Genomic DNA, 72089 nt, shown 5'->3' with positions numbered 1-72089 from the left:
GGGTCACTTCTAATTCGATCAGTAGTGAATTGGGAATTTCCATTCTTGAACTGAAGAGAAATTAGGAGAGATATTTAATTTAATAAAATGAGATATGCTCTCATAATTAACTTTTCTTATTTAATTAAATAATTCTATTTAATTAATTAGACACACTTTTCTTATTTAATTAAATAAATTCATTTAATTAATTAGGAATGGCTTCCCATTTAATTAAATAACTTTGCTTAATTAATTATAAGTAGCTTCTCTATTTAATTAAATAATTTTGTTTAATTAATTAAAATAGGCATATTTATTAAATTAAATAAATTTAATTCCGTAGTACATTAGCCTTAGGACATAATTTAATTTAATTAAAGTGTAAATACTTTAAATTAAATTAAATTGTAATCAATAGGTTTAATGTGACTAATATGAGTCAATACTATAGGAATTAAATAAAGAGTATGATGAATGCAGATTTAGGTTTTTTGCATTTGACAATTAAGTCAAGTAGCGAGTAGCAGAATGAGAATTTGCCTAATGACATAGGACTTTAGAATCGATTAGAAATAGACCAGAATTGGTGATCGTGGCAATAAGCCAATTTTGGGGTATTACAAGAGACTGCACAAATATCTTGTGAAGATAGGATTTGAGAGAACATATGACAACAAATTGCATATCAAGGCAGAAAAAGGTAAAGATATTCTGATATCTGAAATCTTTGTTGATGACATAATATTTGGAAGAAAAGATGCTCTATGCAAATATTTTGCTGATCAGATGAAACATGAGTTTGAGATGTTAATGTTTAGAGAAATCAAATTCTTTGTTGGATTGCAAGTACATCAACTGAAACATGGTATATTTGTGACCCAATCAAAATACATTAAGGAGATCCTCAAAACATTTGGCTTAGAAGATTCAAAACCAATCAATATACCAATGGTAATAGGACATAAGCTATCCAAAAATGATGAGTCAGCTAAAGTGAATCAAACATCATATAGATCAATGATTGGAAAGTTATAATATGTTGTGCATAGTAGACCAAACATTGCATTAGTTGTTGGAATAGTGGCAAGATTTTTGCAAATCTATGAGAAAATCATCTTATGGTAGTAAAAAGAGTATTGAGGTACTTAAAATGAACATATGACTTTGACTTATATTACAAGAGGAGTGAAAAGTTTGAGTTGAAAGCTTACACTGATGTAGATTGGGGAGGTAATATTGATGCTAGAAAAAGCACCAATGGAGGAGCATGTTTCTTAGGTAAAAGATTAGTCACTTAGACCAGCAAAAAGAAAAGTTGTACCTCATAGTCCACAACAAAAGCTGAGTATGTTGCTGCTGCTATCAATTGTACCAATATTGTATGGATCAAACATTTGTTGCAAGGTAAGAAGGAAGAAGTAACTAAACCTATGATACTCTATTGTGATAACACAAGTGCAATCAACATATCAAAGAATCATGTGATGCATGCCAAAATAAAGCACATTGCAATTAAGTATCACTATGTAAGAGAGTTGGTGGAAGACAAGCAAGTAAGGATGGAATATGTTAGCTCAAAGGAACAAATTGTTGACATCTTTACAAAAGCATTACCTAAAGATGCATTTGAGTATCTTAGAGGTAAATTAGGCGTGATACTCCTATCCAAGACTGTGTGAGCAACAAGAAGATTGCCCTGCATCAAATGAGTTGAGTGATGAAATGTTACAAATTGACGTAGAGGTCACTCACTTTAGGTTTCTACCTAAAGTAATCAAAGTAGTAAAGTTTCAAACAAGTCACAAGTAAGGTGACAGAGGGAAAAATTGGAGTTTCTGCAAATGTTACACCTGCACGATAAGATGTTGAAATAGTATGTCTTTGGCATTGTTGTCAAAGAGGGAGAAATAGCAAAAATTGATCAAATCTACAAAATCAAATGGACAAAGGGAGAAGTAGAATAGCAGAAACTAGTCAATGCATATAGAGGAAGAAACAAAATGTAAGAGGGAGAAATAGTAGTTAATAAGAGCAGAGTTGATCAAAGTAGAGGGAGTCATATAGGAACTAATCAGGAAGGAAAGAGAAAGGAAACAACAGCTAAAAGGGAGAAGCAAAAGCAAAGAAATCAGGATAGAAGATCAGAGAGGGAGATGTGAAACAATTTCTTTTTGGCATTTGTTTTTACTGTTTTAACCTAGTTAGCATTTTGATAACTTGGTTGATCAGTCTGGTTTGCCATCAATGCCAAAGAGGGAGATTGTTGGTAATCTGATTGAAAAGATCATTATTGAAGAAGAGAGACTATTGCAAAGAAGGAGATTTTTGATAAAGAATGTTTTCAATCATTGTTTTGTCACTGATGTCAAACCTACTATTTGTTGGAATGACAATTGCTTATAAGATTCAAGTACTATCACTTAGTTGATTGATGAAGAGGATTTAATCAACAAGATGTAACTAAAGCACCTAAGGGAAAGGTTGAATTATGGTTTTGTAATGGAATGCAAGGATCAGTTAAGACAATGGTAAAATGGTGTATTAATAATATACTTGAAGATACAAAGGTTGGCCACACTTAGATACATTAGAAGTATAAATTGTAACAAGTTTGTCTGCAAAGCTTGACTAAGTTCATTAGTGAGTGTCGAGCAAGCTAGTTCATGCTAAGCAGATTTTTAATTAGTGTCAAGCAAATGCAAAATCTAGTGTGTGCCGAGTGAAATAGAAGGAGTCGAGCAAGTTCAGGTGCCAAGCAAAGTAATAGGTGTTGAGCATCGTAAAACTTAGTGGATGCCGAGTGAATCAACAGTAGGTGCTAAGCAACAGTAAAACATAGTTGGTGCCGAGTAACATAGTATGTGCCAAGCACTAGAATTTTAATAATACAGAGCTATTACATTATTTGAAAAGTCAAAGATTTGCCAGATTTGAGCCAACAAGTTTGTTACCTTAAATTTTGTGAACCAAATGGAGGATAAGGATGATGAGTTGGTGGCATAGAATTTTAGGTAAACTATTTTTAGGCAAACTTAGGAGGATTCTTCATGATGTTTCTAGATGGAACAAGATATGGGTTACATTCATTGAATCCTATGTAATCCATTCAATCTGAAATTAAAAGTGGGAAGATTAAGAGCGAGAAAAGTTTTCCAGGCTTCTATTTAAGGAGTCACTAGCCAAGAAGCTAGAGTTGCTGGGTTAAAAAGTTGTAGAAGGGTGTCAAGGAGAAGGCATCGAGAAGAAGGAAGAACAGAGCACAGAGACTCCACTTCAATAAATGGTCATATAGAAGATTGCACTGGTATATCGAGCATGGGGACTCAAAAAGACAAAGCTTGAGAGGGGGACAAGTTGTCAGAGCTGAAGAGACTGAAAGCCAGGCAAAGTTATGAGCTGAACAGAGATATGAAATCTACAAGTTAAGTTGTGACTTGTATCAGGTCAAAAGCCCTTGTTGTTACTCTCTAACAATTGTACCAGTTAGGGTAAAATCCTATGGACTTAGGTTGGTTTAAAAGCCATTTGTAAATCCTTTAACAGGGTGGCATTCCAAGTGAACATTCTAAAGTCCTTTAACCAGGCCCACTTCTAATAGGGTGGTTAAATCCTTTAACCAGCTCACATTTAATAGTGTGTTGTAGCCTTTAATAGGGCAGGCCTTTCACAGGGCATCATTTCAGAAGAGTGAGAATTAAGTAGCATGTTACTGGTGGTTTTTTCCAAATTGAGTTTCTACGTAAATCACTGTGTTATGTGTTGATCTTTCATGTGTTATTCTTTCATATTGATTTTTAGTAACTTGTTAATTAAGAAAGTTTAGCTTGGATGCATGAACAGTTTAATGGGCTCATTTTACTTGGAAAAGTTTTATTAGGACATTTGGACCTTGAATAACTGATTCATCCCCCTCTCAGTTATTCTAAAACATTTCTAACATGTATACCACTGAGGAATATAAAAAACCAATAATCAAAGGACCACAAGTTGCTTGTGGTTGGAAAAAATCACCAATCAATGGCAAAACCCACCACTAAAAACTTTCAGTAATAAATCCAAATTTGGTTTTTAAAAAAAACCACCAACGAGGATTATTAAAATCCCATGAGTGTCAAAGGAAAAAATCGGTGGTCAAACTCAAAGAACCGGTCAGTGGTGTGGGCGTAATAGGTCCTGCTCATCTCCAAAAAAGGTGCCACAAAGAAAGCATGAATCCAAAATCAAGGTCCATGGAGCCTCCCCAAAAAAATACAGACCAAATATTTGACCACCAATCAATTTGCCAAAAAAAAGGAGAAATTCTCCCAATTAAATCTACACATGGAGCATTGATGACTCTAAGTCCAAGATCCTCTATTACATACCCAACCAAGTTGACATAGCCATTCAAAGCACTTCAAGAAGTGATGAATTGCACAGGGTACAAACATTGGGGGCACGTGATGCATAAGTTGTACCTACCAATAAGACATGCCCACCAAAAATAAATCTCCCCAAAATTAGAGCGCGTGGGTCGAAGTAGGTCATCTTTGGTTGAGAAAAGCAATGCTTCCAAAAGTTCTTTACAAAAGTTTTTGGGTCCCATCATTACTACGTGGGTCCTCGAGCTGGAGTAGTTGTCCTGTGTGGAGGGAGAGGGGTCCTCTAGATCAAAGGTTGAGGAGGGTGGATGTGATAGAGTCGAAAGACTCTATGCATCCCACCACCAGAAAATGCCACCAAGACCACTAAAATTGCAAGGAGCAAAGTACAGTGACGTCATTGGGAAAGGATCAACCATAGACTTAGAGGGGCCTTGCATCAAAAAAATGCATAAGCGCTACCATGTGTTGAATGTGTAGCACATGTTTTTGGAAAGTAGAGGAAATAAAGGTTGACATAGGGGCTTGACAAAAGAAAGGTATGAATCTTGACAAAAGTGTCAAACCTTAGCAATAGGTACAAGTAGGCTTGAAATTTGGCGCTCACCCCTACCTTTCATATGAATTTTTGTTGATGGTCAGGTCATTTTAGTGCTTTTCATTTTACATCTTAAGAAAATATTATTTGTCAATTTTTTTATACATGAATACTTTAATATTAAAAAAAATAAAAATTAAATAATGTCAATATATTCTAATATATTAAATATAAAATATATACTCAAAAGTAAAAGTAATTGTTTGATAAGGAATAATTTGTTTGGTGATATGATTGTTTTATAGAGATACAAATTGAAATAAGTATAAATTAGTAACAAATGAAAAAATCTCAGATTTAAAACTTTCTAATTTTTTAATATTTTATTAGAAAAAAATAAATATAATAATTAAAACTAAGTACAAATTAGTCATATTTATTAAAAAATAATTAATTTTAAATTAAAAAAATATTAAACATAGAAGTTTTTACTTACAAGAAAAATTATAAAATCATAAAAATATCAAATTAACTAGACAACTTTCTAAAATTCATATATTTAATTTAAAAAATGCTAAATCAATATAAATATAAATAAATTTCTAAAATCATATTAATTATAATAAATTATGATAAAATATATAAATATAAATATATAATAAATCATATAAAAAATATGTTAACAATTATATAGTAATATTATTTATTAGTAAATTAGGTTTTTAAAATTTATATATTTTATATTCTAAATTACTACTAATATACACAAACATATATTCATATCAATAAAACAAAAAATATATATCTGAATATATATATATATATATACATATATATTATATTTTTTTATAGGTATAAAAATATCTTATATTTTACACGCACGCGCGCGCGCGCGCACATATTACCAAGTAAAGTATTATATTATCCCTATAAGAGATTTTGATGCTTTATTAAAAATTCAATTGTCAAACTTATGGTTTTAAAAAAATTTAGCCCGTCAATGACTACGGTCTTAAAAAAATTGAAGCTGTCATATACGGTTAAAAAATAGAAAAATGACTAGATGTAACAATTATTCAACATATATATAAAGAAGGGAGTGTTGGCATTAAGTTATGTTTGTCATTAGTGACAACACTTATTCATAATTCTGTATGGTTATCGAGTTCATCACTCAGTTTTTAGTGTTTACCGAGTATTCAGTGGTTGCCAAGTAAGTTCAACAGTTAAGTAGTTCACACCGAGCATTCCAGATGTTATCGAGTGAAAAAAAATAGTGTGCAATCCAATAATTATCACCGAGCATATTAGTGGTTACCGAGCTTCATAGTATTTACCAAGTCATCAGTTGCTATGATGTGAAGCCAATATCTACCAAGTGATGGGATGAGCAGTGTTTACTGAGTGCAAGCAAGGTAAACATAGAAATCAGTTTCTATTGAGTTACACTATATCTACTGAGTCTCTAATGTTCACCGAGTTCAAAGCTACATTGAGTGACTAGTATGGACCAAGCCTCTACTTCTAATGAATGCATGATGATGTTGAGTAATGCAATGGACGTTGAGTAATGTATGTATGATGAAGTAATGTTTTGAGAAGAGTGAATACGAATCAACAGTAGAGCAAAGTATTCAGCAAGGTCTATAAGGAGCAGTAAAGTTATATCTATCACAAGAGGTGATCTGTACTTCGAGGATCTAACCAGCAATCAAGTTGTAAGTTAGATCTATTGTTTCATCCTAACAGGTGAATCATATTCTAAATCCTTTAACAAGGTAGACTTAACAATCTTTCTTTAAATCTCCTAATAGAGTGCATACTTCATTGTATATTTGTAAAACCTCTAACAAGGTGGACCTAGCAGTTCTAATTGCTCCTCATAGGGCATATCATTAGAAGTGATAATTGTAAGCCTTAATAGGCCAACTTTATACTACAGTACTAAAGTTTTGTGGGTATCATCCCCACACCAATTTTACTTTCTATTTGGAAGGTTTTTGAGTCACCAAATATTGTGTTCATGTGCCATGAATGTTTATCTTTCAGTTTCTCATGCATGCAGTAGATTAGATGAATGGTGAATGGATTATGTTAATTAAGTGCTAAATTAGTTTAAAAGTTTTAATGTTACTGATTCACCCCTCCCCTCTCAATAACCTAGCTAGTCTTGACTATTTCCAACAATTGGTATCAGAGCTTGTGGTTCTCAAGATAAAGTTTGACATCTTGAGCAAAGATCAAGGACAATGGAGATATTTAGACTTGACAAAGCTATTGAGAATGAGAAGCTAGATCTGGAGATGGCCATAGCTCAACTCGAGGAAGAAAAAGAGCATCTTTTCCAATCCCTAAAAAGAAGGAAGGACCTTGCAAAATAGATGAATGATCACCAGTATGTTGAAGAAAAGATTGAAGACTTTTTCCCTTCAAGCAGTCCAGATGAAGCAAATGAGAGAATCAAAGAACTCCTAGAAAAGAATGGCTCCCTGCATGAAGAGGTAAGAAAATTGAAAAGAGAACAAGAAATTCAGTCAATAAGAATGTGTGAAATCTTGGAACAAAGGAATAAGGCAAGCAAAGACTTGGAGGCAAGAAACAAAGAAACTCAAAATCAATCCCTTCAATAAGAAAGTCTTATCAATCAACTCTCCAGTACAAATGAGGAAATCATGAGTCTGAGATCTAAAAATGAAAGGTTAAGAAATGATTTAATCACTAAAAGACAAATCAATGAAAGATTGAAAGCTGATATGAATTCTAATAAGCAACTCAATGAAAGAATAATGAAATCCCAAGTAGATATGGATCAACTGAATCAACAAAGTGAACAGAATCTTTATAGGCAAAAAGGTAAAGCAGGACTTGGATACAAAGAAGAAGGCGAATCTTCCAAACAAGGCACTCAAAGGAATCAAAGACCTACTTGCAATCATTGTGGTAAGATAGGTCATGCATCAAATAAATGTTGGAGCAATGGAAAGGAAAAATTCAATGGAAAATGCTATAATTGCAGTCAGCATGGTCATAAAGCTAATGAATGTAAGGAGAAACCAAAGTTTGAAGGTAAGTGTCACAAATGCAAGAAACAAGGTCACAAGGCATCTAAATACATATCTAAACCATTCAATCCAACTGAACAATTTGTAAAGGCAGTATTTGGTTGGAACTACAATACTTGGTGTAGATGTCATTATTGTGGAGAATATGGACACATTGGCATAAACTATGCAAGGCATCACTTGAGAAAGAAGGATACTACAATAAGATGTTATACATGCAATGAACTTGGTCATATAGCTAAGAATTGCATGAATATAGGTAAAGTTGAAGATGAAAAGAAAGCTAAAGTTGATAACATTAGGAAGCAAATGAAACAACAGTGAATTCCCAAATCTACTGAACAAGTCAGTTCAAATGATGGCCATGTCACTCAAGAAGTGGGTGACTCCACCATTTCCAATTAGGTTCTTAAGGAAGAACTGGAACTGTATTCTCAAGGTCATATCTTAAGCAGTTCCAATGAATGAAAGCAAAAGATCCAAATCAGTATTGTAGATACAGAGGGATAACAGGAAGTTTAACATCACTATTAATTGAGCGAGGCTAGATCATATCGAGCGAGGTTGGGAGTAACAAGTTTTGTTTGGTCACCGAGTCACAAGGTTCTACCAAGTTATCTGGATAGATAGTGGATGACAACATGTCAAGCACTATGTCATTATGGCTCTCTTTGTACTAAGCATTAATGGAAGGTTTTCATCAAAAAGGCAAATTTTGACTTCATTTTCACCGTAAATTTAGTATATCCAGAGCTAAGTGATTTACAAAGCATCCAAGTAATTTTAAGCATAGTTTGCAGCGAAAATTTTGAAGGAGATTTTATTAGTCTACCGAGTGATCATTGCATCCACCAACAACAATAGCAAGGCAAAGAAAGGTTCTGAGATGTTGGTGCGTGGTGTCGAATGGAAGGCTCCAAATTTCAAGGAAGTGCTAGCAATTGCAGAATCACTTGACCCTAATGGAGCTTAGTCTCAAATCTCACCAAAGGTACTTCTCATAAATGATATTTGTACTCATTTTTAGTGTGTTGTGCAAGAAATTGGAACCCTAGAAATACATAGTGCCCTAGCTGAATTGTGTGTGAATGGAACCCTTAAACTCGAGCATAATCACTTAGAGGAGAAAGGCTTGACCCATATCTCGCATTTGCCAAGGAACTTCCAAATTAAGTGGATTAGGTATATTTTGAGCCGTGAGCACAATGGTCAGTTATGGCTAGAGCAGCCCATCTTGAAAGCAAAGAAGATGATTCATAGAATCATAGGTCTCCCCATGCTCAATAAGGTTAAGGTTACCAAAACCCTAGGTTAAGATGAGCTACAAAAGAAAACCCTAGCTGAATGGGATGGTAGAGGACTGAAGATTAGTAATGTATCTGACGTGGAACTTAAGTTTGGTATTCATATCATTGACCATAAGATATATAGCTCCAACATATTGAATAGTGTGTCGTGTGAGGTTGTGGACTTAGCATACAAAGTTGTAAAGAAGAATTTGGAGTATGATTTGGCAAATTTGATGTTGAAATAGCTTAACAAGAACATGGAAAGCATAAGGACATCAAAGAATAAACCCAAAAATTTGGCTCTTTGTTAACTTGTTTGTTCTTTTATGTACAAAAGTTTTTCCCATCTAAAGGATTTGTGGTATGGAGAAGGGATACCCCAGTTTTGTATCAAATCAATGAGTTTATTGTAGAAATGGGTAAAATTTTTGACAATATTATGGACAAATATTTTGAAGTATTCAAGGAGAAGATGAACAAAAGATTCTGAATTCCACCAAAACTAGTTGAAGACTACAAGGATGATGTTTGTTTCATGGTTGACTATGACAGGGTATATATTCAGGCAGTTAGGCCTAGAATTGTATGGGTGGAACCTCTTCCATATGAGGTTAATATTGATAAAACCAAAGAGATAATTGAAGCCCTAGTGAATGAGCCAGTAGATCCAAAGTTACCTATCTTTTGAACATATGATGATGCAAAGCCAAAATAGAGCTTGAAATCAAGCTCCCATAGGCGGTAAGCAAAGGTAAGAGGAAGATAGCGAAGTTAAAAACTGTAAGTGCTCCTCTTATGCTTACCGAGGGTAAAGGAGAAGATGAGGAAGAATCTGAGCATGAAGATGAAGAATCTGTAAAGGAGGAAGAACCTATAAGAAAGAAAGGCAAGGTGATTATCACCAAGCCACCCAAGCTCTCCACAATTGTGTTCACAAGAAGATCTAAGAAGAAAGGAGATAGTGAAGTTGTGCTTATTAAGCGCCCTCTCACCTTCCAAGAGAGATTGAAGCAATTAGAAGAAGGTGCATGTATCACAAATTTCAAAGGTTTTAAATATGAAACAAGAATTGATGCTAAAAAATGCAGATTGAGGAGTTAGTGATAACTAAGATGGGAAAATAGAAATATTCCCCAGATCAAATTGCCCCTCAGATTTCCAATGAATTATTGGCAAGGTTGAAACCTAGATGGGAATCAGCTATGTAGACAACAAAAGATATATATGAGCAATCTTTGAAACAATTGCTACCAAATCTTACTAATGTAGAAGTTAAGGCAACAATGAAGGATAATGAAGGTAAAATGATGATTAGATTTCATACCTGTTTGATCTTGATCAAAGATATTGAGCACGTAGTTAGAGATGCTACAAATATGTCAAAAAATGTTTATCATTTACACAAACCAAGTGAGGATCTGGTGGAGATCAAAGATGATGATGATGATAGTGACAATGAAGAAGATAATACACCATGTGTCACTTTTGATGTTGAGGATTATCAGGCATTGAAGGATGGTGAAGAAGAGAGAGGAAAAAGCTAATGAGGAAGATAAGCAAGGAGATGAAGAGAATGATCCAGTGAGGATAGTTGCACAAGTTATAACCTCCCTTCCTCATTCTCCACCAAAGACTACTACATCATCTGGCATGGAGACAGCTTCAACAAATGTGATTACAACCACAATAGACACATCATCTGTTCAATCACTATTTTCTCTCTCTCAGCTCCAAGCATCACTAATGGAAGCTTCTACCACTTCATCCACCGAGCTACAGACCTCTTCTTCTTCAGCTCCCAAGTTAGGGAAATCAACATTAAGTACATCATCAAGTTCTACAATTTTGTCAACTTCAATTTTGCATGCACCTGTAAGTACTTCATTCGTAAATACTTCTACCAGTGCTCCTATTATATGTACTTCAGTCAGTGTTCCACCTGTTATTACTTCAATTTTGGGTAGCACTTTAGTTTTGGATTCTGTTAGCACTCGTGTCAGTATTCCTTCGGTAGGCCCTATTCAAGTTTTCACAGCAAGCCCTACTGTCTCTATAATTGTTTATGTTTCTAAGTCCAAATCAGTAATATCATAAGTAGAACCAAGGACACCCCTTAAAATTTTGATTGCAGGAAAAGAAATTGATGAAGATATAGACTTGGACAAAGAGATTATAATTCCTAAGTTGGATCTTGACAATGCCACTATGGAACAAATGAGATTGGTTAGCCAAATTCTAGAACAGAAAGCCAGGCATAAGCAACTCAGAGAGGAAAGGGATAGAGAGTTCAGGATAATTGAGAGTGCAAAGAATATTTTGATAGAGGCTATAGGCATGGATGTTAATTCTAATCAACATATTTTGCTACAGTTAGAGGAAGTTGTAAATAAATTCAATGAGGACACAATTGGTCAAGAAAAGTTGATTGAAAAAGTTGAGAAAAAGTTTGACAATAAGGTAATCTTGAAAATTCCTTTACCAACGTAACATCTCTTTTTGCCAAACTGTGTGATGTTACCAAGTACACCAAGGAAATAAAAGAAAAACTAAATAAAATTGATGAGGATTTGAAGGCCAGTGCCCAAAGGTTGCAGCTTGACCTTAGTTCAAGCTTTGCACATCACATAAAGGTTAGATTTTTGTCAGACATGAAGGCTGAATTACTAAGAGAGGAAGCAAGGATCAGGTCCACATTGATAAACATCCAAAACATGATCCTGCCAATCATGGACACAATGCAGAAACATATTGCATATTCAAAAAACATGATTCATGTTAACATGTTTTCAACAGAAGTTCAATTGGCACTTCAACATAAGTTCAATTGGCACTTCAACAGAAGTTCAATTGGCACTTCACACCTGCAAAATTTTGCAAGAGAACTGGGATAAGACTTTAGCTCTTATTCTCAACTTACATTTTGAGTTTCTCTCACATTTTATGTCTTTGTATAAAGTATGGTGTGAATAAATGTTTGGCATTATAGTTAAAAAGGGGGAGAGAAATAGATATTTGTAGAGACATATGTACAAAAGAAAGACTTGTATATATAGTATGATATTATGCCTTACATAATATGTACATTGTATGGGGGAGATATGTGAAAATGTATATACAACTGAATTAGAAAGACAAATTTTGAGTATTCAAAAAAAAAAACCAAATCAGCATGTCACTGTAATAAGTGTTTTTGTCACTAATGCCAAAGGGGGGGATTGTTGGCATTAAGTTATGTTTGTCATTAGTGACAACACTTATTCATAATTCTGTATGGTTACTGAGTTCATCACTCAGTCTCTGGTGTTTACTGAGCATTCAGTGGTTGCCAAGTAAGTTTAGCAGTTATGCAGTTCACACTGAGCATTCCAGAAGCTACCGAGTGAAAATAGATAGTGTACAGTCTAGCAGTTATCACCAAGCATATTAGTGGTTACCGAGCTTCACAATATTTACGAGTCATCAGATATGAAGCTAGTATCTACTAAGTGATGGGATGAGCAACGTTTATCGAGTGCAAGCAAGGTAAACATAGACATCAGTTTCTACCGAGTTACACTATATCTACCGAGTCTCCAATGTTCATTGAGTTTGAAGCTACATTGAGTGACTAGTATGGATTGAGCCTCTACTTCTACCAAATGCATGATGATGCCAAGTAATGCAGTGGACGCTGAGTATCAGAAGGTCACCAAGTCAGCTATTCAGAACCCGAGTTTTTACATTTGGGCTGACTTAGTAATATTTGTGTTAACTTGTGTTTTGGAAGACCTTGTAAATATGAGAATTGGAATGGTATATATGTAATTTATTATATCATACTCAATGTATGTATGATGAAGTAATGTTTTGAGAAGAGTGAATGTGAATCAATAGTAGAGCAGAGTATTCAACAAGGTCTATTTAAGGAGCAATAAAGTTATATCTATCACAAGAGGTGATATGTATTTCAAGGATCTAATCAGTAATCAAGTTGTAAGTCAGATCTACTGTTTCATCCTAACAGGTGAATCAGATTCTAAATCCTTTAATAGGGTAGACTTAATAGTCTTTCTTTAAATCTCCTAATAGAGTGCATACTTCATTGTATGTTTGTAAAACCTCTAACAAGGTGGACCTAGCAGTCCTAATTGCTCCTAACAGGGCAGATCATCAGAGGTGATCATTGTAAGCCTTAACAGGCCAACTTTATACTGCAGTACTAAAGTTTTGTGGGTATCATCCCCACCCTAGTTTTACTTTCTATTTGGAAGGTTTCTGGGTCACCAAATATTGTGTTCATTTGCCATGAATGTTTATCTTTCAGTTTCTCATGCATGCAGTAGATTAGATGAATTAATGGTGAATGGATTATGTTAATTAAGTCCCAAATTAGTTTAAAAGTTTTGAGGTTACTGATTCACCCCTCCCCTCTCTGTAACCTAGCTAGTCTTGACTATTTCTAACAGGGAGCCAATGGGGTGGCTATCATAATTTGTCAAGATTGTCAGATCCTAAACTTTTCATAAAAAAATTATCGTAAGATAAATCCATGGTAGTTCATATAGTCTAGCCTAGTTTCTTGTAGATGATTGGTTATCTATAAACCTACTTTGGTATATCTAATCTGCTTATGCAACAAAGTAGAGCTTCTCTTTTTGGTGTAGGGATGACAGGTTTCTTGCTTCGTTTCTCCCCTGGATCTTCCTCCCTCTTTTGTTAGACTTTTTCGGTACTGTTATTTTTTCCCTTGTTTGATCCTTCTTCAGTGTTAATCATAGCTCTAATTTCTTCTTGCAACATCTCTATCTAGTTCAAAATAGGTAGATAGTGAGGTTTTGGTAAAATCTAATGTGCTTTTGCAACAAAGTAGAGTATGTTATTTTTTCTTGTAGGGCATCATCAGGATTGTAACCATGTTTCTCTCATATATTTTCCTCCTTCATCCATGCATATTATCGAATCTTGTTGCTCTCTCCCTAGTTGGATCCCTTTTCAAATTTTTTTCGGTTCTTACCCCTCTATGCCATTTCTTTATTATTAAAATCCAAAATGATAGGAAGGCAATACAATTTATAATGTATCTAAGGTAATTATTCTATAAATCCTAGGATCTTCAAAGTTGAAACTTTGTAAACTAGGGTATGCCCCTTTTAATTTTATAAATAATATAGGACCACAGTCCTAGGAAAGGCTAGAGGTTTTCTTTTCCGTTCTTTTCTACCAGTGCTTGTTTGAACAAAAGATCTTGTAAGATATTTCTCAAATAATTAGTATGTAAATTATTAGCTTCGACCTTTTATCGATAAAAAATAAATAGAAAAATGACCAATACGACCATCAATTTCTAGGCTTGGGTACAAGACAGGGCTCGTAGGTGATAAGGACAAAAGGCTCCTTTAAATTTTTATTTTTAATAACAAAAACTTTGTGTTTTTTACAATATAATAATGCCTCCACTTTAATAAAAAAGGGAATGCAATAGGCAAAAGCCTGCAACAATATGGTAACTTGTGAGCCTCTCATGTTGGAGGTCTTGGGTTTGAATCCACTTAACATATTAAAATAATTAATTACAACAAATAAAAATAATGAATCTAGGTTTCAACCATTTACCAAACCAAAAAAAAGGGAATGCAATATTTAATTAAAAAATATGCCATAAGTTTTTTTTAAAAATAATTAAAATATCACCGCCTCAATATTCGTGCCCAAGTTAAGCAAGATCCTACAACACAATAGTAAATTGTGAGCCTCTCATCGGAGAGGTCTTGGCTTCGACTCTACACAAGCTTAATATTAATAATAATTGATCACATCACATAAAAATAATGAATCTTGGCTTCAGCCTCTTACCGATCAAAATATATATTCGTGCCCATGTCAAAACGATCTAGGTACAAAAAAAATTGCTTCAAATTTCAAAAACATCCAAACTAGACATATTTTATATGAAAATGTGGGGGGTTTTGAGCACTCTAAGCTCAATGGTAATGTCCATTTGGGCTCAAAGTTCTCCAAAAATAGGCCCCGCCAGTTCCAAAATAAAACACTTTTGAAAACTAAAACCCTTTGAAATAGAAAACACAAATATGAAAACCAAGTTAAGCCTCTTACAAAAAGAACAAGGGCTTGAAGATTCAAAGCTCTGATATCATGTTATCAACCCCATAGCTCCCAAGAATCACTTGCATGCAAACACCTGTCACAGAAAGGAGGAGTAAAAGCTATTGAGGCGGGAATTCCCAAATCCATAGATGAGACATTCTTGATGAGCAAAAAAGAGATTAATATTAATCAAATGTGAATGAATTGGTGATTACAAAGAGAGATCAATCCTTATGAAAGACGATCCAAAACCCTAAAAGGTAAAACCGAGGTTGGATTATAATACTTAATAAAAAGAATTAATTATTAGATGCCTAAAGTTTAGCTTATGTCAAATAGAGTTAATAAGTAACTTAATAAGTAAATCAACATGATTTAAATAATAAGGAAATACTTTATTACTCTAACAATAATATTATGTTTTGAATTGAAGATTTCTCAAATTAATAGTCATCTTGATTTAATTTATATTTATTAAATTCTATTATGGATAATATAAATAATTAAAAAATTATATCTCTTAAATGCAAAAGAATTTTTTTTTATGTTTGATAGATTCTTTATTCTTTTTTATTTATTGCAAACTTAAAAATGGGGAGAGAATCATATCTAATTTTATCTTCCAATCTCATTCTTGATAGCACCTAATAAGTTGCATGTCTTCATTTCATTTCCAACTATCCTCGTTAGTGGAAAATGACTTAACTAATTAAGTGGTTCTCTCATAGACAACAATGATTTCTCTTGTACACTTTTTCTTCAAATATGGAAATATTTTCCTATAAGCTCCATGTTGTATGCCAGTCAAAATGATCTTCAATCTCTTCTAAAAAATATGTTGTTAACTAGATCATCATGGTATTACTATCTTTGATGCAATTGGTATTACAAATTAAAAGCTCTCCATAACATTTGACATTCCATTTTAAGTTCATAGTTAAATGTAGATCTTAACTCTTACTCCAAAACCCACTACACTTAAGGCAAGAATTTTGACGCTTGTGCCCCTTGTTAAAAAATATGAATAACTTTCCATATATATCACAAAAAACTTGTCAATGAACTTCTACCCTTTCTTTTTATCAACATAAACTTCTCCAAAGTTACATACCACTTAAATATCATAATTATACATTTATAAGCACAGATACCAATTGTTGATTAAACAAATTTTTGTGTTAATGTCACTTTCTTCAAAATCCTCTCATCTTTCTTCAATCACATTCACCTTTATTTTTCCTACATTCCATCATTTACAATAGAATAAGAAAGGGTAGAAACTAGTCACAACATGATGCTTATTTGAATCTTAAAGCTTATTTTTGCAAGTTTGAGATAATTATTAGTTGAAAGACTATAATATAAGTATCTTTTTAGTTAAAATGACAATTTCAACACTTTGACACCTACTCAAGTATGTATTTCTTCTATAAGTAACAAAATTAAACAAATATATAATTACAAAACTATTTATAAACTAACTAGACAATTACCGCTAAATTTTTTAAAACTATATTAATTTTTTAAATTGAAGTAGGTTCAACTAATATTAAAAGATGAAAAAGATGACAAATGGTCTACTTCACATGAACGACTAACAAGATGAGACAATTTTGACCCTCATAATAGTCAAAGAAGAAAAAAAGAGAAAGTAAAAGTTACATCTCACCTAACTTTGATAAGAATATAGACACATTTATTTTAAGTTAAATGATGTCATTTTATAGATTAGTATAGGTTCAACTAATATTAAAAGATGAAAAAGATGACAAATGGTCTACTTCACATGAACGACTAACAAGATGAGACAATTTTGACCCTCATAATAGTCAAAGAAGAAAAAAGAGAGAGAGTAAAAGTTACATCTCACATAACTTTGATAAGAACATAGACAAATTTATTTACAGTTAAATGCAAGTAATATGTTCTACCATGTACATTGTATTTACTACTTATTCATATAGAAGGAGAAAATCCACAAACTTAAGCAAATAAAAAGATTTGACAATTATTTTAAAGTACATTTATTTTGAGTTAAATGTAATTTTTAATGTGTATTACAAATAATGGCATACATTGAGTCTACTAAAAAATAGAAACGAACATAACCACATATTAGGACCAAATAAAATTAGGCAAAAGAAAAAATACATATATTTGATTAGGTTTTTAAATAGAATAATTTAAATGAAAAAGGCATGATAAGGCAAAATATCATTTTGCTTCACAAAAGTACTAAGAGATAGACGTAAAATTAACTCCATTTTGATGGTCATATGGTTGCATTTAGTCATTTCAATAGTAAAATTGAAATGACAAGGTTTCATAAATAAAGGATGAGGTCATTATTGATCCTCATTTATTTTGATTAAATAGACAACCTCAAATCCTTACAATTACATTCGAGTGAGAAGGGCTCAAATTTGATGGTACGAAGACCACATAAAGTCACTTAAGATTTAAAAAAAAAAAAAACTATTTCATTGCATAGGGGAAGAGTTGAGATACACTATTTTTTATTTTATTTTTAAAGAGGGGTAAACGCTTTGACCTGGAGCTATGAACCAGTGAGGCCACAAACAAAGGACCTCATCCCCATGAGATTTGAACCTTGATGGCAAGGATAACAACTCAACAACTTGCCCATCATAGCATGCCACTATTGGTAGAGTTGAGATACACTATTATTTTAAATGTTTCAATGCAATTATTCTTATATTTATTTTTAACAGTGGAGGTTTTTTATACATAAATACAAATAAAAATATAAGTTTTAATATTTGAAGGAAAACTTCAAATAGATGATCATTACAAACAGAAACATATCTACAGATAGAAAATACATGGATAACAAAATTGGCTTTAATAATAAAAGAAAGGAGGCATACCTGCCCTTCACTTAACTTTGATTAAATATAGTCTCAATTCCTAATTAAAGGAGTATCAACTTAAAGTATTTATTTAAATAATTGCTATAAAAGTACACAATAAATAGAAAACTCTTTCATGAATAAAATATCTACAAATAACTACAAAATAAATGATGAGGTCCATAATTGTATTCTCATCAATTTGTATATAATTTTCATAATAAAAACACATTTCACACAAAACCCTTCTTTATATAATTGCTATAAAAGTACACATTTGAAAGAGAACATTTCCAACAATAAAATATCTCAAATTGATATGAAGGTCTACAAAATAAAGGACGAGGTTATAATTGTACCCTCATCAATTTTAATTAATTAAATAACAAATTTAAATCTTTAGATTAATTATTTGCATAATTGCTATAATAGTAATAAGAGTTTTGTTCATGCACGAGTCCCTGTCTATTGTGAGAAGTAGAAGTAAATAAATTATGAAAATGAAAGATATCTAATTGCTCTTTGATTAAAAATTAGTTCACAATCACGTGTCTAGGAACAAAATACTATAGGGGAGATGACCCAGTAGTCACCCATGCTAACTTTGGGCACTTAAAACTTTGAATTTTTGCATTTGCGAAGCTCTTTGTAGAAATCATAGAGTGTGAGGGGGTCTAAAATATTATTTTAAAATGTTTGCTTGGAACTTATCATGTTCACCCCCCAATAGCCAAGCTCACCTACAAAATAGTGCTTTTTGCACAAATGAACTAACCAACAACCAAGAAAGCGAAAAATGTTCAACTATTAGTAAATGTGCTATAATTTTTTGGGGCTTTTCTATGAGTGGTAATTGGGGGGGATCTATAACAGATAATGTAGCAGTCATTGGACCCCCCGATGGCTATTGGGTCATCTCTATGATGGTTGGGAGTTTGGACAAAATGTTGTCAATGCAAGTAAATGAAGTGAAGGTTTAAGTGGTGACTTTCTTTCTTTTCAAATAAAGTGAAGACACCATGCCATGTATAATTGCATAAGGTCAATCTGCAATGTTAAACTACTATTTAGATATTATAATTATTAAGCACTTAATATAGATCTTAAGTTACTATTATGATAATCATTTCTAATATTTTAGATGTAATTCATATATTAGACCTCATTTTATCATACTCATGTTTTAAGAAAAAAAAAATGATCTACAACAAGATAACATAATATTAAGAAGAAAATATATGTTTCAAGAAAGTGCTTAATACATCATTTTTTAATATCATTACTTTAGAACCTAAATTTTAATGATCCCTCTCCATTAAATAGTTATTTTATAACAAATATCTATTCATATTATAAGGTGCACATTATTTTAATATAATATATAAATTAATCATATATCAAAAGTACAACTCATTTTTTTCATATGATATAATATTCCCAAAAGTCATATTTAAGAAATACAAATGCCCAACAATGACTCCAATTTTTTGCTCATGATGACAAATTGTCAAATTGTTTTCTTCAAAAAAATCAATCATTTACTAAAAAGAATTTGGGGAAAAAAGATGGAGCACAATAAAGCACTATTGTGAATAGCCTCTATAAAAAGTAGGCTTGGACATCTATTGATTTATTTATTTAATGCAATGTTGCACATCTATTTATTTACATATTTAATGCAGTGTTGCACATCTATTGCTTTAACATTTTTATTATGGCGATTTCCACTTGCAGTATGGGACGTGGGCACATATTCTTTAATTTTCTTGTAGTTGGAAAAGAAAATTGGTTGAGAAATTCTTCTTAATTTCACCCTATAGATCAAGGTTGGAGGCTTTTGTTTTCCCCTTTAGACATAAATATTTGTATTGTGGGTTTGTATTTTGTTGAAATTGAAGTTCTTTGATTTAGATCTAGTAGTTGATTACTTACTCTCTCACGTTGCAATTTTACAATTTTTTTAGTTTTTTTTCAACATTATGTGCCAGTTGAAATCAAGAGATCGGTAAGAGTCTGCCAAGAAATCACAAAACTGGCCTAGAGAGAAAATAAACAAGTTCCTATGAAGGCATCCTGTAATAATAATATTTTCAGCTCTCTAAATGACAATATTTTGTGCCATGGACAAAAGGTAGATCATCTTCTGAAGATTGATTATGAAGAGGGAGGGAAGACAATGTTGCAAGAAATTTTGAAACAACAATGCTACAAGTCTAATTGGTGTTATGCAAAGGCCTCAACTAGCGCATGTGAAGCTTCCAGATGAGTGCAACAAAAATAAGAACTACTAGAAGCTTCTAGTTGAACACATAAAATATTTTTGTTAATTTTTTGAATTTAGAAAAGTACTAAATCCCCAGATAAATAAAAAATAACCAATAGAAAAAAAAAAGATTCAACGATACAAAAATATTTTATAAATAAACTAGCTCTAAAGTTTAGAACTTCACTAATTTTCAAGTGAGCAATTAGTCTACCAAGAAATCACAAAACTGGCCTACAGAGAAAATAAACAAGTTCCTATGAAGGCATCTTGTAATAACGATATTTTCAACTCTAAATGACAGTATTTTGTGCCATGGACAAAAGGTAGATCATCTTCTGAAGATAGACTATGAAGAGGGAGGGAAGACAATGTTGCAACAAATTTTGAAACAACAATGCTACAAGTCTAATTGGTGTTATGCTGATTTTTAAAGGCCTCAACTAGTGCATGTGAACCTTCCAGATGAGTGCAACAAAAATAAGAAATACTAGAAGCTTCTAGTTAAACACATAAAAGTTTTTTGTTAATTTTTTGAATTTAGAAAAATATTAAATCCTTAGCTAAATTAAAAATAACCAATAGGAAAAAAAGATTCAATAATACAAAAATATTTTATAAATAAACTAGTTCTAAAGTTTAGAACTTCACTAATTTTCAAGTGAGCAATTAATTAGAACAATGCACCTGGACTAATAAAACTACTTATTTCACACAATACCCCTCATTATATATTTATTATAAAAGTACACATTTAAAAGAAAATCTTTCAATAATAAAATATCTACAAATAGATATGAAGGTCCACAAAATAAAAGAAGAGGTCCATAATTGTACCCATATCAATTTTAATTAATTAAATAGCAAAACACAATCTTTACATTACTTCTTTACATAATTATCATAATAATAATTTAAAAAATAAGAGATTTGACACAAAACTTTTTAAACATTGAAATAAAGATAATGACAAAGTGAGGCAAGGACCAATCCCAACCTCATCTCTTATGATAGAGCTTTTGCACTTAACAAGACTTGATCTTTATTGAACTCATTGAGAATCATTGATTCACAAATAAAAACTTATTGTTGAGAATCATCTATTCACAAATTTTTAATAAAATAGATAAACATAAATAGAAGATAGATTATAATTTTACTTCACAAATTTTAATAAATTAGATAAACATAAATAAAAGATAGATTATAATTTTGCTTCCCAAATTTTGACAAACTAGATAAACTTTAGGTACAACTTTTGATAAAATAGATAAGACTTACTCCTTAATTAAGTAAGTATCGACTTAAACTATCCCCTATAAAGCTGCCATAAAAGTACACATTCGTCTACAAATTGAAAATTAAATTGATAAAAATTACTATTCAATAATAATAGAAATAAATAATAAATAGTAAAACTAGAATTTGTTCCATAGAGGGGCCGAAACAGCCTTCGTACGAATGGTCCCCGCAACAACTTGAACAAATCTCTTGGATTCTGGTGCGAAAGGAATTTGTAAGCTTGTGGAGAGAATAAGCAGTACCTTAAACAACATACGCGGTGTGACGGGCAACGGGCAATGGTGGGATTTTCCATCACACGTTGGATTCGCACTCGCGCCATATAAAATAAAATTCCCCTTGGCAGCTTCTGCAGAAGGTCGGGTTCGGATCTCAGGGAGACCAGACCAAAATCAGAAGCAAGAGAAGCCCTTTGACAAGCCATGGCTGTAGCAACTGCAATGTTTTCTGGAGTGCGCGCTTCAGTCGGCTGCTGCAGGCCTACGCCCTTGTTCGAATGCAGGGCGGATCCGTCTTCTGGCTCTGCGAAATTCGAACAGTCCGACTTCAAAACGAAGTCGAGGACAGGGAAGGATTTTGCTTGCGCGGGAGCTTCGGGGCTTATGATTTTGAGGTTTCCGCCTAACTTTGCGAGGCAGCTGAGTATAAAGGCCAGGCGGAACTGCAGCAATATTGGCGTGGCGCAGATCGTTGCAGCTTCTGTCACGAATGTTCCCCTTGCTGAGGACGCCACGGGCGTCGCTTGTAATAATACTAGTGTACAGATCGATAGCGCTTTGCTGCAGCCAGCTTTGGCTAAGGCGTCTGGAACCCTGGCCGTTCACTCTGGTGAAATATCATATTTCTTGCGCTTTAGATTCTTTCTGTTCCTTTTAAAAAAAAAGTTTCTAGGCTGAGTCTCTGGTTAAATATTCTACATCTTGCATTTCAGATTCGTTTATTCTTTTTCTTTTTGTTTATAGGTTGACTCTCTGGTTAAATGTCCCGTTTCTTTCGCTTTAGACTCCCTTTTACCATCTTTTTGTTTGTAGGTTGACTTGAGGTTGTGTGGTTTTTTAATTTGGTGGATTCTTGGTACAGGGTGTTTTCAATTCAGGCATTTGAAAGGGAATACGTTATTTGTTCTTGTATGAAGTATAATTTGCCGCAGGAATCTTGAAAGAAAGAACTTTCCCTGTTTGAAGAGTTTATCACAAGGCTGACACAGTTCTTGTGGTGCCATAAGCTGCTTTAATTTCATGGACAAAAATAAGACGTTTCTTCTGCTTATGATTTGTCTTTATCTAGGAGTACATTTAACTTCAGCCAGATTATTTTTTAAATTTTGGTAGACTCTGGTAGTATATGTAATATTATATAGTTTAATAGCCTTTATGCAGTAGACGCAAGGTTTTCACAGTCCATTGAAGGAGTACATTTAACTACAGCCAGATTATTTTTAAAATTTTTGTAGACTCTGGTAGTAAATGTAATATTATATAGTTTAATAGCCTTTATGCAGTAGACGCAAGGTTTTCACAGTCCATTGAAATGAGTGAAATTTCTTGTGGAAATATGCAAACAAAACATAGACATTTATTTGAAAACCTATATACACACGCACACACGCTTATATTTTGTGTGAGAGAAATTACATTTATTCTCGATTCTCCTGAATTCAGAGGTACATTTAGCAATGCTTCGATGAGTTTTAAATCTGGTTGATTCTTCAAAAGAGGTATTGTCTTTCTTATGTAATCTTCATTTCTTCTTCTGCCATACGATGACGAGAAGATGTATGTGCGCTGTTCCCGGTTTTTCAATTTTAAAAAGATTGAGTTGAGAAGTATAAAAGTTGCCGGACTTTAGTAAAAATATTGACTACCTTTCCTTTTAGCTTGCTTTGCTGTTTCTTAAACTTTATTTGTATCAGAATTCTTTTAATTTAATAGGTTATGTCTGTTTCCTGAACTGCTGAGCTATGGTTGCAGAGTCAGACTAATTCTTTTCTTCCTAAACCTTATTACTCCGTAAATATTCGGCTGAACTTTGATTTATCTGAAAGTATGGCTTACTCAATTCTTTGTTGATTGTTTTTAGCTTCCTTTTCTATTTCATATATTGATGGGTTATTTGTTCTCAATTTTGCTAAATGTATATTCTGCCAATGTTGGACGAGTTTTAAATCTGAACTTCTATAAAATATTTAATGTCTTTTGTACTTGCCTATAAAAGATTACTATTTTTCTTGTTTCTCTTCCGTCTGGATATTCAATTGAGTCACTGTTGATTGAACTCTGAAATTGGAATGTATAGGATAAAACTCTCAATGTCTTTGAGATATTTTTTTTCTTTATGCATTTACATGTTTTTTCTTTCATTTCTCCTATGTATCATAAATGTCAGCCTCCACCAGATTCTCCCATATTTGTAATAGAGCAGATTGAGCTACAGTTAGCTGGGTTCCAAAATTGGTTGGTACTTTTCGAACTTTTAAAAATTATATTAAACTGTTATATGGTTGAGTTAAAAAATTAATATCATATCAGATTGGTACTATCCCCAAGGCAGAAGTTAGGCTGAAGAGGTTTTCGTGGGTGGGAGAGTTTTTGTTTGAAACAATCTACACTCTGGATTGTAAAGAGGGCAGATGGTTGGTCACCCCAGCGGTAAATAGGAGAGCTTAGATTTGTTTTGATGTCGTAACTAGTACATGGAAATTAACAGTCATGGTATTATTTTACACATGAGATTCTTGTATTCTATTGCTTTTTCGAATTTTAAAAGGGCTGGAACTTTTCTGAGTGCAGTGCGTATTTTGTTTACCACAAGTGGTTGTTAAAAAAAAAAACCTCCAAGTCAAGAGTGGTTTGAGCTACAGTTGGATGATCTCTAAACTTGGCGGAATCTAGTAAAATTAAAATTTGTCATTTGCCCCCAAAATCAAAGGGGATGGCTTTCCTAGTGGAATCATTTGCCATTGCGCCAAAAGCTCCAACTATCAATGCCTGATATAAATGCTAGATTTAACCCGACCTACAGGAGGCAGTTAAACTATGTCATGAATCTCAAAGGAGTTGCTGACCATCAAGTCAACAATCACCCCTTAGCACCAACTAAGCCTTCAACACTCATGGAAGGGAAACTTGAACCTATGATTCAAGGCTATGATAAAATTGTTGGAATTATTTGCTGTTGTGCCTAAAGCTTGAACTATTAATGCCCAATACAAATGCTAGATTTAACCTTACCCACAGGAGGTGGTTAAGCCATGTCACAAATCTCCAAGGAGGTGCTGACCACCAAGTCAACATTCCCCTCCTTGGGATAGGTAGGAATGTTTGTGATATCCCCCAACTATCTTGAGGTTGGTTTGCTTCCCCCATTAAAAAGTAATTACAAAAACAGCCAGTCATAAATTGTTTTTCCCAGCTTGGCCATTCGGCGTGGGTAGGGGGCTAAAGAAAATTGACTTAACATGCCAATAGCTCCCCACACCCTAGCTCATCCTTAATGAGGAGGTAACAAATTTGAATTTGCTTTGATATTGTATTTTCATATTATATAATTAAATGAAACTTGCAGCTTTTGGGCATTTTGTTGCAATTTATATACAATTTCTTAATAAGACATGTACATTGACAATGCATTATGAAAGCAATTAAGTTTTGACATTTGCTAATTTGTTTGACTTGTGAATTGTTAATTCAACACAAATTTTATTTATTATGGATCTATTATATATATACTATATAGTGAATGATTATCACTGTTATCATATGAATAAGCCTGCAACGGTTATGTATGTATGTGTATATGTGTATATATATATATATTATATAATATATGCAAAGAAATGCAAGAAATATACAAAAACAAATCATTTGATAGTATGACTATGAATCTATGATAACCTAAAAATAACCAAAAAATTGCAATTACAACATGTGTTGAATGGGCAACTGAAGTGTTTTAAAAAGTTTTTAAATGTTTTCTTGCCTTTTCCGGCTGCTGGGCCTGCAGATGCTCCCGGATGCTGGCCTGAAGCCAGCGGCAGGCTCCCGGATGCGTCTGGAAGCCAGTCTCCGCAGGGCTTCCAGACGCATCTGGCATCCATCCACATCGGATGTGGAAGCCTAGCCTGCAGGAGACGAATCAGTATCCTAGATATATTTCAAGTTTTTCTTGTTTTTATATTGCCATGCCTTGGCTTCTTGTCTTGCTCAATCTAAACTTTGATTAGTTAGAATTGGGGTCACTTAAGCGTGCACACAGGAAATTTTATGGGATCTTCTTTTTATGCTTTCACCTCTTTCATGTGTTTTCTGGGTACTGGAAGATGTTATATAATGTTGATTCCCCTACTGCACATAGTAAAACTAGATTGAGCTACCGATTAGCTGAACCCTTGATGTGGTTGATACACAGAAGTTGTCTCTGTTATTATCATATGCTTTTGACTTCCAGTTCTCTCTCGCCCTTTGTTTTTTTCTGAGAGTTTTTTTACTATGTGAGATTGATAATGTCGTAATACACAACAGTTGCTGCTGTTTTTACTGTATGCTTTTGACTGTTAGTTTTCTCTCGCCTTTTTTTTCCTGAGTTAAAATGTGTTTTGTAACATCTCCTAAGATAGATTTCTATAATTCAGCATTGGATCTGTAATATGTAAAGCATGGTATTCTAATTTATCCAATACAAGATAGATTTCTATAATTCAGCATTAGATCTGTAATATGTAAAGCATGGTATTCTAATTTATCCAATACATTATTGCAAAGGCATCATATAATGCTTTAGTTTGTTTTATTTATATGTAAACTCACTCATCTGAATTTTTATTTGTACTAGTTTGACATGGTAGTATCTTGTTGTGTTTCAACTGATCTTGGTTCATGAACTCTTCTGTTTAGCCTGAAGTCGAATTCTCTATGCTATGAACTATGAAGTTCCATAGAAATATGTTCTCAGAATAGTAAATTGGAACATAGATGAGCCATATGTCTGAACGTTCCTTTATTTTTGCTCTCCATCATAAAGAAAAATAGTATATGATGTTCTTTTGCGTTCAACATCATTGATTTGGCTATATAGCTGTTTTGACAGTTCTTTCTGTTTATCTAGGGGAAAAGTCAGGACGTGCTATAGTCACTGATGCAATTGCCACACCTATTGTCCAGACATCAACTTACACTTTTAAAGACACAGCTGAATTAATTGCTTTCCAGGTATCGGTCGTTTGATTATGCTTGTTACAATTATTTCTAGCCTTCAATAAATATTTTAGGGTGGGTACATGGTAAAACAAAACTAGCATTGGTGGAATAATCTAAATCATATTCATTATGCTACTTGAGAAGCTTATAGTTTATCAATTAGGCTAGCTATAAATATCCATTTCATTTTTCTCCTTTGTTTTGAAGATTTACCCTGTTAGCAGATTAAAGATTGTTGCGACCTACATTGACTTTAGAGAGATTATAATTCGGTGAAATATAATTGAATTTGTTTCGTCTTGCTTGATTGTTAAAACAAAATACAATATTTAGGAGGGTAGACATGTGAGTTATGAATATGGACGCTATGGAAATCCTACCACTCAGGTCGCAGAGGAAAAAATCAGGTAGGCTATTTCTTTCTGGTGATGTCAATGGTGCCGCTTTCCAATAGGGTTGATCTAAATAACCCATAAATTGATGGAATGATTTGCGAAGAAAAGTAGTATGATTTCATATGGATGGCAAGATTTATTTTCTCTTGAAGAAACTGAAATTTTAAATTTATGGATTGCTGCAGTGCACTTGAGGGAGCAGAGACAACCTTATTATTGGCCTCAGGTATGTGTGCGACCACAACCATGATGCTAGCATTGGTACCAGCTGGGGGACACATTGTTACTACCACTGATTGTTATCGGAGAACTAGGCAATTTATCCAGACAGTTCTTCCAAAAATGGGAATTACAGTACGTTATTGTCAATGCTCTAGCTGCCCACTACATTACTTCTCAGTCACAACTTTCAATTCTTTGCATTGCTCACCTGCTTAAGTTATTTAACAAGCTTCTAATAGATTTGGTAAAAATTAAAGATTATCATAGGTATTTGTGCTCTTAATGATATATTTATGATGCTTTGAGTATATCTCACAAGTTTTGTAAAACATTATTAGTAAATCCTGTCGAAAGTACAAACACAATTTTTATGCATGAGGGTACATTTTAGGAATGGTTTTACTGTAAAATATAACATATACTAAAGCCTGTTTCCTGTTACCTATTGATACTTAATAGTATAACTGCCAGTGTGTTCCAGTTTGATAGAAGCAAAATACTAGAATAGTAAAATCTTTTTAACTACTTAGAAGCCTTATTTATTCATTTGATAAAGGTTGTTCAAAAAATGAAAAAATCAAAATGTGGAATGTGAGATGGATAATAATCTTTCATCAGCAGATGGATGTTTGTTCACAATTGCAAAGTTATTGCTTTTATTATGGGACATCGATTTTGGCCTTTTTTCTTTTTAATTTCTGATTAGCATAGATTTTTGTAAGTTTCTGATTTTAATTATAATGGCCTCAGTGCTTGGAAAGGGTAATGTTCCAGATGTTACATGTAAAATAAAGAAATGAGTATAAATTTAAAAGATCAAGATTCTCATACTGTTTTTCTTTATGGAAAACAGTCACTCAAGTTAGCAGTAAATTATATATGATAAAACTGGGTTAGAAGTAATGATAAACAGGAGTTTCTAGTTGTTTTTGCAGTCATAAAAAATTGCATTTTTGCAAACATATAGCAGCAGAGATTCCAGTCATGAGAGAGTGGATCTTCAGATTCTCATATGCAGATTTTAAGCTCATTTTCAATACTTAACAGGTGACAGTCGACTGATTTTCCTTAGCATAAGACAGCAGTTTTCAGTGCAGAACAGTCAGGAGTTCAGTGAAAAAATATCAGTTTTCAATCATTAAAGGTGCTGGTTTGGTTCTAAAAGGACTAGTTTTCTTTCATAGTTCAGGGGGCTGCAGATTTGCAAAGTGTAAATCAGTGAAGAGGGGCATCTTTCTTATCAAAATGCAGCACCCTTTCCAAATGTTTGAGTGTCCTTCCACATTAGTATTCAAATATCCTTTAGATCGAGGGAAATTGTTTGGTATGTGTGAATGTTTGAGAAATTAAGTTGGAAGATCACAATCGGATGGGTATATTAGGCAACCTTTCCAATCTCAATGTGAATTCAGGAATTTCTCTTTGCTTGTGTCAACCACTCCAATCTTGAGACAAAGGAGGAATGCACAGGCAAGCTCAGGTGTAGCAACATATTTTCTATGTTTTGGTCTCTTTTCTGCAGAGACTTGCAGTTTTGGGTATTTTGTTGTATTTTTAAGTTTTATATAATATTTATCATACACACATTGACAATGAGCTATGCAAGCAATTAAATTTTGTTACTTGTTAGACTCTCATGTGAACATTCAATTCAAATCTAATGTTACGTATTGAGGATGTATAATATACCTTATCAATGCTATTGCTATCACATGCATTCTTGACATTTCCTTTGTACTTCACAATTTTTCTATATTTTTTTTAATGCCTTTCCCCTTCGTTTATTTTTGTGCCCCCATCTTTCACCTAGTTTTGTATGAGGTTTCCATTAGCCTATTCCTTGGTTTTGGTAGTCTAAGTTGATATGGTTAGAGGGCTTAGTGTCAATGTTTTCAGAGTATTCTGGCAAAGTTTCTATTGTTAGCATATGGCTAATTTTAGTAAGTGCTATTTTTAGCACATGGTCTTGGCTTCAGTTCAGGTGCAATGCTTTCAACTTCTCTGTATTCGTGAGCACTAAGGTTGACAGTTTGATCATGTCACGTAAAGTGACGGTGATGGGTTCATGAAGTGTTCCCCTTGTTCAATACCCACAAAAGTGAGAAATTTTTGTTACTTTAAAAGAAGGCAAGTTGAAGTTTATAATGGGATGCCCAGGAATGGAGGTGTTTTTAATATTTTAAAAGATTAATATATTGCCTCCTAAGGTGAGATGGAGATTGAAGGATGGAATAAGTGATCTTAGAATGTCTTTATTGTGGGCTTTAAAGGGTTTGAACCTCTTAGGGTGAATATCATGATATTTCATAAAGTGAAATGGGAGGGAAGCTAATTCAAATTGAAATGGGAGTTGCCCTAATTTTTCACTCACAATACGCATTTAAGCTTCAGCTCTCATTTTTTCATAGATGAATTGACAACTTAATGTTAGGTTGCTGGAATGAGCTTAAGGAGTTGTTTTGCTGGTTGAGGACAAAAACCCTCTTCTTGATTGCTGGTTGGGTGGTGAGAGACCCACCTTAGCTGGTTGGAGTTCTTGGTTTGAGAGTTACAGTGATTTTGGCTCTGTGGGTGATTTTGGACTGGAAGAAGATGAAGGTTTACTCAGTTTACTGATACAGGTTACTAGTTTGGCGTGGTGTGTGCATTTTCACAGAGTGGTTTGAGTTTTTTAGAGTTTGGAACCCTTTCAAGTTCACTGGTGTGCTTTTCCAGAATAACAGAAAATAATGTTTATGCTTAAAACTCAGTGGATTTGCTAAGTATTATTCTGGGCATCATTTTATTCTATTCCTCGTTGGGAGGCTCCATGTTTTGAGCTATCATATCTGATATTTGATGCAGAACACACTTATTTATGTTAAATCACCCCTAGCACTGGTTGCCACTTCCTTGCTAGCTCGTGGGTATTGGAGGAGGTGCTAACACAGCATTTCTGGGTATTGGAAGGTGGTAGACATTGGATTTTATTATTGCTGATAGCAAACAGAGATTTCAGGAGCTGATTTGGAGCAATCTGGTGACATTATTATCATCCCAAGAAATCGCCCCAGTCATAGTCATATTTGGATGCCTTGTTGACGGTTGCCTGATTTGTGAGTGTTATTTTTCATGTTTTGAAGACTACAGAAGATCTGCCATATGTAAGACGACAGAAGATCTGCAATATGTTTTAAATATGATTTGTAATGCTTTTAGTTGTTAACAGCTCATTGCTATAATGTTGTGTTGATACATAATGTTTGTTTATGTTGCTCTTCATGAGTGAAATCTGGAAGCATCAAACAGAAATCTACTTTCATTGGTTCTAAACTTGCAAACATACTTTCAAAAAAAAATTCAAGGGTGGACATTTCACCAACCTTGAAAAATTCCAGCCCTAATCCTTCATCTCCCCTGCTGTCCCATCTTAAATACTCAGTGCAACATAGAGAGACCTTAAGAGACATAAAATAATGAATGATAAAAAGAAAAGTATCTAAGACTAACTTTAACCATGAGAAAGATTTAAAAAATGAAAGTATCCAAACGACACTTCTAGATTGGACAAGATTGAGTTGAGCAAATTGATCCTGTAGAGCTATGTTTGTATAGCTTTTAAGCATACTTTTTCAAAATACATTTCTTTATGTTTTATTTGTTTAGAGCACTATGAAGATTTTAAATTTTACTTGCATTCTAAAATATAGGCTGCCTATAAGTAGCTTTATTCAGCTGTTTTACATGGTAAATCTTTAGAAAGCTTTTTGGATGATAGTCTGACATTCATTCCTGTTGAAATGCAGGCCACAGTAATTGACCCTGCAGATATTAATTCTCTAAAGTTAGCATTGGAGAAAAACAATGTAGGTTCTTAAGGTTTTTTCTATTCTTTTTCTGTACATTAGAGACATTGGCGCATTTATGTTTACCTTTTCACTAGTTTGATTGAGGCTTGTGATATGTTCAGTTAACTGTGAATTATATTGTGCAGGTTTCTTTATTTTTTTCCGAGAGTCCTACAAACCCTTATCTTCGATGTATCGATATTCAGCTAGTCTCTGAGCTTTGCCATAGAAAGGGTGCATTGGTTTGTATAGATTGTACTTTTGCAACACCTGTTAACCAGAGGGCTTTGGCGCTTGGTGCAGACATTGTACTGCACTCAGTGACAAAGTATATTGCTGGTCACAATGATGTAAGTTTGTTTGGTTTTCAAAGAAATTAACTGTATCTGTTATGCGTGATCTTTTTTGTTGTAAATGTTTTCCTTAGGATCTGAATCTCGGTTTTCTACCAGGTTCTTGCAGGGAGTTTAAGTGGCTCAAAAAATGTTATCAGTGTAATACGTGCCTTGCATAATGTTATGGGAGGTGTCCTAAGCCCGGTATGTTACAAATTCCATCTTGTGCTTTTCACAAAGAGAAAAAGCTCAGGGCATGTTGATACTTTATTAAATTACAAATAGGGTTGTTGGAAGTGAACAAAGATGGAAAAATTCTTAAATTTTTTGAAGATGAATGAAACAATACTGTTTAGTACTTCCTAAAGTGGAAATGCAAGGGCATGTTTTCCTGCTTTTGTTTAATGCTTGGTAATCCTAGGTATAATGCTGGCTTATTTTGTCATGAAGCAAGTTGTGTTCTGGGGTTCAATTTTTGGGCGAATTGCTAAAACACTAATCAAGTTTATTTTTCAATGCAAGCAGAATGCTGCTTACTTGATACTTCGAGGCATTAAGACTTTGCACCTTCGTATACACCAACAGAATTCAACAGCTTTAAGGATTGCCCGTACTTTAGAGGCACATCCCAAGGTAAATAAATCATCAGAAATTGCCATGTATACATTTCCATTGGTAATTGTGAATGTTTTAAAGTGTGTAAAATGTATTAATACTGGTAAGGTTTGATTGGGATGCTTGAGCTGGCATTTTTTTTAATAATTCAACAGTCTTACCCGGGGATGTGTTTGCGACAAAATTTGACCCATCCCCATTTCTGGGTTGTCCCAGAAATTCGTAAACTTCCCGAAACCTTTCCCTTGGCTGTCCGATAAAATTAATGTTTTAAGTTTTGATAATTCGCCTGATGTCCACTCTCATGTGAACTCTAAAGTTAAATTATTTAACACAAACATTATATGTTAAGGTGTAATTTATATAAGCATAGTTTAAAAACTTGATATTGGCAATATCTCGGCCAGCTCAAATTTTTTGGAAAACTCGGAATCGGCAAAAACTCGGCAAAAAATTCGGTAATAAATCGGCACTTTTATCGAACATTTGAAAATATACAATTTATTAAAATATTCTTAACACACATATATACACCAAATTTGTAGAACATATAATAATTTGACATATCCACCATACGTTAATCAATATTTTAAGTTAAATAGTATTCAATGATTCATTATTTTAAGAACATTCCGTTCTATATTTATTAATTTAAATTTTAAATAAATACAATTTATAAAATTAATAATTAGTAATTTATTATATTAACTATTTAGTAATATAGTTATACGTTAAATTCAATAATTTAATAAAATTCTTATTGAATTTATTAATGTAATAAATATTATTAATAAAAGTATTAAAATTATACTCTTTACTAAATATTTAATAATTATTAATATACACTTACAAGGTATAAATAATAATCCTAATAATAAATACCAAATTATAATTGATGGTAAATGAAACCTTGTTAGCAAATAAAAATGAAACCTTATGAACAATTTAAAAAAAAAAAAAACATGAGAGACTGGTCTTCCTCAACCACTATTGTCACGATCTCACTCGGGGTAGGAGGAGATGGCACTTTTCTCGTGACAATCAACACAGATCACCCCCTTCTACGAACCCTTTACGAACGAATTTAGGAGATCACAGGCCACAGATAACACACTGACGATTTTTTTCCCATTTTCTCACGTGATCTGGTGAGATTTTCTAGAAAACACTGCTGCGCGAAAATCATTATATCATTGCCGATATTTGCAGCGTTAAAATCGTCCACCAGTTTGGCCTGCGATATATCGCGAGATTTGCGATATCTCGCAGAGTTTTTGAACTATGTATATAAGCATGCTTTATCCTTGTTTTTATATGAATATATAAAATTTCCCTATTTTTTATATAGCTGTTCCCACTGCTGTCCCCTGCCGTCCCCTGCTCTGAGGAAAAAAAATCTGTCCAGGAAACCCAAATTCCCTGTCCCCCCATCCCCTCATTGTGGAAACTTAGGTAACATAGCAATTCAATATGTTTAGCAAGTCTGTACAACATTTGACATATTAATAATGAGATTTATTGCAAGTTCTCTTAATTATTCAATTTTAATTTTGATTCAAGTTGCCGAATCAGGTATGGATATGGGTACATGTATGTGCGCAGCATTTTTTTTTTTGGGGGAATGCTGGGTATGTTTGGGTTCGTCTGTACAAAAATATACAATTTCAATTGATAATTAATTAATTAATAATGTTGGGTATGCTTGGGTTCGTCTGCACAAAAATATACAATTTCAATTGATAATTAATTAATTGTTATATTAATGTAATATTTATTTTTTAAAAGTAGAATTTTATATTCATATAATAAATTAAACTGCAAAATATTAAAATAATAAATACGAATTTTTAAAAAAGTGAATTGCTGCCAAATGTGGCAGTTTCCATTCAGTTAAACATAGAAAAGATTATATAGAGATTAACAAAGAGAGAAAAGTAGGATTCCAATGGCCTCAATGACGTTTGTGTCTCTCTCAATGTGTTAAGGGGGAAACAGGTTACATTGGCACTGATCATGAAATCATAAGTCTCCATGTTGTTTCTGTTCAGACAATTTCTTATGACAGCAATAACCTCAATCATGTCCTTGTTTCTGATCACATCTTTGATGCTGAAAGCATTGGCCACCAAACCTTTGAAGGAGTTTTTCTTTAGTTTCCCTAGAGCTGTGAAGGCAGATATTCACAGGAAAGGTGTAACCATTCCCTCGGTGGCCTCATCATTGGCAGCAATATTGTAAACTAATTTTTAAACAATACCCTACTGTGAATGTGTCTGCTGCTCGGCAACTGATCTCTGAGTATGTCTTTGATAGTGTCCTCCATGTCGCCTTTAAACACACAAATCTCATTTAACTACCAGACTTCCTTTTGTTTGCAGCTGCATCTATACTCTGGAAAGATATTGAACTCAGATTCTGCCTGGTGGGGGCCCCGAAGAACTCGTCATTGCAGATTACTTTGTGTTGAACTGTTGTTATAGATATAGAGGGCCTTGTATTGTCACTCTCTTCATCAAAATGTCTTATCTGTCATTCCAAATTTCAAAGAAGCGATTAATCTGCAGAGCCATAGATTTGATGGATCTGAAATGTTCCAGTTGTTTAAGCTGTAGTACATTCTTTCCTGAAATATATTTTCTTATGATGTCTTACAGTCCGGATCTTTTGGATGGAAGATTTGAAATAGATTCTGTTTGGTTGGGATATGGCACATTTCAAAAGATGGTCCGCCACTTAGTTTGCATCCTTTAACATGTAACATTGTACTATTCTCCATTTGGTCCACCATATGATAGATTCTTCCCACCCAGGTGTTAAGTTTTTAATTTGGAGTGGAGTGTTTGATCATTGCATTTATCACCATCAGAGAATCCCCATTGATTAGTAGCACTCTGTTGATTCTTTGTTATCTGCAGAAATTTATTCCTTCATATATGCCAGCTAATTCCTCTTCATTATTTGTGCATATAGCTAACTTTGTCATTTTGGATGATGAAACTGACACCTGATGTACCTGGTTGCCTTACGAGGCACTGTTGAAATTTAATTTTAATCTGCCTGACAGAGGAAGTGACCGTTGTGGTTTATCCTTTTTGGTAGATGGTTTGACGATTTCTCCTTTTGGCATGATCAAGTGTTGCCATATTTTGAACATACCTCTATCCCACTTGGTAAAGAATTTGCACTTATTGTTGGTCATTTTGACATTCAGATGTTTGCATATTCCTATTTCCACCTTGTTTACTACTATTTGTACTGTGTTTTCTTTTCCTTGAAGATTCTCTCATTTCTTTACTTTCACACTGGCCACATGATCTGTCCAGGTGTCAATGACCATAACCCTGACCGTAGGGAGCTCTTGGCAAGTTTTGGCCATCTGCTGATTAATCTTGTGAGGTCATTTAGAAGCAGATCATTCCATCTCAGCTTGGCACAAAAATTATCCCAACCCTCCTTTGTAAATCTGCACTGTACTTGTAGGTGGTCTGTTGTTTCTTTGGCTTCTTTGCACAAAGGGCATCGAGATGGGCCCTCAGTGTTACTCTTCTTTAGCATTTCTCCTGTGGAATTTTTTTGATGAAGGCTGTCTAGGAAATCACACACTTTCAGGAGGACAAATTTGCCCTAACATAAATCCACTGGCCAGTTACCTTTCTCCTGATCTTCTTTGGCTGCTATGTATCTCAATGAGTAGTTGCCTGGCTAGTTGTGCACCTTAAAGTCTCATCCTACTTATCGTTCAGCCATACATTCCTTCAGTCCAATTACTTAATAAGCCAGTTTTACATTCGTCTTCTAACATATTGAAATATCTTTGTTTGATTTTCACTTGCTCCAGAATAAAATAGTCTGGTAGGAATCTCTCCTTAATGTTCTTGGTTTGATCAATAGCTTGAGAAAATTCTGGGATACTATCTAACAGAGGGAATCTGTTCCATGAATTGTGCCAGGAGGCTTTCCATCCATTGTGATTTTCCATGTTAAATGATTTGTAATCACATGTCAATTATATAAATGCATTTTGTTGAACCTCTGGGCAGGTTTCCGCTGGTGATGTTGTTCTTGGTTCATATTGTCCAAATATTTAGCTCTGAGAACCTGCTCCATATTGCATCTGGGTGTTTGAACATCAATTTGGCTCAGAGGGCAAGATTTCTAATTCTTAAGTCCTGTCAGTTGGTTCCTCCATTGGATTTTGTCTTTATATACTCTTTCTAACACCAGCAGAGTGACCTATTTAATGTCATTTGCTCTTATAAATTTCCGACAATCACAAGTGAATTAGCCTTGTTGTCAATGCTAGTCATGATAATACAAACACTGGGATAACGGAGAATGGGTTTTATCACTGCGTTTTGTCTGGCTAAAGATAACCAACATCCAATTCATAAATCTTTCTTCCCTGAGCTTTATTCACTAGTTTGTTTACAATGGTCCCCTTTGATAGTGCCAGTGAGTAATGATATGCTCAAATATGTTGATGGGAGTGACTTGACCCTGAATTTGACTGTCTGCAATTCTTTTTTGAATTGTGCAAGGGCTTTTGAAGAAATATATACATGATTTGTTTCCATTGATGACTTATCCTAATAAAGCAGCATAGTTGACAGATGAGTAATTCACGGAGGACTTAATTTCACACATTGTAATATTACTGTCCATGATGTTTCTTCCAGGGACAAAACTGCTCTGTTCTTGTGATGCCAATTTATGTAATGAAGATTTTAATCTATTTGCCATGATCTTAGATATTACTTTGTAGATTGTATTGCACGACAAGATTGGCCTGTAATCTCCAAAGTTTTTGCAAGTTTCCTTCTTGGGGATACACACAATATTGGTATTATTGATGTCTTTGGGTATCGTCACCTTTTTCCTGGATTCCTCAATCATCAGCCATATGTCATTTGCCTTAAAGTTCCAGCAGATTTGGAGAAAACTGGCCGAATATCTGTCTAGGCCTGAGAGCTTGTCTAGCATAGCTGGCTTTTATCAAGAGTTCGTTATATTCATCTGTGGTAAGATGGGTTTATGCTTTAGAATAGGATAGCAGATGGCATTCGCCTCGTCATCTCCACTTAACAGTTGCATAAATTTTTTTAATCTCATTGAATGAATTTCTGATGGATCATTGTCAGTGAATTGCCTTCCTGCTTGATTTGAGAAATTTTGTTCTGACTTAATTTGACTTTGGTGGCATTGTGAAAGAATTTAGTGTTGAGGTCACCTTCCTCTAGCTAGACTAATCGAGATTTTGTCCTCCAATAACGATCCTCCCTTGCAAGGACCTTTCTGTATTACGCCATCAATGTTTTTTTTCCTTCATTTTTTTCGTTTTGAGTCATTCCATTTTTTTAATTGCAAAGGGTTGCTGGATTTTCTTCAATTTAGAGCTTCTCGTGAAAAATGTTGCTCTAGGTTTCTTTGTTCCACACCTTCAAGCCCTCTTTTAATTTTTTAAAGTTTCCCAGTGAAAGATGAACATTTTAGATCCTTTAAATCGTAAGGGATTCTCTTGACCAAGTTTTGAGTGTTGATGCCAATTTAGTATGTTTGTGCCACATCTTTCAGTATCATTCTCTATGACTTTCAATAAGAATATCTCAACTTTAGGTTTATCAATGTCTTCATATTCATCCTTTTCCTCTTTTTTGTGCCATATTTATGACACTCCACTTTATCTTCCAAAGTATCATTAGAATGACAAAAATAGTTGGCATCATCTCTGATGAAGGACTCTTTTCTTTTGCAACCCTGCTTCTATTTCTCTCAGTTGTTTTCTCAGCTTTATCATTCCAGTTCTTATTTCTTTCTCTCTCTATTTTTCTCAAGTCTAGGAATCCTACGAATCCATCCAATCACAAAAGTCCTTTTCCTTGTCTTTTCCATGCTCAAGGCCTTAAAAAGTCTAAAAAATCCCTATATCAATTCTTTCAGGTTCTGTTGCAAATTGCCTCACATTCTGTGATCTGTTTACAAATTCACGAGCCTCTTGTCAATAATCTTCAAAGTAGATCATTTAAGTTGCCCATACATATGCAACAAACTCACATTCATCTACCCTATACCCGACAAATATTTTTGGAAGACGCAGCTGTCACTTCCTCTACCCACTCTCTCTAGTGGAGGAACTATGTGCACCTTCTACCCGACTCAATCTCTATTGGAGGACAACCGACAAGCTCTCGAAAAATTCACCCAACCCAAGGTCATGGTTTAGATTGCCTCACATTAGCAATCTATTTAAAAACTCAAGATTTGTAGCTTAGATACCATTGATGGAGGGATCTCCCCTTACACGCTTTAATACCACTTGTTGAAGGGTCACACCATCCTCGTTAAATCAACCAAAGATATAACAACATAGAGTAAAAAAGAGAATAAAACCAAAGATAAAACAACATAGAGTAAAAAAGAGAATAAAAATGCTTTTCAAAGCATGTATTGATAGTACTTGAAGATGATGACAATGCTTCCAAATATTTGAAGATAAAATTGTTATAAACTCTCTTGCAAGAGATACTACAACTTCTTAAAATACGAGGCTATTGAAAACAATCCAAGAATAACCCAACAATATCACAAGAACAACTTGAGAAAAATTACGAAAAAATTGGAAAATATTTGCTTGTTATTAATAGAGACCGAGAGGTCTATATATACAAGAGATTGAACGATGTTTCCTTAAACAATCGTAAAGAATAGAAACATTCTATTCTAGAAACATAAAACTAAATATTAGAAACATTCTAATATTAATACGAGATTACGATAGATAACCATTAGATACTAAACAAAGCTAATAGAAACTATCTATTATCGTAATACCCCCCCTTAATGGTTAATCTATCCAGAGCACGAAGCTGTCAAAAAGTGTAAAAGGAAGATTCTGTTTGTTCAAAGTGCTCCGCACTGTTTGTTGTGGGCTGCGAGTCAAATTTCTCAGATAGGGCAGCTAAGCGCTTCCGACATTTAACCTTCATTTGCCCAAACTTGTGGCAATAGTTACATTGAATGTTTTTCTACTGGGGCCTTCTGAATCTGCAGCAGAGGATGTCTGTTGAGAAAATTGCTGATGGTACTTTGGATAACGCTTCAAAACTTTGCAGATGAGCATAATGCTCCAAAACAAACTGCAAAATGCCATGATTTTTAGAAGAAAATAAAAAAAACCGAACACAGTTTTTGGGGTGAAAAATCAATCAAAACCCAACATGATTTTTGAGGTGAAAAAACAATCAAAACCTGACAATACAAATCTTCGTTTTTTATAGGAAAAACGGTAAAACCCAACAGATGATGTTTGTAGAAGTGCTCTTCCTTGTTTGGAGCTGAATTGTTGTCTTTGGAACCCAATCCTGAGAGGTGTGATTTGACATTGTGATTCCAAATGTTCACAAATTATGTACTACACACACAACTTCCTTTCTCCGCATTTGATTTCTGGGGTGCACTTGTGTCCCCCATAGTAGACTACCATCAAGGGGGATCAGATTGATAGATAAGAGTTTTATTCTGGCAGATATTGTAAAGTCATCCCTTCGCCCATCCATTGCTTTGGACCATTCCAAATTTTGAACTGATCAACTGAAGGCGTTGATTCAATCTATAATCCAAGGGAAGATTGTTTAATTGAATCCCTGCAGCTTTATTTCTAGGGATTTTGTTCTTTGGATTGAAGTTATTCTCTCATTTTTGGATGTAAATATTTATGAGCATATTAATAACAGGGAGAAGTTTCAAGTATTTTATGTTGCTCTGCTTGAGATTCAAATTCAACAGTGAAGATTTTTTTCTGTACAAAACTGATTTCAGTAACTCTACTCCAATTTTCGCATATCCATGGCCTAATTTGATCGTGTGTTGCTTTTTGTCCAACAATAATTGTGTCTATTGCCATGCATGAAAGGTTGCCTACATTCTTAATGACTGCCAAAGTTGCCTCAATTTTGATTGGGGTTTCCAAAACTTGCTCCCGATTGGAATAGGATTTGGTTTTGTAATGAATCTTGGAGTCCAGTTATTTGCTGCCACGATAGGAGACCTTGAATTTCTAAATGCAGAGGTGGTGATTTTTTCCATGTTTACGATCTCAACTCGAAATATTTCTGCCACAGTGCATAGTTTCACTATTGCTGCTCTTGATATTTTTGTGTTGCTTTTTAAGCTCCATTATTTGGGTATTAATCAAAAGCATAAATTCAAAGTAATTGTTATTATTATATTATGCATTTTGTATTTGTTATGAGGCAATATATTTATTTATATGACCAAAGTTGAATTGTTTATACAATCATAATTATATTGTTATGTCAATAAATAATAATAAATATATTATAAATGATAATAAATTTGTAGGGTTTTGATATCATTTAAAAATCCAAGTCCAATAATTAAAAATAAACAAAAATACATTTGAAGTACAAAGAAACATAAATAAATAAAAGATTGCATAGCATATGTACTTAAGTTTTTTAAGAGAATTTTTTTAATATAAACAAAATTAAATATAAATTAAATTGTATATGCATCATAATTATATTGTTATGTCAACAAGTAATTATAAATATATTATAAATGGTAATAAATTAAAAAATTTATAATATCATAGGGTTTCGATATCATTAAAAAATCTAAATCCAATAATTACAAAATAGACAAGAATACATTTAGAGTACAAAAAATATAAATAAATAAAAAGATTGCATAGCTTATAAACTAACAGTTTTTTAAGAAATATTTAAGGAGTGTTGATGGTTGGTGAACCACTCCAAAATGTTTCTTCTTCACCTAAGATATTGGCAACTTTGTTCTGATGTTTTCTTTGTCATGTTGAGTTTGTCCCACCACGCCTAACCTGCATTGTGTCTTGGCCACATGCAACCCAATCTGAAATGGCTTCTGTTTGCAGTCAATGGTGACAGAAGGCAGTGGAAAAAACTATAATGAATACGAATGAATCCATTAGGGTTTATACTGTTTTTTTTATCGGGTGATGAGGAAAAAAAATTTGAACTCTATGCCAAATGCTTTGGGATCGCATTGGAATCACCAGTCAAAGGTGGAGACATATTAAGAGGGGAAAAATGAACCCTTCCAAATTTACAAGGACTCCAAGTCATATCTGATTCTGAGATATACCATTCCCGGAATTAGCAGAGAAATGAGACGATTCAGCGATTTAGGTTTTTATTGAATCACCACTTTTCCTAAATGTTGGAACTTTTGTAACAATCCTTTGGGAAATCTTAGAACATGAAGAGGACATTTTTGGTGTGCATTGAAGTACATTTTAGTTAGGTCATGTTAAAACTATTGCAGATGCAGGAGCACGATGCTGTTGTTGTGGGTAATGGTGGAGATTATATTTTACAAGACCTTGTTTTGTTTAGTAGAGCTCAAACAGCAATCAATGGACACAATGTATTGAACTTGACATGTGTATATATCTATTCACTAACAATGTCAGAGCTTTAATATGAGAATGAGTTTGAGTGACGAAATGAAGAGGAGCATTGTCTCTGATTCAAAATGACACGAAAGGCCTTGAGGAAATCATGAAACACATAACTATTTTGGGCAAATATTTGAAATTCATAAGATGAGAAACACTTGTGTCATAGATGAGTGTTTAAAAGACGTGCAGTTTTTTAACTTCTTCCAGATTAATATTGGTAAGAACTTATGCAATCAGTTATTTGTTATGCAGTATCTGACCAATATCTGAAACAAGTATTGTGAACAGGTAAATCTTAATTTCATTCAAATCTAATAACCTCTCCGAAGTATCACATGTTTTCCTAGAACAGTTTGAATAATGAACTTACCTGTATAGAGTTTGTATTGATATGCACAGACTACAGTTTTAGTTTGTGAGTTAGGAAAATGCCTTGGGGTGCTTCTGTTTGACCAATGCTCAAGAAAAGTGAGTTGACGCACATGGTGAAGACTATTCTAAATCAATATTGAAAAAATACTGAATATAGATTTACAGGTCTGAATCTGAACTAGTGGACATATCTCATGTCCACACATAACATGACTTAATATTTAACAACTTATTTAATATAATCAATAGTTTGTTTAATTAATACATTGCCTAATATAGCTCTAGGCAAGTTGCTGATTTTCTATAGCCTTATAGATCATTTTCCCGATCACAAAGAGGCTCATCAATGGCATGATTTGATCTGCTCATACGATCATGTTTAAGAGAGGATAGGTATACTCAGAATCTGTAAGTGCAGATAAAGTTTCGATTCTGCTATCAGGTGATAAAATTATGGTAATATAATTCATTATCCTCATATCTGTCCGAAGCTACAATGTCTTAACACTCCCTCTTAGCTAGGGAAGATAACTAAGTATAACTAAATTTAGATATCACCTAACTTGTGATATCAAGGAATATAGAGAACATCAAGTCACATGACATTCTTATATCCTAGTTATGGTATGTGCATTGAGATCACGTCACATGATGTTTACCATAACATATCAGGGCATGTCCACAGATATTATGTCACATAATGATAATATCCACCATGTTTATTTCATAAAGAACATATTGCTACACAACAGATATCAAGTCAGCATGATATCTATAAATAAGTCCAGGAGATATTAACTATCAAGACATTACCATGAATATAAAGTCAGCATGATATTCGTCATGATAGTCAACATTCTAAAGCCGTCACCTTACAAAGTTGAATACAAGTGTACAATATCAGAAAGATCGTCACCTTTTAGTAATGTACGCTGGGGGCCCATAAAGTCATAGTCACACAAAGTTTACATAGAGTCATCATGGATTCTTTCACATAGTGATGTCATGGTGCCACACACATGACATCCACCATGAACCATATCAAAGGGTGGATCAATCATAAATATTCCACCGGGTAGAATGAAGGCTTTCACCTCAAACTTCTCTCTCATAGAGAATGATGCATTGAACTACCTCTCAGGTAATCACTGATGTTGAGACTCCCTCTCAATAAGGGCTTCGATCCATAGCTCCAAGTTTGTCTTCAATAATGCTTGGAGAAAATATAGGTTGTCAAATCTTCTGTGATAATGTATTGTAAATTAATGGCATTCCATCTTAGGAATTTGTATAAAAAACTTTCAGCCTGCACACATGGAACTTCATCTCATGAATCATAGTCTTCTGCAGTTTCTTGATCACTGGAGAAACCATCAAAATGATCTACTCCCTCTGAAATAATATGACCATGAACTTTGAAGATTAAAATGAATCATATCCTCTAGTTGCTCCCTCTGTTGTAGGAGCATGACTTATTCACATTTCTAATCATGGAAGATGTCTTGTTTCAAGAGAATCGACATTTGGCACATATCCACAAATATTAACAACATTGCTCACAAAAGCAATTTCCTGTACACAATGTACACATCTTATTGTTATTTATATGCAGGTGTTTGAGTGCTAGAAGATACTGTTAGTCTGGTACAGTTTGTAGAACTTTCTTTCTTCGATCTGATATTTTGCGAATTCAATTTTCTGCTAGAAATTTGGCATGTCTTATGTATAAAAAAATTTCTATCAGAATGCATCACAACATCCACCGATCATATATGGACTGTTGTTCAATCTTAATCATCCGGCTCCTGCTTTTAATAAAATTGTTTTAGTTTGATTTGAAATTGTTTCAATCCTTTGAAGGTGGCACTAATGAGGAAGGTCGACCATAATTTATCCTAGTGCAGATCGTCCTTCATCTTGCATCTTATTCACCTCTTCCAAGGATGATGCCCTTCTTTCTCACTTATTTCCATCCTGAGCACATTAGATCTCTTTGCTTTCATTTGCTAAATCTCTTTTCTTTGATTATTTTTTAACAGTCCTGATAGGGAACCTGCTCTGATACCATAATGAAGACTGCTAAATCAATATTGAAAAAATACTGAATATAGATTTACTGGTTTGAATCTGAACTAGTGTTTATTCGATCCCCAACAAGGCAGAACATTTATTGATTTCTCTATGGGTTTGATCGATTTGATATTAATATTACCTCGAAGAGGCATAATTACAAAAGGCATGTCATGAGTGGACATATCTCATGTCTGCTCATAACATGACTTTATATTTAACAACTTAGTTAATATAATCAATAGTTTGTTTAGTTAATACATTGTCTAATATAGCTCTAGGCAAGTTGCTGATCTTCTATAGCCTTATAGATCATTTTCCTGATCACAAAGAGGCTCATCAATGGCATGATTTGATCTGCTCATACAATCATGTTTAAGAGAGGATAGATATACTCAGAATCTGTACGTGCAGATAGAGTTTCGATTCTGCTATGAGGTGATAAAATTATGATCATATAATTCATTACCCGAATATCTGACTGAAGCCACAATGTCTGAACACCACATACAAAGAATAAAGTTTTATCTGAAATAACAATTCATAAAATGACTGGTGTTTCTGCAAAGGTTACTGTAATATCTTTGAACCCATATTCAGAGCAAAGTACTGTTCCTTTTCCTTTCCTTTGAAATATGGGGGTATTTGTTGATGTCAGTTTTTGTACCACTACATAACATATTAGCAATTGAATATCTGATATGGAGTTCAAACACACAATTCCTCTTTTGAAAAGTTAATACTTATGAAGACATAAGCAAGAACTCCAATATTCCTTACATCTGTGGATACTAACTCAGTTTTATCAATGTGATTTGCTGGTAATCACGTAGGTGGCCTTACGCTGTTTGCTTGAGGATGATTTGGACTTTGGTGGAGTGAAGGTGATGATGATTCGGTGTGAATGCAAGATGATGTTCATGGGAAGGTGATGGTGAACGAGTGTGCTTTGATACCTGACTTACTTCTCTAAACTTCAACTACTCAACTACCTGCTATTCTACTCCTACTCCTATGAATGGAAGGATTAGCAAATGGACGGGGATCGAATCTAATGACAGTTAACCGGCGGCTCCACCTCCATAGATGCAATGATTCAAAGGAAAATGAACTAGTTTACCACACAAGGCTTCCCAACAAGCCGCTAGGATGCTAGTGGCCTAGTATTGATCCTAATCAAACATCTACTAATGCTACCATGCAATTATTCATCTATTTTACCCTTAATCTTACTTAACAACTTCTTGTAATCAAATTTACTTTAACAACTTCAAAGGGAAATCTAATGCTAATAATTGGAAGTAGAAACCATGCAACAATACCAAAAGCTCTTAATCACCATGCAAGTCACAACAATGAAAAAGAAACAGCGATTTTTTGCATTATCTTATGCAACAATTTTTTTCGACCCTTACAAATGAGAGCAAATGGCCTTATATAGAGACCAAAATGTACAACCGACGGTAGAGATAAAGCAAAATTGATGATCCAAATTGAATCCTAGAAACTCTAATTAGGGTTGCCACCCTATGGGCCAATGAGAAGATGCCACCTCGCCAATGGACCAATGAAAAAAGTGGAAAAGTAGCAACCAATTAGAAGGCACCAAAATGGTGGCCAATCAGAATTAGACACTTGTCCTACCCTAGAAGAAAGAGAAATTGCCACTTGGGCTCACATCAAATGATCTTCTAATATAAATCTCCCTTTTTCTTTCATTCTTTTAGCTAAGGCAATGAACCTAGCTAGCTTTTCGTTGACTTCTTCCATGGGAGGGCAAGGTGCATGCTTTATCTTGAGCTCAACCAATTTGACCATGCTATTTGCTACTTGTAGTGTCTTCTCATGGTCCTTCTCATACTATTTTGCAAATCCGATAAAGGCATTAAGAGAGGAAAGGGTGCCCAAATGTTTCTTCTTGATAGCAACCTTTCCTAATTCATCCAATCTCGACCCTAGTCTTCTCTCATCAATGTCTTCTTTTTTGATGTTTTCAAAATCAAGTGCCACGCCAACGTCGCTCATCATGGTTGAAATGGAAGTGTCGACGCTTGGGCTGTGTTGTACAACTACGTTCTGTATCTCCTCGAGTGTTCTCCATTTGGTAGTCAAGGTAACAAACCAAGACTCAACCATACTCAATCCTCTTTCATCAACCAATTTGGCCTTTTCCAAATATATCTCTGGTAGCTCAATGAATGCTTGTAGCCTGGGAATAGCCAAATCCTTGACTGGAAGGAAATCCTTCCATTCTTCAAATGCTGAATTTGTTTCTTACAGTCACTAATGACTAGAATGTCGAGACAAAGGAAGGCAAGAAATTTCGCCCATCTTGGATTGTATCATGGATCCAATCCTTGACTTCATGTAGCTGAGCCGATATCTCTTCTAGGTTGCTCCCACAGTCTTGAGGAAGGGTTGCCTGGTGCAATTGTTGGATAGGTTGGCAATCTCTCCAATATTTGTTTTCGGCCTCCAACTTTATGATCCTTTCGTTTGCCTTCTTCAACCTTTCTTTGATTGAAGCTATACCCTTCTGGATCTCTTCACATTCCATATCATCTATGTTTCTTCCCAAATTATGTTCCACTATCTCATATTCTTGAGCTGCAATCTCATCCAATGCCTTGTTGACTGTTGGTATAGCAATTTGAACCTTTCAGTGACCATCATTGTCCCTCTTGATTACCTTTGCCACCATTTTTGCCATTTGTTTTTGGTTCTCGCTTTCACCCTTTTCTTTTAGTCCTTGGATGTCTTTGACTGTTTGGGGAGTTACTACCTCGCCTCTTGGCATAAGCATTTGCCTTAACCATAGTGGTGCGGTGCATCTCCCCAAATCTGGATTTGGTTCGACTAACAAAGTATCACCAATGGCCTCGAGTGCTTGAATTATTTTCTCAATATCAATCGATACATCTTCTTCTCCACTAGTAATTGCCATGTCATCTCCTTGTTGGTTTTCTGAGAGGAGAGTACTCGGTGCTATTACCGTAAGTTGTAACCACTTGACTCTGAATCAGAGCTCACCTCTACTGCGGTCCTTTGTTCACTTTTGTTATCTTCTTGGCCTCTAGCCTCAATTATACTTTCCTTTGACGGTGCTGCGTGTTGTCTCTTTGCTAGAGGTTCCAGATGTTCTTTGCTCTTCTCAACCTCCAAAGCTCTCTTCTTTCCTCTGACTGTTTCTTGTTGCCGGTTACTTCCTTCACGCTTTTGTCCGACTGATTCTGTTGGGCCCTCTTTTGGCTTCATCTTCTCATAAGGGGAATCTTTTGACTTTGCAGCTTCCTTATTCTTTCATTATACCACGACTCGATATGCAAATCAATTGCTCATGTAACTGCCTCCAAGGAAGTATCCTGATGATCATCCCAATTTACTGGATTCAACTTTGTTCCCTTTATTGTATCATAATCATTTCTTAACACATTTCCATCATCTTCTAGTTGATTAAGAATATTAAGGCCTCTCCATTTGATATCTCTCATCATGTTCACTGACAGTCTTGAGAAAGCTAGCTTTCTCACATGAAAGTCATCTTTGGCATTGGCCCAAAAAGTCTTCTATAGTGGAAACATGTTTAAACGCATTTCCATGAGATACCTTGATAAGACCATTAGGATCGAATCCTTGCCTTGCTTTGTATCATCCTAGATGATACCATTCCAATTTCTTTTTTGTAGATGCAAAGGCGACACGATTGGGGCAACTATCATTGCCAATTCCGAATTAGAAAGTAATCCCTGCTTTACCTTCGAGTCTCATTATTCTGTCATAATGCTCAAGTTGCTTAGCCAATTCCATCAAAACTACCTTGTCGGGTGAGTATCTTGGAAGCCTCTTGGGACAAACTGTGCTTCTTGCTACTCTAATGTAGGTGAATTGCGGAAATTGGATAAACCAACTCCCATATTTCTTTATCTTTGCTTCTGCTTCTGATGAGAGTTTTGTAGCAAGTGTCCCTTGCAATACCCTTACTGCCTTCATGGCAAAGGCGTCGCAAAATATGTTGTAATCCTTGTTGTTGTGCAAATGAAGCTGTGGATAGCATTTATGCACCAAATATTGCCTTGGTCCATTGCCAACTTCTCCTAAGGCCTTAAGTCCCGAACTTTTATACAATTTAGCAATTAGGTAAAACATATAGGATCCCATGTAGAATTGCTTTTGGTTTTGAATGGTTCTAAGTTGCAACTCTACATTCGCGCTTATGATCCTAGCCCAATCAAATCTTTTTTTTCCTTTTTTAATTTCATCAATAAAGTACATTCAGTTTTCAAATTGCATACCTTGAGCTAGGCTCATGATCTGGTTGAGAAGCACAATGAGATCGCCATATTCTGATTTGAAATCTGCCACTGTGAGCCTCGATGATTTGGTTACTCCTTTCTTTCCTTTGTGTAGCCAATCTTGTTTTAGATGCATGAAATAAGCTTCCTGGTTATCTTGAAATGATTTGGCAATCTGATCCATTATTACCACTGTCATGCTCTTGTGCTGGGGGATGTTAAATGTTTCTTCGATCACTTGTCCGCCAATATTGGCCAACAGCCTCTTCCCTTCATAAAAAATGATGGATTTACTGATCAGATCAAACTTGGATGCACACTCCATAACCAATTTTGGACAAGGCAAGGTAGGAGGAAAAGCTGTTGCATGTACAATTCCACTTCTGTATATCTTCTTTGATAAGGGGGATTGTCCTTCTTTTAGTTTGTCATTTACCTGTATTATGTTTACTGTAGTGACATTGGTATTGGTTATTCGCCTCATTTTCAAGAAGAAAGTTGTTTTGGGCATCATATCTTTTTTGTCTTTCTTAGTGTTTGTTCCCCTAGGGTTCTTGCTTGCACTAACATCTACCATCTTAAACACTTATTTTTGCTTCTTCCTTCTAAGTGATATGGACTACCCTTATCGATCTCCAACTTTTTTTCTATTAATGGATTCTACATTTATTTCTGCTTTGCCAAGTCCTATCACTACACTTATTAATCTCCAATCTTCAACCTAGGGGTGGGACTAACACTTATTTCTGCTTTGCTGTTACCTTAGGATGGACTACACTTATATCTCCCAACTTCAACTTAGGGTGGTCTAGTTTATTTTTGCCTCTTCAAATGTCTTATCATGGATTCTACCCTTATCAATCTCCAATCTTCAATTTAGGGTGGGATGATGAAGTGGTGGATGATGAATGCAAGAAGAACCAAAGGAAACAAAACTAGACAAGAACAAAAGAGAGAAATTTGCTTAAGAACCCCTTTCAACTTTAAATGAATTGAACTCATATTTTCCTATTGCCGGGTCTTCTTTTACAATTTAGGATCAGATTTAAGAATTTCAAATCCCTTGCAAATCTTGATGCCCTAGTTTAAAAAATCAGAATTTGACCCACTTGAAATTGTCCATGCACGTGCTACAAATCAGATTTTACTCCTTCAACCAAAAATCGTCCAACTTTGGGAGAAATCATAGCCTCTAGAAGATGTAAGATCATACCTCAAAAGTCAAGTAGGGCAAGAAAAAAAAATCACAGCGCTCTAGCAAATATAAAATCAGACTTGAACAGTAACAAATTTGCCCTCCAATTTTGCAATTCTGAAAATGTTCACCTTTGCCAAAACAAATCGTAAAAAATGTGAAGTTTGATCTGCCTTAGATAAAATCGCCAAGCATGAGAATTTTGCCTTTTAATCATGGAAAATTGCCAATATAGAGTGCAGGTCTGCTCTTAAATAAATTGCCAAACACAATGCCAATCTGCCCTTGCAAAAATCGTCCAAGGAAAATGCCAATCTGCTCTTGCAAAAATTGTCCAAAGAAGAAGAAATCTGCTCCAAGTCAAAATCACCAAGCACCATGAAGAGGAGGATTGAGAAGTGAGGAGATAAGGGGAAAAGACTTCCTCTTATACCCCATTTGCTTGTCTTTCTTAGCTGGCCGATTGGGATATGGGAGCAAAAAAAAAATTAATTAGAACACAAATCTGACCCCCAATTAAATGCTTAGCCAGAAATTAATTTTGCCAAGATGAAATTTACTTTTTTAAATTGCCGGTTAGACCAAGATTGCAAAAATAAAGTAAATAAAACCTTGTAGACGTTAAATGTTTCCATTTAATGATGATTTAACAATTAATATATCATTAAAAATCGGATTTTGGCTAGCGAAAATTGATCTTTTCAATTTTAAATTAGTAATTCCTTTAAATATTTTAAAATCTTCAAGGCAAATTTAATCCATTTAAAGCCAATTTTTGCAATTTAATCCAAATTGATTTTGCCATGCCATTTTAATTTTCTTTTCCAAAAATAAATCATCTCTCTGGAGTCTAAAATTGATTTTCCGATTTGATTTCATCATCACAAAATTAATTCTCATGAAAAAATTTCAAGATTTTTTAAAAAACTTAAATCTAACAAAATTTCATTTTTTGAAAATTATTCAAATTTATACAGTTATATCCAAATTTTCAAAAAAATTGTTTAAGTGCAAAATTTACAATTTTATCCTACCAAGTGTTGTTCTTTGAAATTTGTCTGGCCTAAGGATGAAATTGGTTGTTTTGGAAAATCAAGTTTAAAACCGGGTGAAAATAAACCTAATCCTCTCCGTTGTGCCCTGAAGGTGTCAAAGACTCAAAGTTTTAAAAAATCAAATCAAATTTTTTTTTTGGGACAACTTCAAAAAAATTGCCAAGGCAACTGAAGAAAAAGGGGGTCCCCCAAAATTTTGGGGTGATGGTGTGAGAACCTCACAACAGTATCCAAGACATTTATATCAACAGTCATGTTATTTTCCAACCAGCTAGGACTAACAAGTCTACTAACTAGATTGTTGATAGTTAATTTAGTGCGTATGAACCTTGAAAACATGACGACTCATACAGTAGACATTTGACAATAGGACACCTCACATATCTCGGAGTTTATTTCTGATTAGCACTTCAATCGCATTCATTATAGATGCAGATTTTAGATTCATAATCTGTAACAGTTCGTGATTACCAGTAGACATTATGATTTACTTCACTTTGTTCCATTCGGTCCTCAGGTTGCTCGTGTGCATTACCCTGGCCTTGAAAGTCATCCAGAGCATCACATTGCCAAGCGACAAATGAGCGGATTTGGTGGTGTGATCAGTTTTGAGGTGTGTTTCTTTTCAATGTTACATTTGTATTAAAATGTAAGCTGGGATGATTGCTTGATTGGAGTGAAAAACTGAATATATATCTATTGTTGACTACTGCTGTGCAGATTGCTGGAGACTTGGAGGCTACATCCCTTTTTATTGATTCATTAAAAATTCCTTACATTGCCCCTTCTTTAGGAGGCTGCGAAAGCCTTGTAGAGCAGCCAACTATAATTTCTTACTGGTATGTTCATTGTTTATGCCCCTTTTAACTTGATTCTACTTTTACTTTTTTTTCTAATCTAGGCTTGGTGATAGGCAGGGCAGATATATAATGTTATTCTACTTCACAGTGTTTACTCATGTTTGCTTGTTGATATCTGAAACAATGCTAATTTTTTCATGCCTAGATTTCTTATCTTTGTGAAGAAACTATCATATGCATGATTTTGTAATTGACTGCACTTTAACTAACTTTTGGTAAATATTTTCAACAGGGACCAGAGCCCTGCAGAGAGAGCCCGTATTGGTATTAAGGACAATTTAGTTCGGTTTAGCTGTGGTGTGGAGGACTTCGAAGACATCGAGAATGATATCTTACAGGCTTTGGAAGTCATATAGTGTAGTGTATCATCTTGGACCTAAATGGAACTAATTTGGCTCTCTTTTGCATTTCCCGATGTCAATTATTTTTGCTTATGTTTAAACATTATCGATGGCAATGCATTCATCATTAAAAGGAAACGGTGAACTTTGTTTAGTTTTTGTACGTTACAGGCTTGGGGAGTGGTAATCTTTACTGCTACTGGTTGTTTCTGAATTTTATCAGAAGTGTGTCTCAATAAAAAGAAGGGTATTAATAGAAAGAAATATCTTTAAAATTTTAGCTAAAATTATAAGTGAATTCACATCCCAAATCATCTATACGTATGCTGTGGGACAATTCTTTTGTCTGGTCATGTACATATTTAAATTTTGCCGTGTTCTTATATTCATTTGTTATGATGGTTGGTTCTGGCTCGATGAATTTTCGTTTATTTGAATGCTACATTTAACTTTATATGCAGGGGAATACAGGTGCAAAGTTGTTTAAATTTGAGGGCCATTAATAAAGGGCTATTAATAATTGTATGTCTGGTCAAGTATCTAAAACACCCTTCCTGTTATATATTTTGTTAAAAAACTATTACAAGATGCAATTTTTTTTTGTTATCAAAATTCCATTCAACTTTCATAGGGCTGTTTAAGCATCAGCCAAAGGATTCGTAATTATTTATTTATTTTTTCTCTCCATTTAATGGATAGTAAATACTAAATACAGATGTAAGATGAACTATGTGAAAGACTAGTCTACATCCTACCCAGCTTGATGACAGTGGACTGGCTTTTTGATTTCTACTCCAAATTCATGTCCAAAGAGAGGGTTTGATTGAGTAAATTCATTGTAGGATTGTAGCAGTTTCTGCAATAAACTATTAACATATAATTTATTCCGTTGTGGATGACCTATGCAACAGATCAATGTGTCACCATGGTGTATGTACTTTTTATTTTGTTATTGGAATAACGAGACATTTTTGAAGGACCATTTTATTTGGAGTCCGTACTTATTTTGTTATTGGAATAATAAGACATTTTTTCAAGGACTTTGTACACATTTTATTTGGAGTATGTACTTATTTTTTTATCAGAATAACGAGATATTTTTCAAGGGCTATGTACACCTTTTATTTTTTCTTGCAATGGTGGGAATACTGGTTGAGATTGCAGTGTATTTTGAAGTGATTGGGAACCCAGGTTTTCAAAATGAAAGGAGCATTGACATTCGACTATATTGACATGCGATATGTTATGTTGATTAGGGTAGAGCTTATATGCTTTCCAATTGCTGAACGACTGCTGTATTTATGCTCCCGATATTTTTTCTACAATGCGATAAGGGGTTATATGACTTTCACCTCTTTGTACATTCTATGAACAGCAGCTCTGAGATGCCTAGGAATCCCCAATTCTTCCATTCTCAACCAAATCTTGTCTCTCGGAACGGTATCAAAAGCCTTTTTGAAGTTTGTGCCTTGACCCTTCCTAGCACAAATTAATACATGACTTTTATTTAGGCTATATAGGCTACCTTGTGCATGCCTGCCGTCTTTCAATGTCGGATGCTGGACATTTGTGTGAGGAAATTCAATGTCGGACACTCGACATTTGTGCGGGGAAAACGTCACGTATTTTTTTTGGATAATTAAAGAATGTTAACTGAGCTGTCGAAAAGATTTATGCATTTATTATTAGGCCGTCTTATGCAGGGATTAATGTTTTCAGTGGACCCCTGACTATTTATTTTTGCTGCTAAGCAAGCAACACATTTTTGTGTTTCAAAGGTTAGATTTAATAATTAATTATTGGATACTATTTTTCAATTATTTGATTGGCCCAAACTGAATTTGCCGGGGTTTAAGCATTTTTAGAAAAAAATAATTTGGAAAAAAATAGAAGCAGCCAGGCGGTCATAATGATGAGGCATTAAATGTGCAGCAGAGAGGAGGCATTAAATGTGCAGAGAGAGTTATGTGGACATCGGAAGCATTTAATAAACGAGCATGACCACCGACATGGAGGAGTTAAGATCATTGCCAATTTACCAACTAACATTTTGATTGGAGTTTCAGCAGGCTGTAATTTAATACGTTCCACTCATCAGAAGTGTCTGTGTATACCAGCGAACTTTGCAACAAACTGTGGAGCTTTGACACTGTAGCTATATAGCTTTCTATACTCGTCTCTGTAACGCTCTGTTTGCCCTGCTGATTTCTTGTTGTAGCCACAAAATAGTGTTGCTCAGCCAAGTAGGAGCTCCGTTCTTCCCTTCTCCTTCTCCTCCACGTAGTCCTTTACTGCTTTGCACACTAGAGGTCTTCTTTCTCGTCCTCCTCCCTCTGTCGGAAGAGAAACTGTTATTGGCTGCTTCACTCCAAATGCTGCAAAGTCAGCTTTGAAGAATGCTGTGGCATGTACATCTTGTGAGAAAGGTTGTGGAATGCCATCAAATCCATCTTCCTATGCGTATTCTTGGTATACACTACTAATTTAACACGCACTGCCACTAGGTTTTTTGTACCTCTCATGTGCCAAATTCTTTAGTGCTGCTACTTCCACTTTCTGCCTGCAAAAATCTCTAGAAAGGCATGCTGTAAGCAAACCATAAATGAAAGGACGACGAGTGGATCTATTCAGCAAAGGGAGGGAAATGGAAATGGAAATGGGAATGATTTTTAACTTTATGGCTTCCGCTTCTTCATCGCCGCTGCTCAAACAAACCACCTTTGGCCTCACTTTCGAGACCACACTACACCTCAATCAATGCTCATGAATACACTTCACCGACTAGTAACCACCTTTGGCCTCACTTTCGAGACCACACTACACCTCAATCAATGCTCACGAATACACTTCACCGACTATTTTCAGCTCACTAGCTAACTTAGCTAACTTAACCAAATAGCTAAGCAAGCATCTGCAACAAACAAACTCACTCTAGGGGAGAGGACCCAATAGTTGAGCGGGGTCCAATAGTCGATCACCCTATTGTGAACATAGAGTCCAATCTTCTAACATATTTTTACTATATATTGTAATTAATTGATCTATTTGTAAATATAAAAAATTCTAAATGTTGATAAAAAATATACCAATATTTGAACACATGAAAACTTATAAATGTTATAGAAAAAATAAATAAATGAATTCATTAATGAGTGAAATAAATAATTTTTTGTTTCAAACAAAATATCATAGCTATCTAATATGTGCGTCACTTAAAACATAATATGCTCACTTAAATAAATATTGATATCTTAGTGTAGACATACTATTCTTATGTGTACAACTATTGGGGTAGCAATGTATATGCATAAAGTAAACTATATCAATAATATGTATCATCACAAATATAAAAGGTGAATACCAATAAATGCTTTGTATTTTCTTATGAAATGTGTGAGATTGTGAGAAAAAATTAGTGTTCAACTAATGGTCCTTTTGTGTTGGATATATGTTGTATTTTATATAATAATGTGTTATTTTTATAACAACAAATAATTTTTTTTGTGTTAAAGTATGTCTTTTTGTGTTATTTATAAAAGTTATATATAACAAATATTTATGATTAATAATAACTATTTGGTCCATTTAAGTTGCATATATGTTACATTTCATATAGTTATACAATATTCTATTAACAACAAGTGATAATTTTAAATTCAATTAGTAAAGATTTTTAGATTAAGCTTTGGTCGAATGTTCAAAGTCATTTTTTACACATTTCACTAGGTGCACTATTTTAACGAGTTGCGTGATGAGTCACACTTTCAAACCATAGTTGTAGGTAGTTCAATGTCCATTTTACATTAAAAAAAAAAAACGAAGGTCTTACGACATCCCATGTAGTGGCTACATGTTGATGAAGTTAGCTATCACGACTACTGGTTCCTCTCCCCTAACCCTTGGGGACCGTCTGATTAAATAATTATATCAGCCAAACAACCAAATATTCCACTTGCCAATACATCCCCATCCCTAGTGGGTCCAAGCAGAACTTGTTAGGGATAGATGAAAAATTATTAAAAAACAAAAACAAAAACAAGAAAGCAAATTGTCCCCTATTAGTCACGTGATGTTATTTTACACAAAGCAATGACATTTTAAAAAATCTTTACTTTTATCTTCATAAACTTTATCAAACAATTTTTAAGTTTTATTCTTAGCTTTAAAATTAGGCTTGTTGACATAATGATTAAATCATAGATATTGAAATTTTTTCAAATAAAAATGTGTTGCAACATCAATATTGGTATTTTAATATTTTTAACATTAATATTAAAAAATAAATATATTAAATGTATTGTTAAAAAATCTTTTTTTTTTCTATTGGTTGGATCCATTTTTCATGGGGTTATTTTTTATTTTTTAAATACAAAAATTAAAAACGAAAAAGTACAAGATAATAATGTATTAAATACGAATAAATTTTTTTAAAAAATTGGCAAATTTCGGTCTTAGAGTGAAAAAAGTAGAGCAGACCCGCGAACAGACTCGCGGGTAGAAAATAAAAAACCCTAAAAAAGCACAAGTCGTAGGCAAACAATCTTCGTTTTCTCTGAGGGATCGATTTAGACCTCAACCATCGACTATCCATTGGAAAAATTGTAACGTTTCGATCAAAATTGCGAACAAATTCTCAGTGCTGGATAGATTGGAAGATACAGAAGGTCAAAATGGGCACATCCACCATGAAACGATTACCCAACAAAAGGAAGCAAATGAACGGATAGCCATCTCTAATACTTCCCAGTGCGACCCCAAATATATTATTTCAGGAATTTTGGGTAACTCCCGACCTTAGCCTATTTTTACCATTGATAGCTTGGACGAATAGATTAGGGTATTTAACCTAACAAAGTATGCACATACTGGCCCGACCAAGTTGCCTTCTTATCCAATAGGATCCGATTTGTTTGAGACTGCCAATCTATTGCAACCCACTAGTTGTAAGTCTAATGAAGCCTCTGGTTCTCCATATTCAAGTTCATATATCCCTCCGCACTGCTGACCGGTGGCTGAGGTCTTTGTAGTTTCTCCTAACCCTAGGACTTAGTCAGGCTCCCAAACACCCTCCAAAGTTGAAGTTAACCCCATCTTCATCACCAATGAAGAAATTGAAGATTTATGGTATGACTGTCAAGAAGTGGGAATCTTTGTAATTTGGAATGGCCCGAAGGGAGATCTATGTCTTCTCTCAGATTGGTTAGAAGACAACTGTGAAGAATACGTAAGTATCTCTCACTTTTCGGATAGAATTCTTTATCTACGGTGTATGGATGAATCCATCAAAAAAGAGATTATTGATGTGTCTGAATGCTTTTTCAATGGTTATTCTATTAATTTTGTGGAGTGGAGGCCAAATTTCAATATAGTAGGGTTAGAATTTATTTGTTCTACATGGTTTAGTGTCAAATCCTTGCCACCAGAATTGAACCAAATAGAGGTCCTTAGGTCACTAGGGTCTGCATTAGGAGAGCTCATAGGTGTTGACTCTTCTTTTAAGTACTGCAATGATGTGAAGCTGCACATCAGAACCAAGTTCAATCAACCATTTCCAAAGTACAGGAAGGTGAAAACAATCAGAGCAGATTATGACCTAAAAATTCAAACATTTGAAGGGAAAATATCCAAAATCATCAAGCTAGATGATAATAGGAAAATTCTGTTCAAAACTTTGCCGCTTACTTTTGAACTTAACAAGTTTCCTTGGGTAAGAATTTAGAAGAAGAAATTTAGACAAAGGTGATAAGATCCAGAAACTTCCATGCCACTTGATCATAACAATGAGAGATCAATTGATTTTTTGTAGACCAATAGGAAAGATTTGGATAAGGATAAGAATTTAATAGAAGCTAAGGTAAGGCCTAAATCAATTATTGTGGTTGATCAGAAGAAGAGTTCTGTAAGGACTCATGGGAGCAAGTCAATAACAAAACAAAGATCCAAAAAAAGGCAAGAAAGTTCAAAGAAAGGTACAGGGCAAAGCAGGTCTTCAAAAGAAGATGGTGGTAGGGTTAAAAGTGTGTTTAAGCCAAGCTATCCTCAAGATCAGTTGGATTCCAGGGAAAGGGGAGTAAATGTATTAAGTACTAGTGTTGATATTCAGCAGGAATTGCAAACACCTATCTACAAAATTACTCCAGACAAAAATTCTAATTGTACTACTAAGGATAATTCAAATAGAGAACTATCATCTTCTCAGCAAAAGGCAGCACTGGATCTTGGGAAAGAGAATATAGAGGACCTAGAAAACTCATTGTTATTTGAATCAAGTCTAGTTAATGAAAGAATTCAATCTATATCAGAGGAAATCACTAAAAGGGAAGGAAGTTAGCCAAAGGACATAATTACTTCACCTAACAGAGAGTTTCTACAAAGCTTCCAAGTTTTGGCAGACTCTAGAAGCTATTGTTAGTTCACCATTTACCCTAGTTGTTAATCAGAAAGATGAAGATGGAAACATTGAGAGTGCAAAAATCTCTATGACGAAAGAATTACAGAATTTTCTTAATAAGGATAGTGTTTTGGATCCAGTTTTGACACTGCAAGAATTAGAAGATGAGTATCTTGATCAGTTAACAGATGATTTAATGTAGGTCTTTTGTTTTGAGGACATTGACAACAGTTCAAAAACTCAGAAGAAGGATTTGATCCAAAAGATTCTTAAATTGGGTGGAAATTACTATACATGTGAGGATCTAAGACGAGATCTATAGAACATTGAGGCTGAGGACAACAACAGGGGTCAGAATCAATTTAGTGAATATGTAGTGTCTTCAAAACAAAAATATAAAGGGAAAAATAAAGATAATTTAGATGGCATAGTTGTAGAAATAGGAGAGTAGTCAAACATAATGAATCAGATCTTAAGGGAACTTGAAAAGGATGTATCAGAAAGAAAGGTCAGCAATAAGATTGTTAGTGCTCAAATGGACTTAGAGCATCTAGGGATTCAGATGAACAAGGAGGGTCTGTCATCTCCCAGCTATGGCAAAGCCAAAGGAAAAAGAGGTAGAAGGTCTTTGAAGGAACTCAAAGAAGCTGATGGACTTAGCAGAGAACAACAAAAGACAAATCAGTTATTAAACATTGGGAAGGGGAAGTGCCTTCCCGGAGAGCCAAGAAGATTACTACTTGGAACGCTAGGGGCTTAAATGCCCTTAGCAAGAAAAGGTTATTAAAACATAACCTTAAACTGTTTGAGTCAGATATTATTTTGGTACAGGAAACAAAGCTAGATAAGGCTGAAGGATTGAAATTAGACAAGATGCTTGGTTTATGGGCTACCATATTTTAGAAATCAACAGGTGCTTCAGGGGGCTTAGCTATTTTCTAGAACCCTAGGAAAGTTTGCATTAATTGTTTGAAATGTAGCAATAATTGGATTAGTGTTAGGGTCCAGAGTTTGAAATCCAATCTTCAGTTCATTTTAATTAACTTATATGGCCCTATCAGTCCTATGGGGAAGAAATCAGTATGTTCATACATAATTTGGAGGATAGTTCTTTTATAATAGGCGATGACTTTAATACTGTTTTAGATCTTTCTGAAAAAATAGGAGGCATTAGACATCTCTCGCAGTCATCTCTGGATTTCAGAGCATGGTGTAAATATCATAATCTGATTGATATCCCTATCAATAATGGGAACTGTATGTGGAATAATAGGAGAAAAGATTTTGCGTACATTGCAGAAAAATTAGATAGGTTTTTCTTTATAGGAGATTTGATTGCTAATAACTACAACATTCATTCTTCTATACTGCCTATTGCTGGGTCAGATCATTACCCAGTTTGATTAGAATTTGTAGAACCTAGTAAACTTGCTAGGAACCCATTTAAATGTGAGAAATGTGGTTCCAAGATCCTAACTTCATAAAAAATATAAAGGAATGGTGGGAGCTAGATAAAGTCGAAGGCTCTAAGATGTTTATTTTTGTTTCTAAGTTGAAAATTCTTAAAGAACGAATTCTTAGATGGAATAGAGAACATTTCAACAATATCTTCAAAGAAAAAAGAGACATAGAAGAGAAACTAAGAAATTTAAATATGGAAGTTATCAAATTAGGTATGAACAATGAGCGGTTTTTTCTAGAAAAAAAACTCCTAGCTAAACAAGAGGAAATATTATCCAAAGAGGAAACTTTTTGGAGACAAAAATCGAGAGAGAAATGGTTAGATGAAGGGGATCAGAATACCATTTTTTTTTCCATAACTCCACCTTATATAACAGGGCAAAGAGCATAATAGTTAGTATTAAAAACCAACCAGGTGTTTGGACCGAAAACCCTTGCAAAATTGTAGATACCTTCGTTTCACACTTTCAAGGAATTTTAAATAATTATGAAGGGTCGAATATAGAGGAGTAAGTCAAAATGCTCAAATTCATCCCAAAATTAATTACTCCTGAGGATAATAAGGTTTTGAATAAACCTATTTCTTTAGAAGAGGTTAGAAGGGTCGTCTTTAATATGAATCGCGATAAATCTCCAGGTCCTGACAGTTTCTAGGCTTTCTTTTTTCAGAAATGTTGGGAAATTATTGGAGAAGACCTATGGAAAGCTATTGAAGCTTCGAGGAATGCTGGTGCTTTGTTAGTAGAAATCAATTACTACTTTCTCACGTTGATACCCAAAAAGCCTGAACCTGAGACACCTGGGGATTTCCATCCTATCACCCTTTGTAATACGGTGTATAAGATTTTCTCTAAGATTTTGGCAACTAGGCTTAAGGATTTCTTACCAAGATTGATCTTTGAGGAACAATTAGGCTTCGTCCTGGGAAGGTCGATCCTAGATGGAATTCTCACCATCCAAGAAACTATTCATTCAGCATGTAAGAGCAAGAAACCATGCATGTTTATGAAATTAGATATTCAAAAGGCCTACGACATGGTTGATTGGCAGTTCCTATGCAATATTCTTGAGTCCTTAGGATTTTTGCGGTAATGGATCAATCTCATTTTTAAATTAATCTCCACCCCCAAAATTTTAGTTCTGATCAATGGTATGCTGGAAGGGTTTTTTGAAATTTCTAGGGGAATTAGACAAGGAAACCCGTTATCTCCTTCCTTATATATTATTATGGCAAAAGCCTTCTCGAGAGCTGTGTCGCATGCTTACAATACTCAACAAATCTCTGGTATTACGATTGCTAGGAACGTGCCCAATATTACGCATCAACAATATGCGGATGGCATGATTCTCCTCGGCAAAAATACAATGACAGAAGCAAATGGGCTAAAAACCATCATTAACTCATATATGGGTGCATCTGGACAAAAAGTAAATGTGCTCAAATCTGAGATCTATTTCCTGAATACCAAAAAAGAAGTGGAAAATAAAATCTGGAGAATTGTGGGTTATAAAAAAGGGTAGTTTCCATGTAAATACTTGGGCATTGCCCTTGAAAAGGGATTGAAGTCTAGCAAGGTTTGGTGCAACACTTTGGACAAAGTGGATGCTAAGATTGGGTGTTGGAAAGATAAATGGCTTTCCAAGGCAGGTAAGAGTACAAAAATTAGATTTATTTTATCTGCCATTCCTACCTTCCCTCTTTCATGTCTCCTCCTCTCCAAGAGTAATCTTCTAAAATTTGAAGTTAAGCTTAGGAATTTTCTCTAGAAGGATTGTGAGGAAGATAAAAAACTAGCGCTCATTAAATGGGAGAATATCTGTAAACCTAAAGACATGGGAGGTTTGGGAATTAAGAACTTGCAATGGCAAAATGAAGCCTTAGGTGCAAAACTCATTTGGCGCCTGTATAAAGAAAAGAACCACAAATGGGCTAAGATATTTTACAATAAATATCTTAACGTGGACAATCCTCTGTCCATCTTTGGAATGAAAAACCTTCCCAGAGGATCTGAGAGTTGGAATTTTATGATAAAGTGTTGACATTTGATTTGCAAGTTTCTTTCCTGGGATGTTGGTTTGGGTGATGACGCCTTATTTTGGGAGGATTCTTGGGATGGACACCCCCAATTGTCTCTAAACCCTTTCCACAAGATCTCAAAGAGAAACTTGTCTCTATATGGGGTACCAAAGTGAGTGACTATAAGATCAAAATCCCCTCGGAAGGATTTTCCAGATGGGTCTGGAAATCTTTGGATGGGGAGGATGTGGATCCTCCATCTAGAGAGGCTTACGAAAAGATTTTGGCAGATAGGAATATTAAGCAAACTAACAGGAAAGATGAACTTGTGTGGGCCGCTTCGAATGATGGGAAATATAGAGTAAGGAATGGTTATAATGCTCTATTTCATTCTCAAAGTTGGGATAAAGTAGATATACCTCTCAAGCTGTGTTGGGATGTTGCTTGTCTACTCAAAGCAGGTTTCTTCTTGTGGCTGGCCTCTCAAAACAAAATTTTGATGGTAGAAAGGCTTCATAAATTTGGTTTTCAAGGTCCTTACAGATGTGTGTTGTGTGAACATTCTAGGGAGGATTTGGATCATTTATTATATAATTTCCCCTTTTCACAATCATGTTGGGAATGGCTTCGATCTAGATTAGAGTGGTCCACTCCCTTGCCAAAATCCTTTCGTGATCTTCTCAAAGGATGGCCTATGAATATAGTGAAAGGCATATATAATAAACTCTAGAACATTTGCCCGTCTATTGTGTCTTGGGAGATTTGGAAAGAGAGAAACAAGCGCATCTTTAGAGATTCCCAAATAAAATCGGAAGAATTAGTTCTAAAAATTGAGGCTAGCATTGTCGAAGTTATTAATTCTCACCTCAAAAATTCTTTGAAAAAAGAAGGGTCTTTCTCTCTTTGGGATGACCTTTTGAAGAAGAATTGGTCAAACCTAATCAATCCTCCTCTAGTTTATCTTAAGAAAAGCAAGGAAGCAAGAGAAAACTATAAATGGACTCCCCCTCCATGGATGGTATAAACTCAATTTTGATGGTGCAGCCAGAGGCAACCCAGGTACAACAAGGATAGGTTGCATCATCATAGAGGGTGATTCTCAGATCATCCTAAATGCGATTAGAAAGCGCGCTACCCCCAATTGGATTCTTAACTCAAAGCTAAGTGAGGTCCTCAATCTTCTTCACCAACTTGCTGATTGGCGAATAGATCATTTATTCCAGGAAGGAAATCAGAAGGCGGATCGTTTAGCCAATATAGGAGCAGATGGTATCAATTTCCAAATTGTCAATTTAACATAGTGGCTTCTTTATCTTTCTATTTTCACATTAACCCTAGGCTTTTTTGTAATTTTATTTAATTTTAATTTTAATCTTATTTAATTTTATTTGGTTTTGATTCGCTAGTCCCTCGGTTTTCTTTCTTTTTGTTTCATCTTTCCTTCTAATGATTTGCTTAGGCAATGATTTTATATCTGCTTGTGATAGTTTCATTGATTGCATTGCTATTATGATTCGGATTGGGTTCCTGCCTTTTCATGTCTACCCCGTGAAGTAGGCTATTTTCATCATCATGACTCTAGGTCATGACAAAGAGATCTTCTAGACTATTTGTTTCGTAGGTTTTTTGTTGTGGCATTTTGCTGGTTTTGGAGTGTTGGGTTCCATTGCTATCATTTTCTTGGCCCATTCTGATTTGGTCTTACCTGTAATGGAATCCAATTTTCATGTTTTCCATACTAAGGAGTCCCACACGATGGCCTTCTGTGGGAACGTGAAACTAGAATGATGGAATAGAATACTGAACCTGGTAGACGATATGACTAGGATGGCAGTGAGCAGGACAATTGGGGAAGGAGTCTTTGACTACAAATTTACCTAGAGGACAAACAATGACATTATTGGATCCTTCATTGGTTTCCTGGCAAGAGCTAGGGTGGAGCACAGAGATATAATCCATCTTTGCTGCGATATTTTTCACCCAAACTGGAGGAAGGGGCTTGAACAAGCGGTAAGGAACATTGACGATAAGTTTCAAATTCTACTCCTAGAGAAGTATATGGCTCTTCCACTAGGGGACCCAAAATTGGAGGTTGTGTTTTGGCATCCATCTTTGATCGTTCGGGAGAACTTAGCCTTTTACAAAGAATGGCCCAAGATGGTGGTAAGTATCCAGTTTCTTCTGCATTGGAGGGGCATTGTGGCGGAGGAAAAATAGGGCCTGGCTCACTGAATATCTCAATGCTTTCCATGCCTATATCCATCTTGGAGTAACATTTGATAATCTAGATGCCCTAATTTTCTGCACTCCCAACATGGAAAAGACCAGTAGAGCAAAATCCGCCTTCTAATTCCCCCCCCAATTTTCATATGGAAAACCCTAATGACATCTCTAAGGTCATTATGGTTTTCCCAAAATAGGGCTTCTGGGTGGCGATAGTTTTTTAGGTCTGGTGTCTCGAGTGATTCTATAGTAGCCTTGTTAAATTGTGTAACTATCTATTATGTTATAGCATCAATGTATCTAGCTGGTTTAAAGCATTTTGTATTAATATTTGGAACTAGGAAGTTGATAATTGCTGATACTCTTATATAATGGAATTGTAAATCGATATATTATCATCAATACAAACAATATTAGAATTACTGGGTAGCCCTGTTAGTCCTTTTATGTGACTCACAGAATCGAGTTTCAATTTTAAGTTTCCAGAGCATGTATGAATAGGGTAGTTCTTTTTCTGATTTCTGCTAGTATTTCTATAAGATGATGTTTGTATAACATTTTGAAGATAAGCATCTTTGAGTTAGCTACTTCAATACGATTTTGCAGATTCTTATTTCGTAATCCAATTTCTTAGTTATTTGGAGATTACTTGCTTTCAATTAAGGGGAAGCTCTTGTTCCTCTTGGCTAATTGAGGTTGCTGTTAACCTAGAGGTTTGGTCACAATTCCATCTCTCTTTTGTATTCACCATTTCTTTTGAATGACAGAGGGTATTAGTTAATTAATTATTTGCAGTATGGCTAATAATCAGTATGCATTCGATTAATGGTCTGTGATTGTAGTTCCTTGAACTCTGCTAATGTTGATGCCACTGGGTTTCCTTTTAGTCTTTGTATTTAATTTGTTTAGCTTTCTCTGGTTTGGTAGTTTAATGTTTGATCTATTATTTATGTTGTTGGCCCATTTTTGTAAAGTAGGATTGGGCTACACATATGTTATTTGAAATATTTAGCTGTAGTTCTGGCAGCTATTACGATATCATTATTACCTTTATGTATAGGTTTGTTTCATTCTCTTCCATCCGGTTTAAATAGGCATAATTATTTCTTAGTAATTGTATTTGTTTTGAAATCATGAATGATGTTATCATCGGTATCTATTTAGGATCTTATCATTCTTGTCTTAGATTTAGACAAAACTTTATATGATACTCATTATTCATTATTAACCAGTTTGATTGCAAGATAACTAGACAGGGTTGATCGCATTGGTCTCCTTGGTTATTCAAAATGGATATCTTGCCAAGAGAAGGTGGTGGTCTAAGTGTTGTATTTTAATTTTAATGTAAACAACTTTGATGCTAGAACGCATTTTTAGATATTCTGATTGGGGTATGCCCCTTTTAATTTGTAATAATATTGGACTATAGTCCCAGGTGAGACTGGAGGTTTTCTTTCCCCGTTCTTTCCTACTAGTGCCCGTTTGAACGGTGGAACACTATTGTAATTAATTTTTTCTAATAATAATATATTATCATGGCCTTAGCCGTTTACTGATATATATATATATATATATATATATATATATATATATATATATATATATATATATATATATATATATATATATATATATATATATATATATATATATATATATATATATATATATATATATATATATATATATATATATATATATATATATAATACAGAGTCACACAACATCAACTTCATATTAACTGCATTCATTTTCAAAATCAATTGTACGGAATTGGACAAAGCATAATCGCTTGGAATTTTTTTTGAGATTATTTTCTGGTAGTAAATATGAGTAGGTGGAAGCTAAAATATTTTTTCATTTTTCTAAAGCTTATGGAAAACATCGCCTTCGAAACAGTTGTCTCTTCCTTGCCAAAAATCGGTTGAATGAGCACATGCCCTACAATTCTTACAGGGTTCTACCCACATTGATCCCCATAGCTCAGAAGTGTACTGCCTTTCCTCAGATCCATACTTTTCATGCTCATAGCCTTGGCTCCCAGGCAACCTTTGTGCACTTCATTGCAGCTTTGCTCGGCTAGTATTTTCCTTTTTGATTCCACTTCATAAGATCCTATTGTAGCTTATACAACCTTGTGAATTTCCATTGATTTGGATGTTACAGAAGAAGCATGCTTCTCATCAAATTCACTCAGGGCCTATTTGGTTACTGGCATAGGAATTGAAAATTAGAATAGAAAATGGGAAAGGGGAATGGAAATGGGGAATGGGAATAGAAAAGGGCAATTCCAATCTTGTTTGGTTCATTTGGAATTCGATTGGGAATATGTTACTTTATTGTTTGGTTGTACAAAAATGGAATAGGAATAAGGTCAAATTTTGTATTTTAAAAAATATTTCTCTTAAATTTTTTTTTTTTAATTTTTTGTTTTTTTGGTTAATTTTTTCAATATTGGTAAAAAGGTTAATTTATTTTCATTTTTATTTTATTCATTGAAGTTAATGAGAAATATAATCTATTTCATTTTTTTTAAACGAATAGATAAAATTGAAAAAATGTTATTAAAAAATTGAATTAAAAATAATAACAAATAAATTGAGAATAAAAATGGCCTATTCCAATAACATATTTTTTTTGGCATAGACATGCTCATTTTAGGGGCAAAATTGGAATATGTCTTTTTATGCCCAATTCTGATTGAGTGTACCAAACAACGAATATAAAACATATTCTAATTTTCTCTTCCTATTCCAGTCCTATTCCAACAACCAAACTGACCCTCAAGCCTTTCACCTGAAATTGAGCACCTTCCCCTAACATTGAGCATTGGGATATGCAACATCAGTTGCGAGTTTATAGATTTGAGCGCATGCCTCTACTAGAAAGCTCCTATAACCCCATATAAGCTCATCCCATTTCACACACCAAATTGTGTTATGGACTGCAAAGTGGGAATTGGGTATTTGTGGGGTAGTTGGAGAATAAGAGTTCAATTTATATTTGGTTACTTTACTCTATTGTAGTAACATCATATCAATGTTTCAACACTTCAATTAATCCCTTTTCACGAAGCAAGACTGGTTAAGTGTCATGGTCTATAGGGTGAGAGGGAGAGCCCCATTGAATTGCATCTTTTCTTTACATGTATATATTTGTCTAGATTTATTTTCTTAGCCTTCGATTGCCTCTTTCTCTCTCAATCTTTCAACAATTTGTAAATCTAACTTAGGAATTGTGAAGATTTAATCCATTGCAAATGTACAATTTATATATAATGGCTACTCATGGAAGATATCTCACTTGTAATTTTTTATTTCTATGTATATTGATATATATATATATATATATAAATTGTAATTTTTTTAATTATAGGTAAATGGTCAATGTCTAGATTTTTTAATAAAAAAGATTAATTATTATTACGTGATAATCTTCTAAATGTGAGGCTCACAACTTACTGTTGTGATAATTGTAATTATTTTCTTAAAAATAATTGTAATTTATTTTATATGTCATTAATATTAATATTTATTATATCAATATTTTTAATAAAATCAAATGATATAATACACCATTTTCTAATTTGTATAATTGATAGTGAATTATATAAATAGTTTTAAAAAATTACTTGATTGATTATGAATTAAATTAAATTAATATTATTTGAAATTTAGATTTAGATTTTTATAATTTATCTAATATAAGAATAAGATAAGAATTAAATAACAAGTCAGTTTATAATATTAAATTAGTATATTTTATAAATTAACGTTCATATAAAAAATGATAAAATAGTTTTTATTAATAGTTAGCTTCTTTAGCTTTCTTAATAGATCTAATTTTGATGAAATCCCTAACCTAATATGTTAATTTGAAATACAGATAATGGACTCTTGCCGCAAGAAAAGCAAGGTTGATGAGTGGATACAAATTCAAACAGAGCACACTCCTAAAAGAAATCTATAATATTATGCACACCATAGTGATGAGATAATGTTGGTAGATGTGTAAAAGGCATAGATAGATAGGGACAACAAGATTACGATTGAGGATACTATGCAACATAGACAAGCCCAAAAAAAACAAGAGTCAGAAGTTACAACACCACTAGATACCAATGCTAACTTTATTATGCCATTAAAAAGAATATGTCACTAGAATAGACACCTCGGGAAACTTACAAATATCCACTATATACAAATTATGTTACCTTGGTATGCTTTTGTAGTCATCAAGCTCAAATCCTACTTGCAGGAGATGCTTCAATGAGAAAATGATACATTTATTCTCATCAATAGGAACATGGAATGAGGAGAGCAACCTTTGGTGCTAAAATGATTGAACCAGGTGGAGAAGATGCTCATTGCTAGAATCAACCCAATATTGCAAGTTAGTCATAGTTTTGGGGGTCAATATGAATAAGTGGACACACAATAAGCTTTGCCCAAGACATACAAAATATTTCAAAAGTGCTTCCACAAAGAATACAAGAATTAGATGTGCTCATAATTCAAAGACTGTATACACAAGGGTGTTATTATGATTGTTATGTGTGTAGAAGTCATGTTATAGATGCACTGCAATACAAAGTCAGATATGACACATATTACAATGATGTCACCATAGATGTCGAATGTTTAACAAAAATCCCCAAAATAAGAACAATTGTTTGAAGCATGCTTTATAGCATTGAAATAGATGAAGAGATGGTGATACCAGATGAGGAGATGGAAATTGATGGAGATCTAACTAAAAATAATGCTCCATGCACGTCATCATTCATGTCTAAATTGCCAAATAGATGCCACGGGAAAGAAATTATTAATAAAACATTGGAACTGGAGGACAACATTAATGATATCATCAGTTAGCCTAAAATAGTCTCTTTTCCAATAAACAGATACAACACAAAGGGCTTGTTGGATATGGCTTTCCCCACTCTCTTCCCAAAGGAATTCACAAAACACATGCAATCATGACTAAGAGAAGTGAATCCCCATGAATACACATTACACTTGATGAAGTTTCATGACCATAGGTTTGGAAGGCACCCTCGGTTCCAATATTTTATCTATAATCTTATGACATGACATCGCAAACAAGCCCCTGTGATAATATTCATGATGAGAAATGTTGAAGAGGAGATATGGTCACCATCGGAAATCTTTACATGCATCTACAAAACCTCCTAGACTCACACCTTGCAAAGGAACTCATATACATTAGATCTTCGATCAGAGCACACAATCGTACAGGAAAAAGTATTGAACAAAATTAACAAACACGATCAATCAATTAGAAGGACCCACACTATTCTTCATTTTAAATGCAACAGACAGAAAGTGGCTAGATCTACAATGTTCGTTTGCACATGACACACCCATCGAATTGCAATCAAACAAATAACGCTTGAAAACATAATAAATAACCCTCATACCACATCATTATACTTGCATCAACAATTCAAAATCTTTTATGAAGAGGTGATAGAAAAACTTCTCAGTGCAAAAGACTATTGGTAAAGATAGGAATGGTGACATAGAGGGATTGCCCACATACATGGATTTGTTTGGCTAAAAAATGGACCAAATATGGAAAAAAATGATTTGAAGAATGATGTAGAGCTTGAAAGAGGACACAATTTTTTTGATATGTATTTGTGCGCTTGGAACCCTTGAGATGTAGCTTGTATAATAGTACAATATTTTAATCTCCACTGGATGATCCATGCTTGTTGGACACAATTGAGATATTCACTGTGGATCATGCGAATGGCCATTAAGAAATTATTAACCGTGTTCAGAGACACAAAATGTAAAGAGGGAACATGTTTGCACAAGAAGGGTAACAAAAAGAGTGCTGATACGAAGCTCCATGGAAAGAAAAAAAATGTCTCCACCCTATCATGTGATAGTGATGAGATTGAAAAATATGAACATGTATGCAATGATGATAGGCTGAACATGCACAACAAAGACATGTTAAAGATCTGGAGAGCCAACACATATTTTTAACTGATAATCTCACGAGCCCTTATTCTCAAGTACATCACCAAATATGCATCAAAAATAGAGAAAGCATATGCTACTTGCACTAATATGTTAATAAGAATATCAATAACACAACAAGAAGATATGAAAACCCTTGTTGCATATGGAAAGTTCATAACAAAGATTATTGTAGAGTGTGATTTAAGGGCACAATAAACATGTCACATGCTCTAAAAACTACCACTTTTCATTAACAGTCATCCTTTTGCATCCTTGAATGTTGGAAGAGAAGTGTTCCAATGGATACCAAAGAGAAAGGGTGAAAGCAAAGTACAATCTACCTACTTACACAACTACACTAAAAAACCCCTAGAGTTTGAAACATTAATACTTCTTGAATCTGCAAGACAATACACCTATTTTGCAAATCATAAGAAAACCAAGTGGAAAAATAAATGGATAAAAGCAATAATCAATGTCTACCCAAAGTTCTACAACATCCCAGATGATGACTTAGAGCAACTTGAAATATTCTGTTGGAAAGAGCTATTCTTATATAAATATTTGTCATATAGAGAACAAAATATGGCTTACAATGGATCAAATTATTGAAAAAAGGAAGTAGATGAATGCAACAAGGTATTTTTTTTGACATGTCAATCACATCACCCAAAAGGAAGCAACCTCAAACATGGAGGAAATAATAGAGCTAAATGAATGACTATTGTTTTTGCAAATGGGGCCCTCAAGTAGTATTAGCCTAAGTGAACTTGATATGGCTTCATAGACCTGAGTTTGATCATATCAATAGATGAGATTTGGCTTCAATACGAAAACATGAAATTGTAACGCAATTCATAAATGCAAAAAACAACATACGAGTAGGAAGAAAACTTGTTGTCTAACTTTGACATTCCAAGCTATACATTGTTAGAAAAGAAATAGATTGCCTTAACAGAAATTACACATCACAACAATTGTTCCTCTTCCACACCACTTCACATAATTATTCAAGGGACAATTGGTTCAAGAAAACCCTTCTTGATCTCTTGCATATGAAACATGCTCAAGAGTAAGATAATGGAACAAGGAAGCCAACTACTCACACTATCTCCTATAAGAGTCATTGCATTCAACATACATGTGTTGACAATACATTTAGTGATCAAGATTCCTATTAGAGAAGTGCATCCATTGCAAGGAAAAACTTTGACAAAATTCCAAGAATAACTAAAAGGACATAAGGTATGTCCTTATTGATGAAATGAGCTTCATAGGGGAAAAGCTAGTATTAAAAATAAATAGTCGATTGCAACAAGCATTTCCCTATAAAGAAAACTTATGCTTCAACGAAATCTCCATAATCTTGGTTGGATACCACACACAATTGCCAGCTATGATGGACAAGCCTATTTACACAACACACTCTAGCACTAGGTTTCTATGTGAGTAGTTCACAATAGATGTCACCTTGGAAATGACATTTCAACAAAGTTAAAGTACAAACCATACACAATTTCACTAAAAGTTACAAAACATATGAAATGCCAAACCAAGGCAAGACGATTGGTAGTTGTTGATGAATCGAACATACAAACAAGTAACATCAGGTAAAAGGGAAGAATTCGAGCACTCAATGCACCTATTTTCTACCAATGATTTGGTCAATCTACACAAAAAAGAATGTTGAAATGGTTGAACTATCCAATTGCATTAAGTATTGCAACAAATACCAAGAACAAAATAGACAATGCAACTGGTGATGAACAACTCAAAAATAAAGTGCTACTTTTTTAAGGACAACAAATCATGCTCACGCCAAATATATGGACACAAGAAAGTCTTGTCAATGAATTTCTTGGTGTGGTGGTTGATATTGCGTATAGTCCTAGTTCCACACCACCAAATATCCCAATGTATGTTACAAAAAGGATTGATAATTATAATGGACCTTCACGGAATGAAGATGACCCAAGGATTGTACTCGTAACTCTTGTATCATTGGGTAGTCGAAGGTGAATA

At 34.2% G+C, this 72089-nt stretch overlaps 1 protein-coding gene across 1 annotated transcript; it reads left to right on the top strand.

The window, feature by feature from the left end:
• The first annotated feature begins 22102 nt into the window (after positions 1 to 22102).
• Positions 22103 to 52269, top strand: MTO1 (Pyridoxal phosphate (PLP)-dependent transferases superfamily protein). The gene is made up of 11 exons (XM_089788655.1): positions 22103 to 22579; positions 26855 to 26958; positions 27280 to 27353; positions 27527 to 27695; positions 31349 to 31408; positions 31537 to 31740; positions 31843 to 31929; positions 32251 to 32358; positions 51299 to 51394; positions 51502 to 51620; positions 51874 to 52269. The coding sequence occupies exons 1-11, from the start codon at positions 22174 to 22176 to the stop codon at positions 51995 to 51997; spliced, it is 1551 nt and encodes a 516-aa protein (XP_089644781.1). The 5' UTR covers positions 22103 to 22173; the 3' UTR covers positions 51998 to 52269.
• The last annotated feature ends 19820 nt before the right edge of the window (positions 52270 to 72089 follow it).

This window comes from Cupressus sempervirens, chromosome 6 (genome assembly GCF_028749045.1).
Source record: "Cupressus sempervirens isolate cs-2001-9-10 chromosome 6, ASM2874904v1, whole genome shotgun sequence".
Classification (NCBI taxonomy): Eukaryota; Viridiplantae; Streptophyta; class Pinopsida; order Cupressales; family Cupressaceae; genus Cupressus; species Cupressus sempervirens.
The sequence above is the reverse complement of the archived record's forward strand: the minus strand, read 5'-3'. Positions and strand labels throughout refer to the sequence as shown.

Excerpts from the sequence above, each read along its gene's own strand:
- MTO1 (XM_089788655.1), top strand. The coding sequence starts at position 22,174 with ATGGCTGTAGCAACTGCAATGTTTTCTGGAGTGCGCGCTTCAGTCGGC. Across the intron at positions 26,959-27,279 it reads CTGAATTAATTGCTTTCCAG|GAGGGTAGACATGTGAGTTA; the intron begins GTATCGGTCGTT and ends TACAATATTTAG. Across the intron at positions 31,741-31,842 it reads ATATTGCTGGTCACAATGAT|GTTCTTGCAGGGAGTTTAAG; the intron begins GTAAGTTTGTTT and ends GTTTTCTACCAG.